The sequence below is a fragment of the Magnolia sinica genome, chromosome 14 (genome assembly GCF_029962835.1).
Source record: "Magnolia sinica isolate HGM2019 chromosome 14, MsV1, whole genome shotgun sequence".
Lineage (NCBI taxonomy): Eukaryota > Viridiplantae > Streptophyta > Magnoliopsida > Magnoliales > Magnoliaceae > Magnolia > Magnolia sinica.
The window spans coordinates 74,249,634-74,321,722 of NC_080586.1; the positions used below are offsets into that span (position 1 = coordinate 74,249,634).

At 41.6% G+C, this 72,089-nt stretch overlaps 2 protein-coding genes across 3 annotated transcripts; both read right to left on the reverse strand.

Moving 5' to 3' along the window:
- Nucleotides 1–7,555: 7,555 nt before the first annotated feature.
- On the reverse strand, nt 7,556–48,651 carry LOC131226203 (autophagy-related protein 9-like). Its single transcript, XM_058221968.1, has 11 exons — nt 48,472–48,651; nt 48,298–48,392; nt 44,642–45,291; nt 43,867–44,187; nt 31,977–32,199; nt 19,335–19,514; nt 18,414–18,620; nt 12,229–12,306; nt 12,065–12,135; nt 11,542–11,652; nt 7,556–9,064 (listed from the first exon to the last, which is right to left on the reverse strand). The coding sequence occupies exons 3-11, from the start codon at nt 45,217–45,219 to the stop codon at nt 8,224–8,226; spliced, it is 2,610 nt and encodes an 869-aa protein (XP_058077951.1). The 5' UTR covers nt 45,220–45,291; nt 48,298–48,392; nt 48,472–48,651; the 3' UTR covers nt 7,556–8,223.
- Nucleotides 48,652–52,347: 3,696 nt separating this feature from the next.
- Nucleotides 52,348–59,438, reverse strand: LOC131226205 (CDT1-like protein a, chloroplastic). Of its 2 annotated transcripts, none has more exons than XM_058221970.1 (7): nt 58,947–59,438; nt 58,303–58,422; nt 57,631–57,865; nt 55,767–56,507; nt 54,801–55,002; nt 54,608–54,698; nt 52,348–52,755 (listed from the first exon to the last, which is right to left on the reverse strand). In XM_058221970.1, exons 1-7 carry the CDS (start codon nt 59,273–59,275, stop codon nt 52,698–52,700), a joined length of 1,776 nt encoding a protein of 591 aa, XP_058077953.1. In that variant the 5' UTR covers nt 59,276–59,438; the 3' UTR covers nt 52,348–52,697. The 2 variants fall into 2 exon arrangements, with proteins under 2 accessions (XP_058077953.1, XP_058077954.1); XM_058221971.1 differs by lacking the exon at nt 58,947–59,438 and adding an exon at nt 58,588–58,633.
- Between the last annotated feature and the right edge of the window lie 12,651 nt (nt 59,439–72,089).

Consider the following 72,089-nt stretch of genomic DNA (forward strand, 5'->3'; position numbering starts at 1 on the left):
TAGCCTACCATGTAAATATTGCACTGGGCTGATGGTCTTAACCATCTAATCAATGGCCTCTTATATGGACAGCCAAGATCATTTCTACAAGATTTGGTCTACCAAAAATTTTGGGTCGTCCATTTGACAGCTACCATCATGGATTGCTTAGGATTCTAAAGAATCATTTCTGTTTTGCAATCCTAACCATACCATCCATGTTTTGGAAAAAGAAAAAGAAAAAAAAAAGTGGTAATAAAAAAAAAGGGCCGAATCTAGTATAGATTTGATCATCCATCAGACTTATTTTTTCATTTTTTCATGGTAGCTCATGAAATATGTCCTAGACTTAATGGACAGTTTAGATCGATCTTTTGGACCGTCCAAGTTACCCAATGCAACTGGAAGCATTGTAACTTACGGTGCTAAAAAAATAAAGAAATTGGAGAAATTTTCGGAAGTTAATAGTAAGCATGGAACGGGGATTTTCTACGTTGGACTTGAAAAACAAATGCTAAAATCACTAAAAATAAACTTTAGATGACTGTTTGCATTTGGGCAAACTTGCCGTGGGGGAGGGGTAACATCTTAGTGGGTGAGGCTCTGACTGTGGGGCCCACCTCAATGTATTTGTTGTATATCCACTCCGTCCATCAGTTTTTTCAGATCGTTTTAGGATCATGGTCATAAAATTGAGGTAGATCAAAATCTAAGGTGGACGACAAAGTAGGGATTGAATTCCCACCGTTAAAAAGTTCTTGGGAGTCCAAAATTTTAGATCAAGCTGTTATTTGTGTTTTCCCTTCAACCAGGTCTGTGTGGCCTTATCAACAGGTTGGATGCAAAATAGTGGGCCTATGAAGTTTTTAAATATGGTTGTTCAATCACAAAATTTTTTTCCTGTGGTGTGGTCCACCTGAGATTTGGATCTACCTCCTGTTTGGAACTATATCCTAAAATGAGCTGTAAAAACGGATGGACGGCGTGGATATACAAAAAATACATCGAGGTGGGTCCCAGGGTCAGGGCCTCACCCACTAAGATGTTACCCCTTCCTCGACTAATCCGCGCGCCCCAATTGGTTTGGTCAGTCAGCTTTTTCGTGGTTTGCGAAACCCCTTCCCACACGGGAAATTTGGATTGCGTACTGAGTTACTCATACATTTTTATCCTACTGCGTAAACTCAGTTAGGCTCACTTCGAATGTATTTAGTTTATCCATGCCGTTCATCCATTTTTCCGTCTCATTTTAGTATTTGAGACCGTAATATAAGCATATAAAAAGCTCAAATGGACCACACAATAGGAAAGAGTGGGAATAATGACTTACACCGTTGAAACCTTGCTAGGGCAGACAATGATGCTTATTTTTCATCCAACCTATTCATAAGATCACATACACATGGATGAATGGAAAACACTGGTAACAGCTTGATCCAAAACTTCTTTGGGCTCCAAAGTTTTTCAATAGTAGAATTTCAATTCACACTGTTTCTTGTGGTGAAGTCCACTTGAGATTTCGATATACTTCATTTTTAGGCTCAGGCCTAAAATTATCCGAGTGAATGAAATACATAAATTATGATGGACCCCACAGGGTTTACTCAGTACGCTTAGGGCTTGTTTGGCCAATGGCATGTTTGGAAGGAGTTTGAGATGGGATTAAAATTAATTTTATAGGCTTTGAAAAATGTGCCTTGTATTGGAAAGTGTGAGATGGGATTTCAAAATCCCATGATGATGAATTTTCAAGTGTAATTTAAAAGGAAATCCCCTAGATTTACTTTTAATTGCATACATTCCAAACATAGTATTGGAAAACATGAGATACACCCCAATTCAGAGACAATACCTTACACATGCATTTATTATTACTTTTACAATTCCATCCACCTTAATCCCATCTAATGCAGTTGGCCAAACAGGCCCTTAGCGTACTGAGTTACTCAGTACGCAATCCACTTCCACTACAAGGAGTCCAGGAAGTTAAAGGACGCGGATTGCCTGAGATTGGGCCTCCATGATATCCCTCAAGGCCAAGCACTGCAGGGCCCACCGTGATGCATGTGTTTTATCCACTCCATCCATCCTTGTTGCCAGCTCATTTTAGGGCATGAACCCAAAAATAAGGCACATCCAAAGCTCACGACCACACCACATGTAACAGTGGGGATTGAATGTGTACCATTGAAAACTTATTGGGGCCCGCGGAAGTTCTGGATCAAGCTGATATTTGTATTTTCCCTTTATCAGGGTCCATGTAACCTTATGAGCAGGTTGGATGGAAAAGTAACATCATAACAGGTCGTTCTAGGCCTCATTATCCCCACCGTTTTTTATGGTGTTGTCCACTTGAGCTCTGGATCTCGCACTAAAATGAGATGGCAAAACAGGTGGACGTCTGAAGAATACTTGTTCCAAATGCTTTCCTTCTTCCTGGCCTCATAATCATGGCATCTGTTTTCTCAGGCTTACGCTCTTCAATCACGGGCAGACCTCCCACACGTTTTTGTTGTATATTTCCATGATTATAAGAGGATAATGGACAATTGTACAATAACTTAGTTAAGACATGCTTTCTCGGAGACTTTCGTGGTAATGGTTGGTAATGGTTCAAGACTGCTTCATCAATGCGGTCCCTCTCTTAAGTTTCACCACTCATTTATGACATCTTGGCACAACTCAAAAGGATTTATGGACGACGATAACTTCAATAGGCAGCAAATGAATAAAAAGAAAATTCTATCATAGAATAAGGGCGTGGACAATGACCCCAAACAAATGAATATTTAGACTCTCTGCAAAAGGAGAAAACTGCCCCTCTCTTAAGTCTCACCATTCATTTATGACATCTTGGCACATCTCAAAAGGATTTCTGGACGGCGATACTCGAGAAGTCTACTTGGCCCAACTTCAATAGACAGCAAATGAATAAAAAGAATAGAGAGATCATTTAACATCAGGAACGTTGATTTCCACGTGTAGTTTTCATATGTGGCACGTGTTGAAAATTATGTGCTTAAAATAATAGATAATAATTAAAAAAACAGAAAATATGAATAATAAAAATAAAATAAGAAAACATGACTTATTTGTTTGAGTCTAGTCATGACTAAGTCACTCGGCTTGAAATTAAATTTACTTTCATTGAATCATTGAATCGCGTCTTAAGTGCAACAGGAATCTTGGACAATTGGCCTTCAGAATATAATGATAATTACCCAATTCCAATGGTGCACTTGCTGTACATATGTTCATTCCAACACACTAAGAGATGGAAACACAAAAAATTAACCTGATCAAGAACTCAAGTGGGCCACACCACCTTAACTTATCACTTTTAGACGCATTTGACATTTTCTGAATTCCTTGACCCATCAGAGTTTTTGATCGGGATGATTTTTTATTTTTTTATTTTTTGGTGTTTGTGAGGTGAAACTTATTGCTTGCAAGCTGATGGGCAAAGTGGATGTCACATATGCAGCAATTTGGATTGGATGCTAGTACACTGCAACATAAAGTTGGAGCCCACCGCAGTGTCCCGTAAACTCCACTCCATTCATCAATTTTGCGAGCTCATGTTAGAGTGAGAGGCAAAAAATGAGGCAAATTCAAGACCATGTGGGCCACAACACAAAAAACAGTGGAGATGGAAATGTCGACCATTGAAACATTATTATGCTCACCATGTGTTTATATGCCATCTAACCCGTTCATGGGGTGATCCCCACCAAGACAAAGCCGAACTCAAATATAAGCCCGATCCAAAACTTATGTGGGTTCTAATAAGGTTTCAATGATGGGCATTCATTTCCCACACTTTCTAATGGCATGGACCCCTTGAATCTTAGATCTGGTTAATTTTTGGGTTCTTTAGGTAAAATGAGCTAGGGAAACTAATAGTCAGAGTGGATTTAATAGGGACATCACAGTGAGGCCCACAGGGTTTCCTGTGGCAGGATCCCATTGGATTGAAGGGTAGCCTTCTCCATGGTGGAAGTTGGTTTTGACATTGATTCAAATATTGTAACAGGCTGTTTCCTCTCACTCTCTCACAATCAAGACCTTTTCATGTGACCCAATACCTAATGCATTCCTAACTCTGGTTCTGATGGAGACCTTTTATGTGACCCAATACCTAATGATGTACTCATGTAAGAAATCTCAACAGTGTGCAACAAATATCTGAAGAAAAAGAATCTTTTATAACCATAGAAAAGTAGTAGGTTGCAACCAAAACATAAACGACTCCTTTAAAGTCTTGGTAGACTCCTGAAAATGAGTTCATCTCATTTTACACCTTCACGTAGAAAGGATCTTCCACAGCTTATTTCCACTTTTTCCACAGCTGTGACCCACTTAATTTACACCTTCACGTAGAAAGGATCTTCCACAGCTTATTTCCACTTTTTCCACAGCTGTGACCCACTTAATTCAAAGTAAAGAGTAGATGTTATTCTATTCATTAGAATAGGCCACATATAGTCTTAGTCACACAAACTCTCTAATGGTCTATTTTTCATGCGGGTTACACACAAAGAAGAGTAGTATGAAATATTCCAAAGAAAGAGTATAAGAACAAATGCACTGGAGTTGAAGCGCTATCTGAGTTGAAAAATAAGTTTTCCCCAACACAACTAACTAATTAGAAGGTTAAAATACCAAAATTTGCTGACACATTTATGATATAATATAGAGGTCTCAGGTCCCACTGGTTGGACCACAGCTTATGGTCCACCTAGTGGATTACTTAAAACCTGCTAAGTGCCCGTGTGACATCCAATCCTCCTAATAGGTTGGCCCGGCCACCATTATCATCACTAATTGGTGCAAACATTTGATCTATCCATTCATCAAGTGAGCTAAATGATAGAAAATAGTACATAGCCATTGATAAATAGCAAAACACAACTGTGGCCACTTGATCAATGGCTGGGGATGATTTTTGCATGTAGCTGTGCCTCATATTGAGAGCAATCTCTTGAACAGGTTATATGCTAAGTGGAAGTTAGAAGTTATATGCTAAGTGGACCATATCTTGTGGTCCAACAGTTGTACTTGAGAGAGAGAGAGAGAGAGTAATGGTCACATACAACTAGTTGGACTCTGCATTTTTGTCCAACTAGTGGGGCATTTAATGGAACAATTTTCTCTTCAATTCAATATAAACACCTAATTAATGTTGACGAGAGAAGTTATTTCACCTGACGGATCCTTACTCTTGCTAGGGTGGTAGACTCTTAGGAGTTTCAACACCCGGTCAAGGGTTCGAGTATCCATAGGTGGTGAAATCCCACTGGTGTGAGTGTGTGGGGGTGTGTGCGCGTGTGTAAAAAAAAAAAAAAAAAAAAAAGTTATTTCACCTGCTTGGAAAGTAGAAAGGAAAAAAAGCTCACCCTCCACACTGTTCCCCTTGTTGTGGCCCACTTGAATTATGCATATGTTTGATTTTTGGGCTTCAAGCCTAGCATTTGATTTTTTCCTCTAATGTTTGGAATGGATTTTACATACTGATCAGGGTGAGCCTTGTAAAAATAAAAGGTGGACATCTCTCTTCCAACTGTTCCATTGATATGCCTTACTTGAATCACAAATCCACATGATTTTTTTTTTATTATTATTATTATTATTATTATTATTATTATTATTATTATAGGCCCAGTATGAGATTACACATATAATGGTTGGAGTGGATCTAACAAACACATTACCTTGGACCTTGCCAAAAATTACGGGTGTGCGTCTGTCTCCACCGATTCCGAGAAAAAAGGAGGCATTGGAAAAGGGAGTGGGACTACGTAGTGCAGAAGACAAGAAGGATGTGCATACAGTCTACGTTTAAAAGCTCCATGGGCCTCGCCATATGTGTTTTATCCAGGATGTTCATCCATTTTTCCAGATCATTTGATGGCATGATCTCAAAACTGATGTCGATCCAAAGCTCAAGTGGACCACACCACAGAAAATAGTGTGGACAGTGACGACCACCACCGTTGAAACCTTCCTAGGGCCAACCACCATGTTTGTTTGCCATCCAACCTGTTCATAAGATCATACATACCTGGACAGAGAAAACACAAATCACCTTGATCCAAAACTTCTATAGCCCTAAATAAGTTTTCAAGGGGAGGCATTCAATCCCAATATTGGTAAGTGGGCCACACCATATAAAACATGATACAAACATTGGTAAATAGTGAAACACAAGTATAGTCCACTCAATAATTAGCTTTTATACGTCTATTTTCCCAAAAGATGATGATCATGATACAGCCAACCTATTGAAAGGTAAGGATGTCACGCTTATTTAATAATATAGAAGTTATCAAATGATGGATTTAGCTTGTGGTCCACACTTAAGAACTCCTTTGGAATGTATAGCTTTTATGGAACGGATACGTACCTAAAAAGACACCCAACTTAAAATTTTAAAGGCTCAACCTTTAGATCTGTAATCTCACTTTAGGCCCACTAGAGTAAAAACATTTAGGCCCACATGTGATTCAAGTGAGCCACACCAATGTAAAAAGTTGGGAGACACATCCACCCTTAATTTTTTCAGGGCCCACCATGACGAGCATGTAAAATCCACTCCCAACCATTAGATGCCACACCAAGGGCTAGGCCTGATTCCCTAACATCATATACCCATACATTGGTTCAAGTATGATACACCAGAAAACAGTTTGAAGGGTGATATTTTCTTGCATGTTTCTTCCAATCGTGTGGTCCACCTGAACTAAGGATAGGCTGATTTTCGGCAACTAGATCTAATACAGGGTGACCCACTTGATGGTAGAAGTGGATTTCATATTAACTCTACATTGTAGCCCACCTGAGCTACCCACATTTTTTTTTTTCGAAGTTACTCTGAAACAATTCCTCTTCTAACATTCCCTTCCTTTCCCCACAGTGATGTATGCATGATATCCAATATATAATCCTATGGTAGGCCTAGAGCCAAAAAATCAACCTGACTTTTGATTTGAGTGCGCTTTACTAATAGAAACAGTTGGAAGAGATGTCCACCCTTGATTATTTATTCATTTATTTATAAAATAAAAATAAAAATAGGGCTCAACCATTTTGAGCATATGAAATCCACTCCAACCATCATACACCACATCAAAAGCTAGGCCTGACGACCAAAATGTAGGCCATACATGATTCAAATGGGCCATATCAAGGGAAACACTTTAAAGGGTGATCTTTCCTTCTACATTGTTTTCAATTTTCTGGTCCACCTAAACCACGGATGAGTCTGATATTTGGGCACCGTGTCTAATATAAGGTGACTCACCAGATGGTCGGGGTGATTCCCCATTAACACCACAGTGGGGCAAGCCAGCCACTCCCTGTCCTCTTTAAAATAGCTTCTCTTAGCAGCATTTATTATCATTATCTCATTAAATAGTCCTTAAACAAAAAAAGACCATTATAATCCACACAGCATTTGATGTACATCAAAAGGGTCTCATCTTAAACAAAGCTTTAGAAGCTTACTGGGAACCTAAGCCTTTGATCTGGTGGGTCAAATTATATGATGACTAACAATATCTACTTCTTGATGAAAATGGACAGTTACAAGCAATGATTTGCAATTAATGGGGGGCCATGAGGGACATGTTTGGCAGTCATAACATTAAAACTGGAATCCATGGCATCAGCCACTATCTTCATCTAAAATTTCGCATCGATAGCGTCCCTTATAAATGGCAATTTTGTACAAAAGAATACCCCATATTTGTGTCGCCCATAAAGAGGAATCAGAGGGCAAAAGATGCATCGGGATGGTGGTCACCTCATGCATTCAGTCTGTACAAGTGGGGTCCACGGTTGGATGTCCAGATCATTCACACAATGGGTCCCACTGATGATAGAAGATCCCCCCAAAAAACCTTCATGACAGGAAGCTGTCGGCCACCGGATACTCAGCTTTTTTTTAAAATTATTTTCTTAGGTCTTTTCATTGGCCATTAATCCAGGATTACTTATCTTCAATCCAGGGAGACCTTTTGAAGCATGCCATCAATAGTAGGGCCCATCAGGTTAGTGATCCATGGACCCATCAGGACACTGTACACTGTGATGCATCAACACCCTACAATTCCTTACCTGTAAAATGAAAAACAAGAACACCCACCTTGGAAAGTCATGCATTTCTGCCCATCTGTGGTGAGCCATGCAAGCATAATCCCAATGGAGATAGCCTCATAGAAAGATCAGAAAGAACGTAGCCAGATGCTATTTATAACCTTCTGTTGCAGGCTCCGTTCTAGTGCTCTCTAATGGCCCACTGTAGATGTCATTGAACGGCAGATTAAAGCCTTCGTAATCTTTCTCACCGTCATCCATGAAAGAAAACCGGTGAGGATTCCTCCACTCCATGCCTCCCTCTTGCTCCTCTCTGCTTCCATCGGAGTAGTTGTCATGATCATGATTCGAATCATGGCGGTCAAAAATGGGTGGCTCAAGAAAACTGGCCTGTGGCCCACCAGTCAACTTCGGGCCACTTCGGGCCCACCAACGGCTCTCAGTGGAGAATCCTACATGGCCTGAATCATGATGTTGAAGCATGCTGTCCTGGACGAAAGGGCTTGACGTAGACGCCTGAAAATGACTATTCATCCGATCCTCCAATGGAAAACTCCAGTTTTCCTCACATCTCGGTTTGACTTCCGTATTCTCATACGGCATCCGGACATCGGTGGTTTGCAGGTCGGCTGCCTCAGTGGGTATTGTTGGGATGCCCCTTGGATCATATGCTGGAAAAGATGGGTGGGACATGTAATACCAATCGAGCAGATATGGGTGGGTCTTCTGATCAGCGTTGATCGACCATAGAGAACCCAATTGATAGCCCATTCTAGGAATGGGCCCCACATTGTAGTGTACGTCCCTTGACAAAAAGCCGTGTGTTTCGGTGTAGCCCCTTGAATTGGGGTTCAGCGTCCATGTCCTGGTTGGCGAATATGCATGTTGGGTTTCATGGTGTTGCATCTGCCGCTCTCGGAAATTTCGGAGAGTTGATATGAATTGCTTGCCCTGTGCATTTGGTTCCCATGTAGGATAGCTGCTCTGGAAGCTGCATATGAGAGAAAAAATTAAAACAAATAAGGAATGCAGTGTGAAGCTAATGTGTGCCAATGTGGCGTGTGCGCACATAAGAGAAGAATAATTAATAGTCCACATTCAATGTACATTTGTGGCCCACCTGATCAGTGGAACAGACTGAGTTAGGTCGGGGCACATTCAAAATCCGGGCCATGGTGCAAAAAGCAGAAGGATTGAAGATGTTGGAGTGATAAAGTCCCTTGATATACATTGATACACCACACTCTCACAGCTTAAGCTTTTGGAGTAAATGGTTGTTTGACACTTTTCTTCACATTATTATCATCAAATCATTCTCTACTGAAGAATCCAATTATCCAATTAAAACAGAATTTCTCCTTTGAAATGTGAACAGTATGTCTTATTCTATTTTAACCTTTCTTCTTGCCGGCGACAAAGATCTAGGGTTGTGCATTCAGTTTAGTTTTACTGTGGACCCATGGTTGGCCCTCCAGATAGACAATCCAGAGTCCCCAACCATACCACCAATAAAAAAGTGGAGTTGCAAAGAATCAGGACTAGTTCATTGAGAGATGGGCAGGAGTAAGCCTCCCTTCTTTTTTCTTTCTTTTCTTTCTTTTTTTTTTTTTTTTAATGACGATAGGGTGTGCCCGTCCCTTTTTAAGGCGAGACTATTCCCTGCGGACGCACATAATCACCCACAAAACACGTGCATCGGGTAAAGCATGAAGAAGGAATTGAACTCGTGCCTGTGGGGAGCAAACCCACAACACTAGCCATTCACCCAAACCCCAGTGTAGGCTTAAAGTACAAAGTACAAACTAGAAGACAGGATTCAAGAATCTAAAAGTGTAGGCTTAAAGTACAAACTACAAGACAAGATTCAAGAATCTACAAGTGTAGGCTTAAAGTACAAACTACTCTCTCTCTTTCTCCCCTACAATTGTACAAGTCAAGAATCATGTCTTCTTCCAAATCTTCTTCTTTGAGACCCAAGTCTTAATGACTTCGGTTGGAAGTACGGGCACTATCGTAATGCTACCGAAAAGGCTCACATAGTGTGTGAGTTATGTGGGTTTGTAAGTGCCAGTGACATCACACTACATAAGCAACATAATGCAGGGGCATTTTCACACTGGGCTCGAGTGAGGTCGCCTGTTGGATGCAGGAGCACACTCGGGGTGGGTGACCCATATAATTTGGAGCCCACGGGGGAGGTCTCGTGTTCGAAATTCCTTACCAGGGGTGAGTAATGCGCATTTCACACCTGGCTCAAGTGGGGTAGCCCGTGGGATGCGGGGACACACTCGGGGTGGGCGGCCCATGTGACTTGGGGCCCACGAAGGGGGTTCGGCCGAGGTCCTAACCCATGAGATGTGGGGCCTGGGCTATGAGATAAAGGGATTAATTCGCCATACTCTAACAGTTCAAACTTTTAGAGCAAGTGGTTAATTGTCCTGCATCAAATTGGTATCAGAGTGGGAGGTCTCGTGTTCGAGACTCCTCACCGGGGGTAATTAATGCAGGGGCATTTTCACACTGGGCTCGAGTGAGGTCGCCTGTTGGATGCAGGGGCACACTCGGGGTGGGTGACCCATGCGATTTGGAGCCTACGGGGGAGGCCTCGTGTTTGAGATTCCTTACCAAGGGTGAGTAATACGCATTTCACACCTGGCTCAAGTGGGGTAGCCCGTGGGATGCGGGGACACACTCGGGGTGGGCGGCCCATGTGACTTGGGGCCCACGAAAGGGGTTCGGCCGAGGTCCTAACCCATGAGATGTGGAGCCTGGGATATGAGATAAAGGGATTAATTCGCCATAGTCTAACAATTCGAGCTTTTAGAGCAAGTGCTTAATTGTCCTGCATCACAACACCTTGCACATATGTCAGGATCAAATGCAAGAGCATGTCCCAATATTACTCTAAAAATCCAAGGAAAAATCATGGAGTACATGGATAAACAATCAAGAAAAAACATGATAGTGTCGTACTTTGAGAGGAATTTATGAAACAAGAAGCATATACGAATAGAGATGTGGATGAACCTAGCCTTACCCCCACTACGTCGACCGGCTGGTCTAAACCAACGTTCTCAAAAAGAGCTCATGGGCATGGACTCATGGATACATGATGTAAATCACATCCCGAGGATGTGGTCGACCAAATGGGTCAGGATAAAGGACCCGCTCAAAACATATTACAAAATCGATATAAGTAAAGAGATAGGAAAACCATGATTCAATATATCACCAAGTGGTTATACTCAACCGATGTTGCTTTCAACACTATTAAGTTGAAAAGCTTCAATGTTATGGTTGAGATAATAAATTTTATTGAAATTTGAATACCAGTTTTCTAGGCTACCCGTCAAGAAAGATATGTTATAACAGGAAAACCAGGATGAAAAAGAGTACTTTTCATCATATTCTTCATATAGAAAATCTAAACATGCCAAAAACAACAACAACAATGACTATCATTCGTACCTTAAGAATGATTTCTCCATTTTCCCTTGAGAACTCCTTTGGACACGTGCACTATTGTATGGTGAGCCATAGTTGCTATTTCCATGGCTTTCAAAGTCAAAGGTACTTAAGCTGTATGAAGGGGAAAAAAAAAAGATGTAATGAGTTGACAAGCAAACATAAATTTCACAGGTAAGTAGAAGATTAAATCTTTCCATCCCAAAAGCACATCCATTCACAAAATCCCACCTGCGCATCAGGTGGCCCAACCATATAAAGACCTAGCCATAAAATAAGGATGGTACACCTATCAACCAGACAGTACATATAAATGTGGAACAATGGCGGTTTTCTCAAAATGTTTATTGTTTAAATACATGTGGCCCTTCAAATGAATCGGCAAGCCTGAATTTGAGCCAGGTCATCTACACAGCAGGGCCTGCATGATGAACAGCTCACATCTACATGTACCAGGTTGGCTTGTGTGATCTGCTTTTGGAGCGGGATGTGGAGCGGTGCATGTGGGATTGGAAGAACTACTTACCTGCAAACATCACCAACACCATCAACACCCACTGTAAAATCTGAAACGAACTGCAAAATATTATCGACGTGCTGACAAGCAAACAAAGAGAATCAGGACTGCAGTTGAGGTGAATGGTCCCAAAAAATGAGATTAAGCTCATGAACAACAGCTAAATTTCGCACCTTTGGTACAATGAATAGAAGTAAATATGGTGTAAGGAAAATTGAGGCCATCTCCTCCAATAACATCATGCCAGTGTACTGCATTGTTGAGCAGAGAAGTGTCATAAAGCATAATACTGGTTAAAATCCATCAAGCAATTTGCAGTTCTTGTAAGAAACATTAATTTTAGGGTCCTGCTGCACCTCTTTGTGCAAGTTCAAGTGGGGCCAAGATCCATGTCATTAATCAAAAAGGCAGACCGTGAATTGGGGATGCCCAAAAGATCTCTCAAATTATAAGTTCCTAGACATTCAATCTTTCGCCTTCACTCCAGATTTTTAATCATTTCCCTCTTCTTTTCTTAACCACCTAAAATGTAGGCCATTGATCAAAGGGCTGCACCACATCCACCTTTACTAAGTTGGCCCATCAGGACACTACTCATTCTTATTCTCATTACCTAAATTTCCTCAACAAACAGATGCGACAAATTCACAAAAGAGGATTACAAGAAACTTAAAATCTGGCACAAAGGAACATTACCCCATCAAAGGGATCTTATTCTGCTTACAAAATGTTCTGGTAGGGTTTCTATCTTATGTCAAAATGGACAGGGAAATTTCCTTGAAGACATTAAGATGGATATTTTGGACTAGCTTCACCAGCAAGAGCTACGAACTTGATATTATCACAGTCACTACTAGCCACATTGAAACTACTGGTGAATATTAAGTGAAAATAAATGGCTGTTAGAAAGAACTGACATCAAGGTATCCCGTATCGGTATTGGTTGGCGTAACGGTGCCCTCCGATGCCGATACGGATACGGGGGTGTAACGGCAATACGGGGGCGTAACGGCCCGTAATGATGCAATTTATTTTTATTTTTTTTTTTGTCAAAAAAATTATGGATTAAATCCGGAATATTCTAAGCATTCCAAATATGCATTCATTTATAAAGTGGAACATGTTTATGGTGGTATAACAGTCCACTCTTTGGTGAGAAGTTGTATCGGACTGTCTGATGAATTTATGAACCAGATAACCTGGATTTGACTACAAAATTCATATATTTAATTTTCTAAATATCTAATTTATATACTTAATTTAATATCATTTCTCCCAATAGTTCTTTAAAAAAATTAAATTAAATTCAGGTAGATGGCGTTGCCAATTTGGGGCTAACTTGGAGGACCAATCCATGCCCCAAATCAGCCTCAAATTCATGCAATTTATTGGCATTATCCAACTTATGAATTGGTGGACATTTATTGGATAGTGAATCATGAAAAAAATCAAAAGGCCCTATTTTAAAAAATAAGCGTCCACAAATTAACAATTAAAACTATTCAAACAATTTGATTTTGGCATTGTGAGTTAGCAACTACAGTCCATAATTTAATTGGTAAATTTTAAGTTAATATATGTCTCGTGTACAATTTTTTTAGGGCCCAAATTAGGCGGGACTCAGACTGTGAAGTGTAGCACACGAGTGTCAAAGTTTTTTGGGCCCCACATTGATGAATGTGTTATATCCACACCGCCCATCCATTTTGCCAAATAATTTTAGGGCATGAGCCCAAAAAATGAGGCAAATCCAAAGCTCAAGTGGACCGCACCATAAGAAACAACAATAATTAAACGTCTACCATTAAAAATTTATTGGGGGCTGCAGAAGTTTTAGATCAAGCTGATATGTGCGTTTTCCCTTCATCCACGTCAGTGTGACCCAATTAACAGGTTAGATGGAAAATAAACATTACAGTGGACCCTAAGAAAATTTTAATGGTGAGCATTCTATAACCATTGTTTCCTATGGTGTGGTCCACCTGAGATATGGATCTTACTAATTTTTTGGATCATGACCTAAAATGATGTGGAAAAATGGATGGACGACATGGATAAAATACATACATTATGGTGGGGCCCACGCGGCACGTGGACCTTTTATTAAAAAGAAAACTCGGTGGCTCACGTAGCCTCTTTGGAATGGAAGCTAATTGCGCACCGAGTAAACTCTGTAGGGTCCACGTGATTTAGATATTTTATCCACTCCTACCATCCATTTTACCAGATAATTTTAGTGCTTGAGCCCAAAAATGAAGCGTATCCAAATCTCAAATGGGCCGCACCACGGGAAATAGTGTGAATTGAATTTCTACCGTTGAAAATTTATTGAGGGCCACTGAAGTTTTGGATAAAGCTTATATTTGTGTTTGCCCTTCATCCATGTTTTTGTGATATTATGAACAGGTTGGATGACAAATAAATATCACTGTGGGGCCTAGCAAGGTTTCAACGGTGGAAATCATTATTCCCACGGTTTCCTGTGGTATCGTCCACTTGAGCTCTGTATCTGTTTTAATTTTGGTATCAACCCCTTAAATGAGTTGGAAAAACGGATGGACGGTGTGGATAAACCACATACATTCACAATGGGCCCAACAGAGTTTACTCGGTACGATAAAAGAGTGCTGCGTAACTTGTACGTAGTCCGATTTCCTTTGGAATGAAAAGAGAGCGAGAGAGGGCTCTTCGACTTCGCTACGATTTCAAATGGAGGGAGATGCGAGGGCTCTTAGATTTCGCTGCGATTTCAAATGGAGAGAGATGCGAGGGCTCCGTGCACGAAACCCTAGCAAGGAGAGATGTGCATGGCTCTGTGCTCGAAACCCTAGTAGAGAGAGAGAGATAGTTCTCCGATTTTGAAACCCTAACAGAGACAGAGTCACAGAGATGCTAGTCGGCTAATGGAGATGAGAAGAAGAAGAAGAGGAAAATAAGAGAGAGAGAGAGAGAGAGAGAGAGAGAGAGAGAGAGAGAGAAACAGCCATGCAGTCCATTCCTTTTTCCGATACCGAAATGAAAAAGAAGAGAGAGAGAAGGAAACCGAAAAGAAAAAGAGCGAGAGAGAGAGAGAGAGAGAGAGAGAGAGAGAGAGAAGAAGAAGAAGAAGAAGAAGGGCCGTAGCCGCAGCAGTCCGAGAAGGAGGAGGAGAAGAAGAAGAAGAGAACAAAGAAAAAGAAAAAAAAAAAAAAAAAAAAAAGGTATACTTTTTTTAATTCTTTATTCTTTTTTTTTTTTCTTTTCTTTTTTTCCTATTTTCTTTAGGCCCATAACAGTTGTTACAGTACCGTAACGGCTGTTATGGAATGTAATGGCCGTTACGGGCACAAAAAAGAGGGAGTGGCCGTTACGACCTACGTATCGGCCGTTATGGCCGAAACATAACCGATTTAGAATACCTTGACTGACATTGTGTATTTTCGGAACATGACGTGAAATGTTTTGTGTCAAGTAGATTGACAAGCTGACCCATGTAAACAATGTGTCGTTTTATGAAAGAACGCACCCAATGCAAATATCACTATTATAACACTTGGCCTCAAAAAATCATTGCAAAAGCCAACATGAACATAATAATACTACAGTTGTGGTACGCCCTGCCACAAGTAGATCCCAGTTGAGCTGCATGCAGATACACATGCAAATGTATATGCATTCAAGACCCAAGCAGCCCATCAGGTCAGGCCATAGTACACCTCAAAATTCAGGCCAGAGTCACATTGAATGTGGCCTTTTGCAAGCTTTTTAACTCTCTATTTTTTTTTTTCATACAATGGCTCACCGGATAAGTTGGCCAGGCCCAATCTTAGGCCAGGGCACATAGGAAGGATAGGGCCTACCTGATGGAGGGCTCAAATCTGACATAAATGTGCCATATTGGAATGTGTGGCTGGATCCACATGCATGCATGCTCACTTAGCAAACCTCTATAAAAATAAAAGCCTCAAAGAGTTGGATTAAGTAACACAAATAATAGGGAATGCAATGGCTACCCCCACCAAATGAATGTTTGCTTAGCAAAACCATATAAAAACAACAAACTCGTGGAGTTATAGGTAACAATCAAACAAGGCATTTTACGTAACAAAATAGCAAGTCTTGATGCCCTTGTTTTTGCCAAGTACAATCTGTAATTCAGAGTAAGAAAGAAATTAAGAAGAAGCAAAATCTAGATCTGGAATGTTTCAGAAGCAGGTCAGATGATGAGTGAATTACTCAGAAAGACGATTCAGCTCTTCCAACTGACCAAACTTGGTCGATACTTGGTAATGATATGTTTGAAGAAGATGAAAACAAGTGCGTGCAGCAAGAGCCTAATGACAAACCGAAAAAACAGAGTAACTGTTTACATTTTAAATAAATCATATCAATTCAAGCTTATAGTTTTCAGGTATTGGATGTGATACAAATATCTTACTCACAGCCAAAAATCCTCCAAAATGGAGGAGGCTACAGAAGATTTTGAAATAGAAAATGTAATCGTGGCCAAAAAGCCTCCAACATGGAGAAGAGGAAGGACACTACTGAAGATTTTGAAATAGAAGATGTAGAAAATGCATACATGGATCAATTGGAAGAAAAGATGTTGAAGACGACCAAGATGATGAAGATGATGCAATATAATGAAACAGAAATATATATATATATATATATATATATATATATAATTTTGAAAATTTTGTTAGCTTTTTTACTATGATTTGATGAAAAATAGTAACCTTATAATATATGATTTACCCTTTATGATTCTACAATGTGATTCAATTTTCAGAAAATAGATCCCAAACATGCACAAGAGCCTCACAAGATGAGTTCGTCAACCAGCCTTTGGGTCAGGGCACATACATGTGATGTGGCCCACCTAGCTAATGGCCCAAGTCTGGCATATGCATACATGTGTAGGACATTTAAGATCCGCATGTATAACCGCACAGAAAAGATACTAAAACAATAAAAAATTGAAAGAGAAAAAATCAGTAACACTATAATGGGGTATATGATCGCTACTCTCACCACATGTGTGTCCTTTAGCTAAGTTCCATAACAATAACAATAACAACCTAAAAGAATTACATTATTCGATTACAAATATCTACAACAATAACAACCTAAAATAGATACAAAGTAACACTATAATAAGGAATGCTATTGCTACTGGGAAGAATAGCCACTGTAATACACATGATGAGCCGGTTGGCAGTTGATCAACCTGAATTTTGTGCCAAGTCATGCAATAGAGCCCATTCGATTTATGGGTCAATGTACAATGAGGGTCCAAAAAGGTGCGAATGTAGGCCTGACCATGTAAGGCCCAGTAGGATTAAGGCCTGGTTAATAGTAGTGTTAAGAGAATCACTGGGGTTAACCATGGTACCAATTAAACAAATGGAGCCATAGGGAGTGGTAACAACACTAGCATTGGAAAAAGGTGATAGAGGTGAGTTTCCTTGGGCTCTTCAAATGCTTGAGAACTAGAGATAAGGACGGTTTAACCGGATTGAAAGCAGTACTTTAAAACCAAACTGGAAAAGACAGTTGGACCAGTTGGGACAGAACCAGCAAAGTAAACAATTCAGGTCACCAAGATATAGTTCGAACTGTCTGTTCCTGGCCCACACATCGGGTTGCACATTTTGAATGGCTGGGCCGGCCAGCCAGTTCAACTATTTGTGGGTAAAATCCAAAATGCATTTTGCAGGGTTTGAACCCACAATCAATGTTGTAGAAACCTAACACACTATGAACTGCCAAAGACATTAAGCTATGTTGTTCCTATCATCTTATTTAAACATATCGTTGGTCAAAACAGTTGCACCTGTTTGGACCAATCCACCGACAGGAGCAAGTCAAATTCCAGTCAGGGTTTTAAAGAAGTCCAAAAGGGCTTGAAGACCAAAGTCATGGAATTTGACTAAGATAAAAGCATCATGTAATCATTGTGGATTAGACAAATTAAAACAGCACAAGGATAAGGAAATGAATGATAACTTGCAAAGCCATATCATTTAATTTTAACTGCCAAACACAGTACCCATATTATCAAAATACATTCAGTTTTTATTTTTATACATGAAATAACTACTACGTGTTGCCAGATGTTGAAAACAAAACAAGTGAATTGGTATCTTTATTGATAAGAACTGGAAGTGGTGTAATAACCCAGATAGTCAAGGTTGTAAATCCTGGGCTTCGCCAAGAAGAAAGAGAGAAAATGATTGGCATGTGAAAATGGTATATAATAGCTATACTGAAGGACTCTCATGCCACTTCTCTAACAGAAAAGGGCTTACAATGAATCAGATAACTCAGTAGAAACTTAGCATTAGAAACGGATGAAAGCAATGAACTTTTGTTATACCTGAAATAAGGTTTCAAACTCTGTACGGACTGAATCAGTATTTTCTTTACCACGCCATCGCTTTGGCACATAATGCGTATGCTGGACAACGAGAGACATTGCCCCTTCTGGATCAAGGACCTGAAACTCATTGGCCACAGCAGCCCTACTGATAGCTGTCACAGTCCCAAAAACCGCAGCATACCAAAAGAGGTTGCGACCAAATATCTGCATATTGCATTAAGATGCTACGGTATTGTAAAACCTAACCAGTGGATTTTCCAATCCTAAAAATGAAAGAGCTACAGTCTAGTGGAATTATAGGGTCTTGAGCCTTGGAGAACATAAGTTTGCCGATGCCTCCCAATTCCATGCAAGTTGGGCCCATGGTTCAGTGATCCGGACCATTGATTTGATGGCTGCAGTGCAGACGGGTGATGCCCCAACAATTTCCCAGGAACATCCTGACTCTTCAAGCATTGAACTGCAAATAGACAGTTAACAAAATATACAGCAACAGTCCACATTCAACAGAAGAGGCCAATGATTATGAGTATGATTTGATAATCTGGAAGATCTTCAAGACAACCTTTAAGAGTTTCCACTACACATTCACACACACAATGCCAATCAGATCAACGGTCTAGATCGCATATAGTAGCGTGAAGCATCAGGAGAGGTGGAAATGGATTCATGTGCAAGAGCAAGGAAGCATTTGTTTCGGAATGTTTCAATATAAACAATAGGAAGTGGGAGCAGAAGCACATGTCCGAAGTGGAGCTGCACTTGCATAGAAAATTTGTGCAGCTTAGGGATCACCCAATAAATAAATGAAAGAGCTATATATGTGGAGATTGGAGCATCGGCAAGCTGGAGAGGTGAGGCTACCCTATAATCCCTATTCAGCGTAAAGCATCACAGTGTCGTGAGTAGTGACTTTACATGACCCTCTAGCAGAGACTCTTCCAGGAATGCAATGATGATCAGAATAGCAGCGAAGCCACCAGAAACAAAAGAAATGAATTTGGCAATTAGGGTAACAATAGGAGAGGGGAATTGCTTTAGATATTCAGCAGCATGTACAACACTACTGTCAATCCGGTGTCTGAACAGATGATCGACCTGAAATGCAAACAAGAAACAACATCAGTTGAAATGTGTACAAATCAATGTATAAAATGGAATAGCTTGAGAGTTGAGACTGATGGTAGCAAAAGAAAACAATCTCTTTCCATCCAATTACAATAAATCAAATATTGATGCATTTGGTATTCAATGCATACTAAGTTTACATGCTTCATGCCAATTTAAGTAAAAAAGAAAAGAAAAATCGTACAAAAATAAACTTGAGAAAAGCTCAATTGAACTTCATTGACTCTGATAACCAAGATTGCCAGCAACATGAATACTTAAAACAATTAGTGCCCGGTGATGGATATGACACAACATGGTGCGGTTGGAGGAAGAATGCCGTGTGGCGAAGGGGTGGAGTAGGACAATGTTTATGGCTCTGAATTTCAGAATCTTTTGAAAAATAGAGAACATCAGATGTGTCATGCTAAATCACCTACCTGAAGAGCGAACAAGCTAGACTCGGATCAATCTTATAGTTATACCTCAGTGTACAAACAAAAAACTTAAATAAGTGACAAAATGAAGCATTCCTTCAAAGGGGTCCTTAAAAAGAAGGGGGGAAAACAATATAAGGGGTTCACGAGAAAAAGAGAATACGAAAATAACCAATGGTGTTGTATGTCATTAAGTGGGAGTATCCAGACAGTCTCATAGTGCTGCCACACATTTTGACTAGAGGAATTATATGATCCTATACTCAAGGATATGAATAGTTTACTTGGATTTTCAGTTTCTAACTTTGTACTGGTGTTGTATGTCATTAAGTGGGAGTATCCAGTAACTGTGTTGAGGAAAGACAGTCTAATAGTGCTGCCACACATTTTAACTAGAGGAATTATATGATCCTATACTCAAGGATATGAATAGTTTACTTGGATTTTCAGTTTCTAACTTTGTACAAACGATGCCCACCCAATACTGCACAAATCCAAAAAAAAAAAAAAATGTAGTTGATGCAAAATATGCCCAAATGAAACACAAATCAAGCATTGATTTGGCCGATTTGGAGTTATCATGTTGATTCGACACCATTACAGCAAGAAAAAAACAAAATAGAAAAATTAATGCCTCCCATTATTACCCTTTTTATTAATTTCAACTATACTGCCTACAACTTTTTTATTCTTCAATTTGAGTCCGAATCACGTGTTCTGATCTTCCAAACAACTAAAATATGGTCAGAAATTAGTTTAAAACAATCCCAAGCAAGAAAAAATCTTTTTTAGAAATGGGAAAAATGAAAAAATGGGCTGGCCGGCACACTTAAATACCTGTATTAGTCACAAATAATAAGGCAGCCGCGTATTGGTGTCAATAAGGCCCGTATTGGCCAATACAGACTGATGCAGGACAATTAACCACTTGCTCTAAAAGCTGAAACTGTTAGAGCATGGCGAATTAATCCCTTTATCTCATAGCCCAGGCCCCGCATCTCATGGGTTAGTGATGAGGACATCGTGCACACGCACGCCAGCACACCACCACCCCTATGCACGTACGTACGCAGAAGGAGGACCCCACCATCGATCTGGCTCGATGACGACGTCCAGGGAGGGCCTCCTACCTAGAAAACAAGTTTTGATTCAAAAAAGTGGGCCCGATATTCAAGAAAAGCCCATCATGGGATCTCATGATTGTGGCCCACTCGTCGGATTGATTTCATATTTTAGGTTTTGCTTATTGTTATTATTTAAAACATTGTGAACGCTTTAGATTTCTGTTTGATCTTTATTTTAGTTTACTTCATCGCCAAGTAATAGGTTGCGCACATGGAGCAAGTTTTGGGGTATAGGATTTTCCCTATAAATAGGCACCCCTTGTAGTTCTTTTGATTCATTGAAGTTAATAAAAAATTTCTGCTTTATTTTTCTGTTCTCTTCGTGAGTTGTGGAAGAATTCAAAAGTGGGTGCGAAGCCCTCCCTTTTCGAAGGGCTAACTACCGTGGTGCAAAGCCACATCGATCCCAATTCACCCCCATCTTCCATCATCTTTTTTTCCATCTTCCCCCACCATCCATACTTCGAATTTGTCCTTTTGTTGCATCAGATTTCTTCATTACAGTAGGTTTCCAGATTTCGGCCCGCAGGTGAGCTGAAACTTTGACGGAGCACCACACACAAACCGTACAACGGATCGAGCTGAGATTTGAGGGTTTTAGAGTCCATCCCTGACCGACCAGGGCCAAGGTGGCCTTTTTCTAAATAGTGGGCCCCACACACGTGCGGCCGGGATCACACGCACGTCCGTCTGGGCCATTGTTGCTGTCCACACGCGGGATCATCTTTTAGCTCAGGTTTTTATCCTCTTTTATCCTCTCATAGCCGTTTTTCATGAATCCTAACCCTAAATTACATGATCCCTAATTGATTTGCCCATTTTTATCACCTTAGGGTTCCTTGAATTGAAATCAGAGAATCCCTTGGATTAGGGACTGATTTTTATGCATGAGTAGTTGATTTTATTTTCTTTTGACATTGTTTGGTTTATAATTTTTATTGGTCCAATCCTAGCCTGTGTCGGCTTGGACCCGCATAGATTCCCCTTTTTAATTGAATGTTTGGATTTTCATGTGGGACGTGGAATTTGTATGATTGTTTCTAAATTGGTAGGATCTAAGCCTGAAATCTTGCATATCATATTTAATTTTCCATGTCCTGCATCAAATTTGGTATTAAAGCCTAGGGTTCTTGTAGGGGAACTCACCACATATTTAGGGTTTAGTTTGTTTGAGTCCTTCATGCATTCAGTCCATCATATATAGCTGAATTTTAGTAACAGTGTGTAGTCTCCTTCATATAGAGTCTCGTAGGGTCATTTAGTTTTTAGACACATATAGTTGTCATAGCAGGTCCTTAGGTTGAGCAAGTCAGTGTATGCCCACACGTACGGGTCGCAGTTTCAGTTTGCACCCCACACTAAACATGGAGCAACTACAAGAAACAGTGGCCAAGTTAGCCCAGCAAGTTGAGTCCTTGAATAAGCATTTGGAACAACACATAGATAAACGCCTCGAAGAAATAGAGGCCTCCTTCAGGGCAAACCCCACCACTGGGGAGGATGTCCAATCTCAAGCAGTTGGTCAGGAGGTTGGACCAAGGAATGGAGGCGGCCAAGGAGCTGGTCATGGGTGCGTACCTGTGCACCCACCCCGTGAGGGACATCATGATCAATATGACCCAGATGCACAACTCTTCAATGGAGTTAGGGTAGATGCCCCTACTTTTGATGGCCACTTAGACCCTAAAGCTTTTTTAGATTGGTTGGCGGATATGGATCACTATTTTCAGTGGTATGATATGTCAGATGCTCGACGAGTCCGATTCGCCAAGATGAAGCTTGTGGGTCAAGCAAAGAGGTTTTGGGCGACGGTCGAGTGAAAAAAAGAAAGAGCGAGGGAACTCCCAATAATCCATTGGAGAGAAATGAAAGAAACGCTGAAAGAGAAGTACCTCCCTTTCTCTTATCGCATGCGGTTGATTGAGGAGTGGCAGTCTCTTCGACAGGGTTCCATGAGTATTGCTGACTATATTGAGAAATTCGAAGAGTACTCGACCCGCTGTGAGTTTGATGAGGACCCCGTACTCACCCTTGCTCGTTTTAAAACGGGCCTCCGTCCTGACATTAGGAGAGAATTGCTCGCCAAAGACATAGACACTATCGAACAGTTTTACCAAGTAGTATTAGATGTCGAGCAATACCTTAAAGCATCTGTGGGAAGGCGGTTTGACTTTCGCGAATCCAGTACTAAGGCCAACCCCTCTGGGGCTAGACCTAACACGGGATTCCAAAACAAACCTTCCCCTAATGTTCAGCCCAGACCTAAGGATGATAAGGGTAAAGAGATTGTCGAGTCTAGTTCACTTGGAAGTGGGGCCACTAGGTGTTTTAGGTGTCAGGGGTTTGGTCACTTTGCTCACCAGTGCGGCACGAGAGATGGCACCAAAATACTCCTTATTGATGGGCAAGTAGAAGTAGTGTCCCCAGAGAGTGATAGTGAAGAGGAGGAATATGAGTCAGTCAGAACCCCTAGTGATGAGGAAGAGGGAGCACAAGAGTCTGTGACTCTCACAATTGTGCGTTGCACCCTGGCTCAAGCCAAGAACACTGATGACTGGCGCCGCAACACGATCTTCTACACTTATGCAAAATGTGGGGAAAAAAGCTATAAGATGATCGTGGATAGTGGTAGTTGTGCCAACGTGGCATCAACTAGCACTGTGAGTCGTTTGGGCTTGAAGCTGGAAGCCCATCCTCAGCCCTATAGAGTCTCCTGGGTTGATGAAACATCTATTCCAGTCTCGCACCGCTATCTTGTCCCTATTCAGTTCGGATCTTATAAAGACACAATTTGGTGTGATGTTGTTCCTATGGATGTGGGTCATGTCATTCTGGGTAGGCCGTGGCTCTATGAGAGGGATGTTACCATATTTGGTCGTTCAAATGTGTGTACATTCTGGTTTGAGAGCAAGAAGGTCAAGCTAAATCCTCTGACACCCAAGAATACAACTGGAAAAGAGTTCACCACACAGTGTGGTGTGAGCGGCCCAAAAGAAGTGAAGAAGTCCAAGTCCAAGTCCAAACCGCTCCATATTTTGAATGCCAAAGACTTTGAGCGAGAGACGGAGGTGGACTCGATGATATACGCCCTTGTGGCTAGGGAGAGTGTAGCAGAGACTAGCGTAGAGTTACCCACTGAGGCCATTCAGGTAGTATATGAGTTTCGTGATGTTTTTCCTGATGATTTACCAAATGAGCTTCCCCCTATGAGGGATATACAGCATGCCATTGATTTAATCCCTGGGGCAACTCTACCAAACCTCCCACATTACAGAATGAACCCGAAGGAGCACGCTGAGTTGAAGAGGCGGATTGACGAACTCCTAGAGAAGGGTTTCATTCGAGAGAGCATGAGTCTGTGTGCCGTGCCCGCCCTTCTTACACCTAAGAAGGATGACACATGGAGGATGTGTGTTGATAGTAGGGCCATCAACAAAAATCACAATCAAGTATCGATTTCCCATACCGCATCTTGATGACATACTAGATATGATGGCTAATGCTGCTATCTTCTCAAAAATCGACCTCAAAAGTGGGTATCACCAAATCCGTATACGCCCTGTTGATGAGTGGAAGACGGCCTTCAAAACGAAGGATGGGCTATATGAGTGGCTAGTTATGCCTTTTGGGTTAACTAATGCCCCAAGCACTTTCATGCGTGTGATGACCCAAGTGTTGAGACCCTTCATGGGGAAGTTCCTGGTCGTATACTTTGATGATATCTTGATTTATAGCACAACTAAGGAGCAACACGTCAACCATTTGAGGAAGGTTTGTGGGATCCTTAGGGCTGAGAAGTTGTACGCCAACCTAAAGAAGTGCGTGTTCTTGTCTAATAGTGTGATCTTCTTAGGTTTTAATGTGTCAGCTGAGGGCGTACCGGCGGATCCCGAGAAAGGCCATCGTTAATTGGCCTGAACCCCGCAATATTCATGAGGTACGTAGCTTTCATGGCTTAGCCACTTTTTATAGGCGGTTCATTCGAGGCTTCAGTTCCATTGTGGCTCCCATCACGGATTGCATAAAAAAGAGAGTTTCAATGGACAAAGGCCGCCTCGAAGGCCTTCAAGGAGATAAAGGTCAAGATGACCGAAGCTCCAGTCACGCGACTTCCAGATTTTTCAAAAGCTTTTGAAGTCGCATGTGACGCGTCAGGAGTCGGCATATGAGAAGTACTTAGCCAGGAAGGGCACCCTGTCGCCTTTTTTAGTGAGAAATTGAATAAAGCGAAGCAAAGATATTCCACCTATGACAAGGAATTCTACGCGGTAATGCAATCACTACGCCATTGGCGACATTACTTGTTACCGCAAGAATTCGTCTTGTTCTTAGATCACGAGGCCTTAAGATACTTGAACTCTCAAAAGAAATTAAGCCCCAGGCACGCTAAGTGGGTTCAATTCCTTCAAGAGTATACTTTTATGCTTAAGCACAAGGCCGGTGTAGAGAATAAGCCTGTCAACGCGTTGAGTCGTCGAGTTGCATTACTCAACTCCATGAACGTTGAAGTTACGAGCCTTGAGCGCATCAAAGAAGAGTATTCTGAGTGTCCAGATTTTGGGGTTGTGTATGTCTTTATTAGAGAGTCCGTCAGGAGCTAACAGTGAGTATTTGATTTTGGACGGATATTTGTTTAGGAGTGACCGCTTGTGCATACCACGCACCTCCCTTCGCAATTTTCTTGTCTGGGAGTTACATTCAGGGGGGGTTGCAGGTCATTTCGGTCATGACAAGACCATTGCCCTAGTGCAGGATAGATTTCATTGGCCAAGCCTCAAGCGGGACGTGGCCAAAATTATAGGGCAATATCGTACTAGTCAACTTGCAAAGCATAGGAAACAGAATACAGGATTATATACACATTTGCCAGTCCCATTCATCCCTTGGCAGGACATCAGTATGGACTTCATGCTTGGACTTCCCAAGAATATTCCAAAGCATGACTCCATATTCGTTGTCGTGGACCGTTTCTCTAAAATGGCCCACTTCATTCCTTGTTCTAAGACCTCCGACGCCTCTCATGTTGCCAAGCTGTTCTTTAGTGAGGTTGTCAAACTGCATGAGTTACCAAAATCCATAGTGTCTGACCGTGACGTGAGATTCATGAGTTACTTTTGGAAGACACTATGGCACATGATGAATACTAAGCTCCAATTTTCTTCTGCCTACCACCTTCAAACCGATGGCCAGACTGAGGTGATTAATAGGAGCCTAGGGAGTTTACTTCGATGTTTAGCGGGGGGAGCATACTAGGACATGAGACGTCGTACTACCCATAGCTGAGTTTGCATACAATAGTTCTGTCAATAGGTCCACAGGTCTAAGTCATTTTGAAGTCGTTACTGGTTATAAGCCTAGGAAACCTATTGATCTTATCCCCATGTCATCGTCCCATAAGCCATCAGAGTCTGCAGAGTCTTTTGCGCATCACATACATTCATTGCATCAAGAAATCAGGCGAAAGATCACTACTAGTAATGAGCATTACAAATTTTTTACAGACCTACATAGACGTTTCAAAGAGTTCAATATTGGGAACTGTGATGGTCCGTATCAGGCCCGAGCAATACCCTCCAGGGACCGTTCATAAGTTACACGCGCGTAGCGCTGGGCCCTTCAAAATTATAAAGCGAAACGGTCTCAATGTGTATGAGGTAGATCTTCCACCTTCTATGGGAATTAGTTCCACATTCAATGTGAAGGATCTAGTTGCTTTTTAGGGACCAACTGATACTTTGTCCGGCCCTTCGCCCACCCATCCTGATGTCCCAACCTTACCCTTTGATCCATGGCCTCTTCCCGACCTTTCATCCCAGCCTCTGCCTCCCATACCTAGCCTTCACACACTCAGAGAGGAAATAGAGGATATCCTGGACCATGAGATAATTTCCACGTCGGATGACAGGTTTCAGAAATACCTAGTTAAATGGAAGTCACGCCCAGCTTCAAACAGCGCGTGGCTCACTGAGGAGGAGCTTCAGAGACTTGATCCCGACATCCTAGAGCGGTTCAGGAGTTTTATTTCGCCAGTGGCGAAATCTTCGCAGCCGGGGAGAGTTGATCAGGACATTGTGCACACGCACGCCCGCACATCACCACCCCTACGCACGTACGTACGCAGAAGGAGGACCCCACCATCGATCTGGCTCGATGACGACGTCCAGGGAGGGCCTCCTAGCTAGAAGACAAGTTTTGATTCAGAAAAATGGGCCCAATAGTCAAGAAAAGCCCATCATGGGATCTCATGATTGTGGCCCACTCGTCGGATTGATTTCATATTTTAGGTTTTGCTTATTTTTATTATTTAGAACATTGTGAACGCTCTAGATTTCTGTTTGGTTTTTATTTTAGTTTACTTCATCGCCAAGTAATAGGTTGGATTTTCCCTATAAATAAGCACCCCTTGTAGTTCTTTTGATTCATTGAAGTTAATAAAAAATTCCTACTTTATTTTTCTGCTCTCTTCGTGAGTTGTGGAAGAATTCAAAAGTGGGTGCGAAGCCACATCGATCCCAATTCACCCCCATCTTCCATCATCTTTTTTTCCATCTTCCCCCACCATCCGTACTTTGAATTTGTCCTTTAGTTGCATCAGATTTCTTCATTACAGCAGGTTTCCAGATTTCGGCCCGCAGGTGAGCTGAAACTTTGGTGGAGCACCATGCATAAACCGTACATTAGATCGAGCTGAGATTTGGGGGTTTTAGAGTCCATCCCTGGCCAACCAGGGCCAAGGTGGCCTTTTTCTGAATAGTGGGCCCCACACACGTGCGGTCGGGATCACACGCACGTCCATCTGGGCCATTGTTGCTATCCACATGCAGGATCATCTTTTGGCTCAGGTTTTTATCCTCTTTTATCCTCTCATAGCCGTTTTTCATGAATCCTAACCCTAGATTACATGATCCCTAATTGATTCGCCCCTTTTTATCACCTTAGGGTTCCTTGAATTGAAATTAGGGAATCCCTTGGATTAGGGACTGATTTTTATGCATGAGTAGTTGATTTTATTTCCCTTTGACATCATTTGGTTTATAATTTTTATTGGTCCAGTCCTAGCCTATGTCGGCTTGGACCCGCATAGATTCCCCTTTTTAATTGAATGTTTGGATTTTCATGTGAGACTTGGAATTTGTGTGATTGTTTCTGAATTGGTAGGATCTAAGCCTGAAATCTTGCATATCATATTTAATTTTCCATGTCCTGCATCAGTTAGGACCTCAGCGGAACCCCCCTCGTGGGCCCCAAATCACATGAATACCGCCTCACATGGGCCACCCACCCCGAGTGTGTCCCCGCATCCCACAGGTTACCCCACTCAAGCCCGATGTGAAATGCACATTAATCACCCCCAATGAGGAGTCTCGAACACGAGACCTCCCCCGTGGGCCCCGCCCACCCCAAGTGTGCCCCCTGCATCCCACAGGCGACCCCACTCGAACCTGGTGTGAAAATGCCCATGTATTAATCACCCTCGGTGAGGAGTCTCAAACACGAGACCTCCCGCTCTGATACCAATTTGATGCAGGAAAATTAACCACTTACTCTGAAAGCTCGAACTGTTAGAGCATGACGAATTAATCTCTTTTCTCATAGCCTAAGCCCCACATCTCATGGGTTAGGACCTAAACCGAACCCCCCTCGTAGGCCTCAAATCATATGGGTACCGCCTTACATGGGCCGCCCACCCCAAGTATGTCCCCCAATCCCACAGGCTACTCCACTCGAGCCCGGTGTGAGATGCGCATTAATCACCCTTAGTGAGGAGTCTCGAACACGAGACCTCCTCCGTGGGCCCCGCCCACCCCGAGTGTGCCCCCGCATCCCACAGGCAACCCCACTTAAGCCCGGTGTGAAAATGCCCCTGCATTACAAACAAATTCAGAATTCATCTACAGGACGAATGCAATACTCCCTCTAAAACAAAGGATGAATTATATGAATGGTTAATCATGTCATTTGGCCTGACAAAGCGCACCAAGCACATTCATGCAGGTCATGACACAAATCTTATGGTCATTCATAGGCAAGTTCGTCATTATGAAATTGGACGAACTTTTCATCTACAATCATACACCTGAAGATCATTTAATATATCTGTGATAGGTGATGAGAATTTTCTGACAAGAGGAAGTCTATATCAACCTAGAAAAATCCGCCTACATGAGTCCCATAATAGTTTTCTTGCGATTCGTTGTGTCAACAAAACACAAAGGCCATCCTTGATTAGCCAACTCCAATGAACATTCACGAGGTTCTCAGTTTTCATGGGTTGGCAACCTTTTAATGAAGGTTTATCAGGAACATTAGTTTCGTCATTGCACCAACTACTACCTGTACGAAAGTTGATCCTTTTGAATGGACTACGCAGCGGCCATCGCCTTCAAAGAGACCAAACAAAGCACCAATTCTCCAACTGTCGGACTTTGATAAAATCTTTAAAGCGCTGGGTGATGCCTCTCACATGGGCATTGGTGGTGTCAAGCCATGAAGGGAATCCAATTGCATATTTCAGCAGAAAGCTCAACAATGAATGAAAAAGGCCCTCTACCTATGACGTCAAGTTGTACATTGTAGTTCAAGCCCTGAAGCAATAGAGATGCTATCTAGTGCATTGAGAGTTCATACTTTATTCAAACCATGGGGCCTTGAGTTGTCTAAACTCCCAAAAGAAATTAAGTGCATAAAATGCTAAGTAGAGTGTATCGATTCAGAAGTTCACCACTAACCTCAAATACCGAGCAAACGTGGAACAATGTAGTAGATGCTCTCAGCAAGAAAACACATCTCTTGACCACCCTCTCAGTCTCAACAGTGGGACTTGAGGAAATCAAGAGAGATTGTGTTGCTGATGGAGACTTTCAAAAAAAAATTGTCCACCTTATCTGTCAGATCAAAAGATGAGTAACCTCTATTTTTTGTACATGATGGGTACATGTTCCACGATACAAAGGCTATGTATTCCAAAGGGCTCATTGTAAGAGCTAGTGGTGCAGGAGTTGCATTCTAGTGGCCTTGCTGATCACTGCAGATTGACAAGACCATAAAAATGGTTGAATATCATTTTTATTGGCTAGGAAGTAAGAAAGATGTCATCACTATTGTCCGACAATGCGCATATGTCAGCTTGGTAAAGGAAACACTCCATTACATGTTCTGAATGAACCATGGGAAGATCTTAAAATGAATTTTGCTTGGGGTTGACAAAGAGACAACAAGGTCATGATTCCATCTGCATTTTAGTTGATTGCTTCTCCAAGATGGCCCATTTTATCCCATGTAAGAAGAAGACGGATGTCATGCATGTTGTAAACCTCTTCTTCAGGGATGCGGTCTAACTACACGGGGTTCCTAAACCATTGTGTCTGACCAAGATGTGCAATTCATGAGTAACTTGTGGTAGACACTCAGGGAAAAAATAAGAACCAAACTAAATCTCTCAAGTGCTGACATACACAGACGCCAGTCAGATAGAAGTGCTCAACCAGAGCATTGGGAACTTCTTGTGAGTCTGTGATGTCTTGTGGATGATCATCATGTGGGATCTTACTCTATCTCAAGCAGAGTTCACCTACAAGTCTTTAGCAAACCAACAACAGAATTTTCCACTTTTGAAACCATTGATGGGCTTAAACCTTGACAACCTATTGATCCAGTATCACTATTGATTAGTACCGGACCATGCCAGGGTGCTGAGGATTTTGAGCAACATATCATGAAGACACACGAGGATGTTAGAACTACAATAGCACAAACTAATGGAAACTACAAGGGATGTGCTGACATGATGCGACAATTGGCAATCCAATGATAATGACCATGTGATGGTCTATCTTAAGCATAAACAGTTACCACCAGGGAAAAATAGATTCGAGGAATGTGAGTCCTTACTTTGGGAGCAAGAGACTTGAAGAAAAATGTGCATCTCATCAAGCTTCCACTTGAGTTGAGGATCAGCCCTATCATCAATGTAGAATATTTAAATGTGTCCATCAGACACCATGATGATGGGGATGACGAAGAACAAATGATTCAAATACCTGATGTGCAACGAATGTGCAACAAAGTGAACAAAGATGAGCTTGACAATCAAATTGCATCCACACACTGTGGTGGGTATCAGAAGTTTTTAGTGAAGTGGAATGGTCGACTAAGGTCTAAGGTCTGAGTGTACATGGATTTCTAGTGAAGATTTTCAGCACTCAACCCGGAGATCAATGAGTAGTACATCGAAATGAACTCAACGGAACTGAGTTCTTCCAAGCTGAGGGGAGCTGATGCAAGCTGGTCCTATCCACGAGTGTGTTAACACGAGACCAAAGTGAGCCCCTCACATGATCATGTATAGGCCCCACGTGTACACCAACAAGTCAAAGGCACCTACGGGCTCTTACCCTGTTTTAAGTCCATTTTATGTAACAAAGTGACTAAAAATTAACCTTTGCTATAGCATTATATGAAATAGCCATAAGCAATGGCAGTTTCGTCATTTCTCTAGCTTTAGGGTTTGAGTTTTCTTGAGAGGCCACAAAGGCCCCTATTGTTGGACATGGGAATCAGTTGGCAATAAAAATGAGATTTTTATTGTGCTTGCGATTAGGGAGAAGAAAAGAGAGGGGTGTTCAAGGTGGTCTCTAGTAATCAACTAGAGGGATAGTAGGGTTCATCCCATACCCTTTGAAGCAATCCGGTCCATCAAATTGCACTGACCACCTTCTACAATGAAGCAATAGCAACACAAATCACATAAATGATATAATCTACATCACCAAAAATATACCTAATAACATGATGAGAAGGGAGGACATATCAGGAATTACAATTTGAGATTCAAAAACAACACCATACATAAATATGGATAAAGATTCGAAGTATATGAATATGAATAATACCTCATTGAATTCTCGAAAAATCCACTTTGATAAGTTAGACCACCTCCGAGATGAAGCTGTGCTCGGATGATTATAAAATTGTTCAGCATGCCTCAAGAAGAGATACACCAGCATAAAAATAACAAGAAATGGAGAAATGAGAAGCATCCCAAGCCCAACTGCCATTAGTCTCTTCTTTAAGGCAGTAGGATTGCTGATGAAGTCCCTCCTAACACAAAAATTTCTGTAGAAGCACACATTTTGGTATCAATATGGGAAAACTTACAAATTGCAATTTAGCTTCTCTTCTTAGACAGTTTAAGGAAGTCCAATTCTTTAAATACATAAATAGCTTATTGGCTATACGTTGTTGATGTCATGGTGTTGGTCAACAAGACTAGGGGCAAATGACAAATCGAAGATTTGGAGAGGAGGTTCTAGAAAAGCTTAAATTTAGTAGAGCCAAGACAAAGTATTCATAATGCAATGATAGTGGGAATAGCTATACAGAGAGGGTTTAGTTAACATCAATGGCTATGAGATTTGCAGAAAATGAATTTTGTATTACCTTGCATGATGTAGAAGGATGAAGAGACGGTTGAGGATATTTTCAATAGAACTAATGTTGGCGGATGAATTGAAGATGTGCCTCTGAAGTGTTGTGTGATTACTCCATGCCTAATGAAACTTAAGGGCATGTTTGGATACATGGAATGTAAAAGAAATGAAAAAAAAATAATTATCCAATGATGATTTTCCACGAGAACTATTGAAACATAGATTCCAATTTTAAGTTCTTGTTTATGTAGCAAGTGGAAAACTCATATTCCTTTCATAGTACTCACCCAGTTTCTTGTGCCAAGAATCCAAAAGATGGAAAAGTGAATGGAATCCACCCTTTTCTTTGCTATCCAAACAACACAAATCATCACTTCAAAGGAAAACCCTCCTCCTTTTATGTTGTTTGGCATGGAATCCATGGTTTCCAACCGCAGATGGTACTGAGGAGAAGAAATTTGATAGGGGATTAAAGGGCCTCAAAGAGAATGACGGCAAGACCTAAAAGGATTTGGATGGCAGTGGTGAGAAGGGATATTGAATTTTGTTCAGGTAACAGCGATAGGACCATAGATAGGAATAATTGGCAGAACAAGATTTGTAAAGCCAACTGGAAGTCCACAACTCCCCACGAGCGCACCATAGACATGGCGTGAGAGAGAGTGCTGAACAACAGTCATCTTTAAAAATGACTGGAAAAGATATCAAAGTTCATGGCCAACTTTGCTGTTCCTGTAGCAATGCAGCAGCAGTCTTGGAGAATCTTCACAAGTTGGTGAATTTTCATTAACCTAGCAATCACCTCTTTGAAGTTTCTCCTGAAAAGTGAGCACCAAACCACATTGCTGCCACTTCTCCACAAAAAACTCCAACGATGTTACCTTTAAAAGATTAAATAGAATATCTTCAAATAGCTCATAGAGAGGTACTTTAGAACACCATGTACCCTCCAAGAAGAGAGACTTGGATACATTACCCACCTGAAAATGCAAATGACTGTAGCAGAAGAGATGAATCCATGAATGTGCAAGCCCATCTTACTTGAAGCACATTTGAGGTCCCAGCCATTATTTGTAATGCCATACTTTTGCTGCTAACAGATTCCTCAACAATGATCCCGATTTCCCAACCGTTGTGATGCAGGACATGAAATTAAACATGATATGCAAGATTTCAGGCTTAGATCACACTAATTCAGAAACAATAACACAAAAATTCCATGTCCCACACAAAAGTTCAAACATTCAAGCTAGGGGAATCAGTGCGGGTCCAGGCCTACACAAGCTAAGACTGGACCAATAAAAATTATAAACCAAACTATGCTCAAAGGGAAATAGAAATCAACAACACATGCATAGCAAACAGTGCCTAATCCAAGGGATTCCCCGATCTCAATTCAAGGAACCCTAGGGTGAAAAAAAGGGCAAATAAATTAGGGCTAATGCAAACTAAGGCTAGGGTTTAGAAAATATGAATGAAAAGAGGAAAACCTGACCCGGAGAAAGCTCCTGCGTATAGATGGTGGCACGGGGCTGACGCACGTGCGCGGGTGGGTGACTGCACGTGTGATGGAAGCCCGCCTCCCCAAAGTGACACCTAGGCCTTAGTCGGCCAGAGGAGACCTCCAATCCCTCCAAGTTTGACGATGATCCGATATAAGGTCAAGGCGTAGTGCTCCGCCGAAGTTTCAACCCTCCTAAAGGTTCAGATTCTGAAAACTGACTATAGAGGGATGAATAGCTGCAAAAGCTTGGAAATTCAAAACAATAATGATGATGGAATATGAGAGATATGGATGGAAGAGGGTAGGGGCGGATGGGGATAGATGTGGCTTCGCACCACGATAGTTAGCCATTTGAAAAGGGAGAGCTTCGCACACACTTTTGAATTCTTCCACAACTCACTAAGAGAGCAAAAAAGTAAAGCAGGAATTTTTACTAAGCTTCAATGAATGAAAAGAACTACAAGGGATGCCTATTTATAGGAAAAACCCTATACCCCAAAAACTCGAACTATGCGCACAACCTATTACTTGGCGATGCAGTAAACTAAAATAAAAACCAAACAAAGAAATCTGAAGCGTTCACGATGTTCTAAATAATAACAATAAGCAAAACCTAAAATATGAAATCAATCCGACGAGTGGACCACGATAATGAGATCTCATGATGAGCTTTTCTTGACTATCGGGCCCACCCTTTTAAACCAAAACTTCGTCTTCTAGCTAGAAGGCCCTCCCTGGACGTCGTCATCAAGCCAAATCGATGGTGGGGCCCTCCTGCGTACGTACGTGCGTAAGGGGGTGGTGTGTGTGCGCGTGTGCGCATGATGTCTCCATCAATTCTCCCCGGCTGAGAAGAGTTCGCCACTAGCGAAATAAAACTCCTGAACCAATCCAAGATGTCAAGATCAAGTCTCTGAAGCTCCTCAGTGAGCCACGTGTTGTCTGAAGCTGGGCATGACTTCTATTTAACCAGGTACTTCTGAAACCCGCCGTCCGACGTGGATATTATCTGATAGTCCAAAATATCATCTATTTCCTCTCTAAGTGTGGGAAGGATAGGTATGTGAGGTAGAGGCTAAGAAAATGGGTCGGGAAGGGTAAGTATGGAACGTAGTCGCTGGGAAGATAGGTTAGGACAAGTAGGTATAAGAGGTAGAGGTTGGGAAAATGGGTCAGGACGGGTAGGTATGGGAGGTAGAGGTTGGAAAAATGGGTCGGGAGGGGTAGGTATGAGACATAGTAGCTGGGAAGATGGGTCGGGAGGGGGCCATGGATCAAGGGAAAAGTCGATGAATCAGGATGGTTAGGCGAAAGGCTGGACAATAGATCAATGGCCCCTTGAAATGCAACTAGATCCTCCACATTGAATGTGGAACTAAATCCCATGGAGGGTGGAAGATTTGCCACATACGCATTGAGACCGTTTCGTTTTATAATTTTGACGGGTCCAGCGCTACGTGCGTGTAACTTACGAACGGCCCCCGGAGGATACCGATTGGGCCTGATGCAGACCATCACAGAGTCCCTTACATTGAATTCCTTGAAACATTTATGTTGGTCTGCAGAAAATTTGTAATGTTCATTACTAGTAGTGATATTCTGCCTGATTTCTTGATGCCATGAATGAATGTGATGCACAAAATACTCCGCGGGCTCTGACGGCCTATGGAAAAGTGACATAAGGACAAGATCAATAAGTTTCTCAGGTTTATAACCAATAACGACTTCATAAGGACTAAAACCCGTGGACCTATCGACAGAACTATTAAACGCAAACTTGGTTGTAGATATTACGGTATCCCATGTTCTGGTGTACTCTATATCCCTCCTTGGGGGAGACTCATCCGGTAGATCATCAGGAAAGACATTATGAAACTCATCCACTACTGGAATGGCCTCAGTAGGTAACTCTACACTAGCCTCTGGTGCACTCTCTCTAGCCATGAAGCCGCACATGTTATACCCCTTAAAATAATGGTCTTGACGTCCCTCATGGGGTGGAGGTACGGGTGCACGCCCATGACTAATTCCTTGACCACCTCCATTCATTGGTCTATCCTCCTGGCCACCTGCCTGAAATTTGTCATCTTCCCTAATGGTGGGGTTTGTCCTGAGGAAGGCATCTATTTGGTCAAGGCGTTGATCTATGTCTTGTTCCAAGCGCTTACCCAAAGACTCGATTTGCTGGGACAGCTTGTTTACTGACTCTAGCAGTTGTTCCATGTTTAGTGTAGGGTGCTAGCCAAAACCATGACCCGTACGTGTGGGCGTACAACTTGCAACTCCACCTAAGGACTTTCTACGATGACTATATGGGACTAAATGATCCTACGAGACTCAATATGAGGGAAACTACGCAGTGCTACTAAAATCCAGCAATATAGTTGTCAAAATAAAGGAATAACAGAAAGTTACAGCAATGTAAATTGCTAACTTCCTGCTAACAGAAATTTCAGCAACTAATATCAAGGACTATGGACTCCTAAAAGCTATATATGATGAACTGAATGCATGATGGACTCAAACAAATTAACTCTAAACACGTAATGTATTCCCCTATAAGAACCCTAAGCTTTGATACCAAATTTGATGCAGGACATGAAATTAAACATGATATGCAAGATTTCAGGCTTAAATCACACTAATTCAGAAACAATAACACAAAAATTCCACATCCCACACAAAAGCTCAAACATTCAAGCTAGGGGAATCAGTGCGAGTCCAGGCCTACACAGGCTAAGACTGGACCAATAAAAATTATAAACCAAACGATGCTCAAAGGGAAATAGAAATCAACCACACATGCATAGCAAACAGTCCCTAATCCAAGGAATTCCCCAATCTCAATTCAAGGAACCCTAGGGTGAAAAAAATGGCAAATAAATTAGGGCTAATGCAAACTAAGGCTAGGGTTTAGGAAATAGGAATGAAAATAGGAAAATCAGAGGAAAACCTGACCCAGAGAAAGCTCCTGCGTGCAGATGGTAGCCCGGGGCTGATGCACGTGCGGGGTGGGCTGACCGCACGTGTGATGAAAGCCCGCCTCCCCAAAGTGATACCTAGGCCTTGGTCGGCCAGGAGAGACCTCAAATCCCTCCAAGTTTGACGACAATCCGACGTAAGGTCGAGGCGTAGTGATCCGCCGAAGTTTCAACCCTCCTACAGGTCCAGATTCTGGAAACTGGCTGTAGGGGGATGAATAGCTGCAAAAGCTGGGAAATTCAAAGCAATAATGATGATAGAAGATGAGAGATATGGATGGAAGAGGGTATGAGCGGATGGGGATAGATGTGGCTTCGTACCACGGTAGTTAGCCCTTCGAAAAGGGAGGGCTTCACACCCACTTTTGAATTCCTCCACAACTCACTAAGAGAGCAGAAAAATAAAGCAGGAATTTTTATTAAGCTTCAATGAATGAAAAGAACTACAAGGGGTGCCAATTTATAGGAAAAACCGTATACCCCAAAAACTCGCACCATGTGCGCAACCTATTACTTGGCGATGAAATAAACTAAAATAAAAACCAAACAAAGAAATCTAAAGCATTCAGGATGTTCTAAATAATAACAATAAGCAAAACCTAAAATATGAAATAAATCCGACGAGTGGGTCACGATCATGAGATCCCATGATGGGCTTTTCTTGACTATTGGGCCCACCCTTTTGAACCAAAACTTCTTCTACCTAGGAGGCCCTCCCTGGACGTCATCGTCAAGCCAGATCGATGGTGGGGCCCTCCTTCTGCGTACGTACGTGCGTAGGGGGTGTGGTGTGTGCGTGTGTGCACATGATGTCCCCATCACATTGCCCACTTGCAAAAAAGGCAATGCTGCACGTCCTGACATTTCTAATCCCTAGACCCCCGAACACTATCCAGTTTGCACCACTCAAACCAGCAACCAAGGGCCTGTTTGTTTCACCAATTACCCCGATAATGTAAAGGAAAAGTGTTATCATTATGATTTTACCACCGCCAAACCAAACATAGGAATTGTTGGTCAAATGCAAATGCATTCAGGAGACGAGCTAAAGTAATTTGTAACCATTGCACATTTCCATGGCATTACCATGAAGATCTCAAATCCAAACAGTGACATCAGTGAGTTTCGGTGATGATTTGACAATAAAGTAATATTAAGATGCCATCATTATGATTTTACTGCCAATAAGCCAAACACAGGAATTGGCAGTCAAATGCAGATTTTGACAGGAGAGGTAAAGTAGTTTGTGATCATTGCATATCCTTTACATTATGTTTGTGGTTGCTACCACCAAACATCTCAAGGCAGACAAAAGGTAAACAGGCAATCTCACTAAGACTAATTTAATTAGCATAATCCTACCACCAAGGGAGAAAAAGGAAGAAGAAAACTCCCCTTCCAAGAAGCAAGCTTGTTGTTAAACCTTTCAATGATAGGACCCTAGATATTCTTCCAGGGCCTACCATTGGAGATTGGAATACACAAAGATGTGAAATAGGACGAGAAGCCACACCATTGGCCACCTCCCTCATGATAGCCTCAACTTTCCCACTGCCAAGATTAATACTGAAGAAGTTACTTTTATCCACATTCACACTCAGCCTAGAAACGACATCAAAGCAAAGCAAGATATCTCTAAATGCAACAGCTTCCCCCAAAGACCCAACACCAAAGAACAACATGTCATGATCATCTGTATAATGAGAGTGGGAAACCATGACATCAACACTATAATCTCAGTGCTTGCCGCCCTATGACGGGTTCTCTAGATAAAGCCACAGCCACAATCAAGAAGAGCAGAGGAGATAGGGGTTCCCCTCAAATCACATGCTGCTCATTAAAGAAGCCTTTTAGGCCGCCATTACTGACGACCGAAAACCACCCAAATGTAATGCAGGCTCCAGCCTGTCCAGCTACACCACTTCAGCCCAATAGCCCATACGGCTCATCAAATACAAAAGGAACTTCCAAGTAAAACAATTACACGCCTTAGCCAAATCCACCTTTAAAAGGAAGCATCCCCATCTTGTAATATTTATCCACTAGCTCATTATCAACAAAAGGCCCATTAAGAATCAACCTACTTGGAGCAAAAGCAAAATGTGAGAGAGAAATAATTCCCCCAACCACCTTTTTCAATCTACCCAGGACAAAGCCATTTCAGGACCCCGAGGGTGAAGAGCTCTTCAATGTACAAGGCTTCCGAAATGTGGAACATGAGTAACGTACAAATTCAGCGAAACAATTCAATTTACTTATGGTGATGGACAGCAACATGTTTCTGGGTTGATCATTAGATCGGTGAGCACCCCCTCTAGGAGGACTTCCTGAGATTAGTGGATCTTACCCCCGACCAGTATGTTTGTTGCCTACTGTTTCTTGAAGGATCTTGGCATGTGATCCCCCACCTGCAGAAGAATCTTATGGAGGAGGAAGCAGAAGAGTTTGCGCAACTAATCACAAGACTCCATTGTGTTAGGTTGTCCCCTTGAGTGAGGGACGGAACAGCCAAATCTAGTAGCTTCTCAGTTCATTCTTTGTATAAGGAGTTGTCTCATTGCCCGTCAGAGGAGGGGAGTGGCTTGACTTCCTACAAATAGTCCTACAAACCAAGAAAGTGAAGCACTACTCAAGAAAGTAGAACCCAAAGCAACACCACCGACCTCACCAAATCGAACTCCAGAAACAGGCCATTGCTACCATTGCATCCACACCAACGAAGGTAATATCTAAGGAGCACCCACAGAGCGTTGAGAAGAGAGCTGAGGTGCAAGCATGGAATGTTGAGGTTTGACCACCAAAACCCAAGGAAAATGGACGAATTCTACTGAGATGCCAAGCATGATATATCCAAATGCCACGCATCCCCCCCATCTAAACCCCCGGTCAAATAAACGCCATTGGGCACAAAAAATGGTTGGTTTTAATCTTGTAGGGCAGATGATATATCATACTAAGCGCCAAAAGCAATCCCTAAGAAGGTGATTCAACCCAACGTGTGGAATTCTTAAACCACCTGCATGTTGCCCTAGAGGCCCTGATAAGGCAAGGATTCCACCCTCTCCTTCAAACCAAAAGACCTCGCCATGCCTTGACTCTAGAGGACTTTTTCAGCTTTGAAGAGTGGCTTCTACCCATGGTGTGCTGTAAAGGTCGTTACGGGACCGTAACGGCCATTACGAGACCGTAAAGGCCGTTACGTAAAGGTAACAGTGGCAACCGTTACACGTTATGGGATCGTAACGGCTGTAACAGCCGTTATGGAAAGAAATGACCCGTAATTGCTATTACGGCACGTTACATCCCCTATAAAGGCCATAATAGCCCCGTAATTGTCTATTCGGGACATATAGGTTTTTCATGCTTTTTAATTAACATTACAGGACAGATACAAGCTTTTCAGGGTTTTTTCAATAAATAAATAAAAATAAAAAAGAGAGACCATAATGGCCATTACGGAGCCGTAACAGCCATTATGCCCCCATATTGTAAAGGTAATGGTGGTGGCCGTTAAGGTCACCGTTACCATTACGGAACACCTTGCTTCCACCTCATCATTTCAACCCACGTGCACACCACTAGTTACCCTACAAACCTCCTCCACACCTGCACCACTAACGAACCATGTCTCTAGGAGGGACATCATCCCCATAACTATCAGGCACCAATCCCCATGGACCCAAGGCGTCCACCAAAGTATTCAAAAATTATTACATTACGGCCATAACGGTAATGGTGGAACCATTACGCATTACAAGGCCGTAAAGGTCATTATGGGAAACCCCATAACTATCCGTTAAAAGGCTGATACAGGGGTAACGGCATCATGGAGGCTATTACAACCACCATTATTATTATTGAATACCTTGACGTCCACTCCATCAAGAAGTTCCATGTCATAAGTTGTGCCCCGACACAGCATCCCTAAAAAAGCCACATCATCGTCGTTGCATACCTTGGCATCCACACCATCAACAAGTTTCATATCATGATTTGTGCCCCTGCATACCATCCCTGAAAAGCCACTATGATGCAGGGACATGTGATGACTTAATCCTAAATGCATATATAATTAGGTTAAAGAATGTGCAAATAAATACACCAATCAACCAACCGTTTCCAATCAAAAGGATTAGCTATATCTCAACACAAAGATGAGGTCATTCCGGCAAAATCATGCTCATTAGCATAAATCACATAAATAGTAAAAATGGAGGACCTAAGGATATGAGGATATCCCAGATCTAGTATAAGTCAACGATTAAGTTTGAATTTGATTCTACTGACTAACCATCCCTCTTTTTCGTTCAAACTAGGAGGAGGATATCCAGAGAGAAACGAAAGGGGTGGAGAATAAAGAGTTCGAGATGAAGAAAGTATGAGTCCTTTGTCATCAAAATAAAAGAATGAGGATGATTCTTACCTTTTTCCTGCACCTCGAAGATCTAGAAAGAAGGAAACCTGAAATCGGGGTGGAATTCTCAACACCCAATTGGCCTGAAACCCTAATCTCTAGATAAAAGAAGAAGAAAAAATACGAATTTCTATCCATTCAATAATAATTAAAATAGAGTTTCTCACAACGTACATATAAGCCATGGAAAAAGTAAAAGTACACTAAAGCCCTTGAAAACAAGAAAAATAACAAAAAGATGAAAAATAAAGAAAGCGCAATAAAGGCCCTAAAACAAGGAAAAAGAACAAAAACGTTTAAAACTAAAACACCCGTGTGGTAGGGTGTGAAATCCGACCCATGGATTTGTAGTCAGGGTGCGGTCACGCCGCTCTTGCACTCATATTACATCAGATAGTGGGTCCGATGGACTCAGCGTCCATCCACATCAACTCCTCCGCTCTGGTACTCTGTCGGCGACACCTCCTCCTCTAGTACACTCTAAAGGGTGTACCACTGATGTCCGCATCACACCATCACCAATCGTAGCTCCACCCTGGTCCCCAACATCTATCTAGGCTTGCAAAGACCTATGGGAGGTTGTCGAGTGCCACCCCAACTCGCTCACCACTCACAAAAGACTGAGTGGCTTGGATAACCCCCAACGGTTCCACAATGGCAAGAATGGGGAACGATAGCCCGCTAACTTCCATGTCTACAACCTTACCCACCACCACTTTCACTTCAGTCAACATCCTAACCATGGCAAACATCATGTAGGATTTCTTGGACAATAACTTATCAATTTCTCACATGTTTCCGAACCTTGACGCCAACAAAAAAAAATGACTAAGACGGTCACAATACAGCTTAATCCAACTAACTCTTAGGAAAATGGAGGTTTGTCATCTTAGAGAATGAGATCATCTCCACACTCAAAGAAAGAGGGTACGAAGCTGCTAGGGGAGATTCCCTCAAGTACCACCTTTGAAGCCCTTAATAGAGAGGACCTAATCACGTCAAGAGACAACATACTGATGTGCACTCAATAACAACCGACACCACCAAGCTGCATTCCAATCTTTTGAGCAAAAAGCCTCTAAAATCCCGAGAATATTGTCATCCAGCGTACAATACGGCCGTAAAGGTCAATACATATAGGTAACAGCTGTAACCGTTACGTGATACAAGGGTGAAACAGGGCAGTTGGTTTTTTGGGGCCGTATCGGCTGTTAGGAGGGCCGTAACAGCCATTACGGGGCATAATGACCGTTACCCCCATAACAATTGAAAAAACAGCCACCTTTTTCTATTTAAATTCATTTTTTTACTTTTCTTATTCCAAAAGTTTTCATAGATTATTGTACAACAAATTTCAACCACTCTTGCTATAGTTTTTAGGATAAAAAATGCAGATTGAAGCAATTTGGGCAAATAGAGGCTCCAAGAGCCTTTTTTTTTCAAAATATCATAAAAGTGGTATTTATGCCCTTTTCCCGATTTCTAGTTCTAACAATTGATTGTGATGTGTAAATATTAGAAGCACATAACCATGTTCATAAATTCACCAGACAACTAGATACAACACTCTCACCAAAGTGTGAACCGTTACGCTACCAATAACATGTTCAAAACAAAAAAAGGAATACAAATTTAGAATATTTACGTTATTTTGGATTTTCTAAATATTTTTTCAGAATTTTTTGGGCAAAATAAAATTTCTGACCGTTACAGGGGTCATTTACGGTCGTTGTGCCCTCTTATCAGTAACAATGATGATCGTTATGGCCATCGTTACCGATCCAGAATACCTTGCCTAGGACCATCACTAGGGACAAGGGTAGAACAAGTGGTGGAAAGCTTCTGGACATCACCTGTTGAATATTCTCTCAGCTTGTAGGCAGTAAGATGTCTTTCACCAATGAGCCTATTTTTCATGGCTTCAATTACCTTATCAACCTAGTCGAAGCATTGGTAGAGCACAAAGACAAGAGTATGGCTCATCCCAAACCCTCTCTACTTCAAGATGAAGACATCAACCACCGCTCCAAATATGCAAAGATCCTCTTATAAATCTGAAGTCTAGATGGAGAAGGGGATGTTACCAATGAAAATATTAAAAAATTTATATAAAAAATAAATAATAATAATAATAATAATAATTTCTTCTTCTAGCAGATGGGAGCCCAATGCGCGTCTCCGTCACCATTATCCATAGTCAATTCACTTCGTTTGGAGAGTCTAGCTAGTTTTGCAATGATAAGCTTCAACAGCACTTCTTTTTTTCTTTTTCTTTTTTCTTTTTGTTACAACAGAAAACTCATAATAAATTCCCTAAGGGACCAAATTTTAAAGGGGGAAAAAACTAAACTCATAATACATTCCCTAAGAGACCAAATTTTAAAGGGGGTAAAAACTATCTGAAGCAGGTAGGAAGTTCAACACATTAAAATATTAGAAAGCAATAGAAAGTACCTGTCAAACATGCTCTGCAATATGCACCAATTTAATGTCCATTCTAGAGTTTTTGTAAGTATCAGATGATGTTTTCGCCCGTGTGCTCTAGAGTTGACAGCAGGACCAGCTCCTGGAACCCACTGAGGAATCGGGAAGGCGAGCACCCCTTTGTTGAGCATCCCAATCAAGTAGTTATCCTTGCGCATTATCCGCATAACAACATCATGTGCTGAAAGATCCTTCACCACACATAGTTGCTGCGATCTTTGTATCTGAACCACCTTTTCTAGAATCACTGCCCATGGAGTAGTCTGAATTTCACGGTCTGTAACATTAAGACTGCAAGAAAAGAGAGCCAAAGGATTCAATAATGGTTCATCACAATTATTTAAGAGAGAACTATAGGGTCCTGACTCTCAACAAATGTGGAGTTCACCAATGCTCCAGTTGGAAACAGATATGGTCCATAGTTTGCAGATCAACAATCTGATGTGCCATGATCCCCCATCTCCCAAAGTGGAAGAACCCAGTTTCAATAAATAATTATGGCAGTGACCATCATTCAATGGAGAAAAGGATAATGGTAGAAGGGCCTAGAATCTTCCAACCTTGGAAAGTTTAAGGGTATCCCATTAACAGCAGGCCTGTCAGATTAATGGTTAGATCATTGAATCATGAGTTCCACATGTAAGGATGCTGTAGCATGAGCAATCTACCCTTTGCTGAGGTACAGACCCCTTGTGATTGCTATTATTTTCAACATCAACTCAATGCCAGATAAAATCTGCCTTACCAATTATAATAGAAGTGACGGGTCTCCAATGTATCTTTCAACTGCGCAAAAAACCTCAAGAAGCAAAAGACCCAATAAATAGAAAATATTCCCAGATACCCAACAATGATAGCTTTGGAAAATGTAAAAGGAGTTAAAGGGTGTCGGTCAAGAGCTTCCTTAGCCAGATCACAAGGCTTTATTCCTGACTCAACTGCATCTATCCCACACTTCGCATTGCGCAGACCATGCCAATCAACAAATAATAAGAAAAACCCGGAAAAACATATCGTGAAACCAAGACTCAAGAGCTCGACTATCCACTTGATGATAATGCACCAAAGCCCCTTTTCACAGTAATAACTATACAACCTTTCAAAGAATAGATCTAAATCTGCAATTGCCTCTACCTTCAAGCTTTCACCATTGAGAAGTCCAGAAGGGCTCTCACTACCAGAACTCGGTAGCCTTTGGTACGAGGACAGTTCTATCTCAGGAACGGAGTCATTAAGCAATCCAGTGGTTAGTGGTGATTCTGCTCGCCATGGCAATTTGAATCGGGTGAAAGCATTTGCACCCTTTTGGTCTGTGGACATCATTCAATTTCGACCATGCAAGCATTGATAGTCCATTCCAAACTGATTGTTTCGACTTGTGAATGATTAAGATAGCTGGAAATAGAAAAAACAGAACCAGTATTATACTGTGAGAGTTTGTAGAAATATGGAGGAGCATGAGTGCAGCACATCTCATGGAATAAACAGTGGCAGTATGAATGGGAAGAGAGAGAAGCATTTTGCTAAGCATGCCATACCAACCATTTAGCAATGCAAGCCAAGATCGAATGATATTAGCAACAGAAACTGAAATCAATATTTATCAGAACTTTTAGCAAAAATCATACAAACAAAACAATTCACACACAGGATTCAGAAATCATTTCAAATCTCCAAAAGAACTAGCTACGAAACAATAGAACCAAAGTCAAGTGGCATGGCAGTGAATTGGGTCATCCACCAACATGTCGACTATTATTTTGGTCAAACATGCAAATCAACAGTCTCTGCATTAACAACTTAGTTCTCCAACATCTGTGCATGGTGAAAAAGCCAATGTTTCACATATTTCTTCTATCTTAATATTTCCCAGGCATCCAAAGTGCCTGGAGGTTGATCATGACTTACCATTTGGAAGAAGCATAAGTCTCGCATTGTATCCATTGACAAGTTGTCTCAAGCGATCAAGTTGTAAGTAGGAGTACAAATGGGTTGGGTCAATCCAATGGATCATTGTACCCAACCCAACGATCAACAGCTATCGATCTGAATTAGTACCCTCAGAGCAGGACTGGGTCCATAAGTTCACCCTGGTTATTAAATGGGACGGGTCCGGGACCTCTCAAAATCAATCCAGCATGAATTGCTGATCTAAACCTGTCCAATTTGGACCAACCTAAAATGGACCTGACCCAAACCCAATTGAGACCTAGACCCATCCCAGACCAAGTTGAGAGTAACATTTGAACTACAAAGTGCATATTCCTTTTTATTTTTCTTTATTTTTCTTTATTTTATTTTTTTTTTGAAGGGTGACAATTTATTGATAGAAGAGGCAAAAGCTGAAAGAATAAAGTGAATAAAAAGAAAACAGAAAACAGAAGGCCACGAACAACTCCTAGGCAACAAGCCATTAACAAAACCCAACCCACGCCTAGCCACCACTTAAGGGGAGGCCACCATCCACTCTAGAACGAGGTATCTAGCTGTAAAAAAGCACTATCGCTTAAGGGGACACCTCCATCTACACCCGCATGTATTTAGACTTCAACTACTATGTATTGCTTATGGGTGATTTTTTAATCTGTATTGTGCAGTTTACCAAAAGCAATTTATATTTGGATTTTAATCTTAGCTTCCTCCCAAATTTTATCTAAGATGGCATAAGAGCTTTCAGGGCTCATTTGATTTAAGTCTAGACACAACCAACATTTTTTTTTAATGAATAACCAACTTTATTTCACCCAAAGCACAATAGGAAAATCAAGGACAAAACCCAACAAAACAACATAAAGAAGAATCCCAACCCAATTATACAAAAGTGCAACAAAACCTAGCACAACCAGACCCGTAAAACCCTAAGAAGACAAACAACATATTTGGGGCATCATTTGTGTAAAAACCCTAAGTAGACACAACCAGACCCAACTTGAACCTAACCAATTAAACAAATGGGTCAACTTATTTTGATTTCTGTATGAACCAACAAAAGCCAGGCATTAATGGGTTGGGACTGGGGCAAAAATACAGACCCAATTATCAAACAGGTCAGATCCAGAACACCCCAACCTGACGCATTTGCACTCCTAACTAGAAGTCAAACATTTCACCGAGGCCATTCATAGAGCTGTCACATGATTCTCGATAAAAAAGTTACCACTCCTTGACTTTCTGACAATAGTTGTAGTTGTGCTAATTACTATATTCATTGGCACAATTATATGCCTTTTTTGGGGCAATTGGTGATTTTATAGTTGTAGAGTGTTGGCAGGAATGAGACTAGATTCACACATCCCTCAAAATGATATGAAAGTGTGAATATCTCAAAAGCAGGAGCACAACTTTGAAGCAGGAGCGGGAGCAGGTGCGGAATCTATGTTGAAGGTTCTTGCCCTCTAGTAAATACACTGATACAACTATCCATGGGAAGTTTTCATTTATAGATACATAAACACACATGAGACCTACAACTACTGCCCCTACATTCTTCAATTTTCAAAATTCTAAGAAAGCACCAAATACATGGGATGAGAAACAGCACTAGCAATCACAATTCCACATGAAGTATTTAATAGTGTCAACCTTAAATTCTTAGTATTAGCATGTTTTCATATACTAATCCTGTAAAGATGAAAGGAATTATCAAGTTCGGTTGCAACAATAGTATAAGAAAATTTTCATTTGGCTAGGCTGCTAGTTTTCAGCTTTCCAAGACCCGGATTTGATTTCAATGCTTTCTCTCATCAACACTCCAAATATTGTGAATCAAACTACAAACTAGCGGCGGAAGACCATCCGATGCAATGAACATATCAATACCAAAATGAAGCATCTCCATCACTCCACATTGTCAATCAAAATTCACATAGAGAGAGAGAGAGAGAGAGAGAGAGAGAGAGGAAACATGTAACGCTCGGTGCTAACTAGCAGCATTTTAGTCCAGACCAGTGTTCTGTAGATGTGGGACACAGCCACTCAGTGATCCCGACCGCTCATCAAGAGGGATACGAGAGACAGCATTAAATCTCCATCCGACAATCTAAGCCGCCATAAAAATGTACACCCTTCTGACAGCCGGTAGTTTACTATCGAGGAAGTTCATAACCCAATACAAGGTCGGGTCCACAGATAATCATTCTGATGACTGAAACGTGGGTTCCACATGCCCACGGCTAGTTCGTTTGACGCAAAGACGCTGCAATCCGCAATTTTCTAATATAATTACAAAAAAAAAAAAATTTACTTCTGGTAGGTGAAATTTTCAACTAAATTCAATCTAGAAATACCCAACTCAACCAAAGAAGAGGATTCAAAAAAAAAAAAAAACAGCTAGAAATGCCTACATAACACCAAAGAGCCTACCAAGAAAAGGCTTCCAGATAGCCAAATTTACAAACTTACCAGAGACCCACCAAAGGGTTCGTAGAATTAAGCCTTCAGATCATCAAAATCCATCAAAGGTTGGATTTTTTGAGACACCCAACAAATATTTTGGTCTGAGAAGGCAAAAAATGGGGGTAAATAAAAATAAAGAAGCGAAAAAGGGGGATTTTTGAAATAAAAATCGATATTTACGTTGATTGAAGGGTTGAAGGATTGAAGAGAAGGAAAGAAAAGGGGTGATTTGTTTCTCTCTCTTTCTTTCCTTTTTCCTCGTCTTCGTGGGGCGTATGAAAGGGAAGAAAAGAAAGAGACGTGAAATTGAAGAGGTAGAATCTTGTCTCCGTTTCGTTTGTAGCCGACGGGAGAGAACCTCGATATTTTATACTCTGGCAGAGAGCTTGGTTGATACTCGGGACTCATATGTTAACTAAGATTAAGCTTCCAAACTGTGGGACCCATTTTAAAAGGTTAAAAACCAAAGTCGTATTGTGTTAATCATCTTAGCCTTTAAATCCAGGACGCTTGTTTGTTGTTGGTATCTTTAATCTCAGCCGTCCAATTAATGTCCACCAATCGATTATTTAATTCATGGAATCAGAATGAGTTTTGATTCATGATGCATATGATGTTGAGGATCAATATTTGGACGGTTTATTCTGCGTTATATTTATTCAACTTGTACACTGCCTTAGTGCCTGTGTATCAACTATCACAACTGCCGGAGTATGAAATATTTTCTAAATTCGAAAGGGCCAAGAGTACGGTGTTACTTATGGGGAGAGCCACCTCATGCAGGGCGCGGCACACGTGTATTCAGAGATCAAGGCAGACGGCACAAGTGGCATAAATCAGGGCCACTCATCATGTAGTGCCCACAGTGGAAATGACATATAATAAAAAAATACTGCCGTACACTCATCAAGTGAGTCACACAGGTAGATTGAATTTGGACGGTCGGATGTTTTTCCAAACAAGTTTTACACGCTTTATCAAGGGACCGATATTATATTTTGGTCTATGATATGATCACAGTATAGCCTACCTGATGAATGGCGCTGATCTCTGACACGTGTGCAAAAACCGAGATATTGATATTCTGCCCCTCACACGTGTTCCGACTCATACTTAAACAGCTATTTTTTAAGTTGTGGTGTCTGTCTTATCGTCCGGACGTGGCATCAATGTACGGTAATTCGAGGAGAGATTGGAAATGGACCACAGCCCAAGGATCAAACAGATTGAAAGGTATAAATAGCATGTTTTGCCCGCGAAATGGACGGTGGGAAATTAAAATGGCCACCGGTCAAAATCTAACGAATGAAATCAGATGGTTAAGATCTTTCGATCCATATGAACTTCCAGTTTTTCTCATTTTTACAATAGAGCTGACGATTTGGACGGTCTGGATAGGCGTACATGTATACCACTTGCACATCAGATGAGACTCCATAACTTACAAAATGATGGTGAACTATCATCGTAGTAGAAAGGTTTCACAATGTACACGCGGAATCTACACGCTACTTTAGCTGCTAACTTGGGAAGCGTGCATGAAATCTGATCCGTTGGTAAGGTGGGCCCAAAGTAAAGATGACTTTTAGGGAAAATCCGGCGGAACCACTAGTCAGGTGGGTACTGAGAGTATGAACAAACTTAAAGCTGTCCATTACTATCAAAAGTCCCTGGACGCACGATGACATGGTCGGACCCACATCATGCACTGACACAAGATGGTGCAAGACACGTGCCAGTTCAGGAACTGTCACGCGTGCAAAGGGGCTTGTTGAAAGAGCAAAACCTCGGTAATCTGCCCAAAATAAGAGGAAGTGACTTTGGAAGTTTCGATGTCGGCTTATCCTACCTACGGTGACAAATCTCTATCTGGGATGGTATTTTCTCGGGAGATTTTCACATTTTAAGATTTTTCTCAGAAATTGTAGGAAAAAATCTCACCGAAAATTTAAAAAATTTATTTATAATTAATACATGAATTTAAATTTTATATTTATTATAGAATTTCTATATGCAACCGGGAGAAGTTATTTCTGGTCACTTCGAGAAGGGATTAGCAGCTTGGGTGAGCCCCACCGTGGAGTTAACGTGTGAAGCCCTTTCTGAGCATAAGACCCGTTATCTCATGGGTCTCACACTATTGAAAATAGAAAGAATTAGCACAGTAGACTCTTCCGTACTATGCTTTTTTTTTTTTTAAACCCGAAAACTTATGCTATCAAAGCAAATTTATAAGACACGAAAATAAGGTTTTGAACCAAAATACCCTTAATCTTTAGAGTAAAACAGTTAGAAAAAGTGGGGATATGTTTTCTCCTTATGGGTTAGTCTGTACAGGCAGAGGTCTAGTTTGGTTGGATAAGTTTTATTCGAGTCAAATAAAAAAATGTGGCTGCTCCATCGGGTCTATACTAAAAACTTACCCTTGAAAATAATATACAGGGCAACCACACCGTTCAAACTGGCCTTAATGTGGCATCTAATTATTGGAGTGAATTTTATATAACTAAGTACGATGGGCCTTGTAAAAATCATAGGTGGGCCTGATTGTTGGCTCTAGGCCTGACACTGACACAATATAACACATACAACCGTCAAAGTGGATCTCACGAACACATCACAGCGAGGCTATAAAAAATCAATATCATGCCCCCACCTTTCATATTAATGCATGTGGTAACTTTCAAATTATGCATGACATATGACATCTTACCCTTCCAACAAATTCGTCCTACCATGAGTCCTGTCTACTCATCAAGTTGGCCACACTATGAAATTGCGTTCAAATATTAGTAAATGCTGAAACACAAGTGTGGTCCACTCAATGAATGGATGTTGCAGATTTTTCTGATAGGTATAATTTATTAGACTGGTTAGACATAACATATACATAAAAGGTCGCAAGATAACATTGTAGATGAAGTAATTAATGATCCAACTCTTGAATTAGATCTCTTTAAAAAGTTTGAATCAAAAGCTAATGTTGTTATGATATTTTTAATGTTGTAAACCTCATATCTTTTTAAAAATCTTGAGGTCAACAATGGCTATGGTAATTTAGCTTTTCATTATCACATGAAGTTGGGTTGAGGCTAGACAAAAGCCCAATAATACACTTCTTGTGGAGAAGTCAAGTTTCAAAATGCGCCAATAAAAACTCATAATAAACTGAAAGCCTAGCATACATTGCTCCAACCTAATGTTTGTATTGGTGGGGCGGTGTATCTTTGATCCAAACTGTAGATATGATGTGTCTCATCATGGAAGGGCCAACCAGTTAAAATCACATAGAATTGAAAAATCTTATGCTCTTTCTACAGGCGGCCAAGAGACTGTTAGGAAAGAAAACATATCAACTGTCACCTTCAATAAATATGGTCAAACCCTTTATGAGTAAGATCTATCATTCTGAGTAACTTTTGCCACGTGGATATACATGATGAGGTCAATTATATCAATGGTCTGGATAACAGAACGATGGGCCCCATCTGTACAAACTGAATGACTGTTGAAGGTATTACACAAGCATTTGGCCATACTTCTTGTATTTTGCAATGCAATTTGAGCTTCTGAAAATGGCAAGATATACTAAAAGTCAATGACAACCATGAGAACCTCTCGTCTTCAAAGGGTATGTGGGGTGCGGATCTCAGTGATCAAGGGAAGTGGGGCCCATAGCTCAGTATTATAGGACATTGATCTTTTTTTTTTTTTGTTAACTTGTTAGTACACCCCACTGTCAGTTCACACTTCACTGTAAGCCACCCCCACTAGGGATCAATACCGAGACCTTAGTGTTGAAAGGAGGTATCTTTCACTCAGTCTAACACTTGAGCAATGGATCAGGATGTGATTAATCCCCACACAAACATCCATCCAATGATTGGCCTTTTGCCTACGAAAGGCTCTGCAGATCAACTTCCACCATCCATGCTAGGGCCTACAAGAGGCTAGTGGTCTTGATCATCGATCCATGGGCCGCTCCAAATCATACAAAAGGTTTGGTGATACAGTGCATTTCTTCAGCTGGAGAAATCCTTACTTGCTCTTTACATGGAATCGGGCAAAGCGATTCATTCAACAAACAGCTTGTTTACATAACCAAAAAACAAGCTTTCTCAAAAGCTTGTTATCTCAATCGATTCAATAGGTGGGATGTTGAATTATAATATACAAAACCCCCCATTTGAAGGGGAAAAGACTGAAGGCAGCTTTCACTGCAGCCCATCAATGCTTGGGCTGGTTTTAACTGCAGCAATTCAAGGAAGCTCAACCTCACAACATCCGCAGGCCACATCTGAAAACTTCAGTTCTTCATCGCTTGAATTTCAAATAACCCAATTAAGCTTACTTGGAGTTGGGTACGAGGTGAAAAGCCGCTGAAACTTTTGATCAAGCATTCCTTCTTACTCAGCTTCTGCAAGTCTTGCGTGTATTGATTCTGGACTTGAAATCTTATTGACACTGTCAATACAAACAACACAACCAAAAATGATATTTACTACTATGAACAGTACATAACTAGATAGGACTGTAAATCAGTTGTACTTGCTCAAAATGATTCAAGTGTTCATACAAATATTCTGGCATTATTTCACAGTTATGTGGGTTAACGCAGTCACCAACTAGTAAAACCGGCAACTGCAATGCACATGGAGAGGAAGAAGTTGTGAAAGGTAGGTCGCTTTTGTTGGAAGGAAGACAATGATGCAGCTTTGTCATAAAATACCTAAATGCACTTTCAATTGCTTAAAGACCCATTTCATGTCCTTCCATATTACATGGTTTAATATTTAGTAATGTCTCAACCCTAACCACCCAGTAAGATAGCTTCCAAACTCCAGTGGATTGTTTCCAACCTGTAATCTGCATGTGACATCCAACCTGTACAATAGGTTGGCAACACCTCAGGATCCCCTTGTGAAAAAAATCAGCCCCATCCGCTCACAAGGAGGTCCAGATTTGTATTGTTGTTATTTATCAGCAGCTGTACTTTGCTTCCTATGGCATGGCCCGCCAAATGAGTAGATGGGACTAGTTTTTGCACAAGGAAATCCTAATGGTAGGGCCAACCTATTGGACAGGTTGGATGTTGCAAACAGTTGATGGGTTGGTGTCCGCTGGGCAGACAGTAGCTTTTTGACAAACTGGTTGGACTTCAGACCTCATATTTGAATGACCATTTTGCATGTAATTTTATGCTGCCGGCCATTCTCGTCATATTAGTGGAGATGGGAAATGTTCCCATGCATGGGTTGCATGTGAACAATAAGAAAGGAACTAGACAATGGATTGGCCCATCCTCATGACACTTTAATTCAGTCATGCATGGCCCACCTTTCAGTCAGTCAAAGTCAATCCATAAGGAGGCCCCACTGTAGATGGGAAAAGGCCAAGAGTCCTCCATTGAATAATCCCGACCAACACATAAGGTGGATGATTAACCGTTCACTTACCAGTCATCAATTTGAAGGACAATGGGTAAGACATTTCACAGCATTGCCTATCCAAAGTGGGCCCAATAGATAAAAGTCTGTATCACTGAATGGTGGGCCGCACTATATATAAATCTTTTCAAACAAATGGCTACTAATTTAGGGCACGCAACATATCTTTGTTATAAAAGGAAAAAAAAACACTGGGGCAACAAGTTGCTTTCTGGAGGTTCCAAAACCTAATGTCAGAACTAATCTTAACATCAAATAACCTCATGCAAGTAGAAGAAAAAGGAAAATATCAAGGACACTGAACATACTGTCTATTGTCTTGATAGTGTCTGAGAAAATCAGCAGTAAATTTCAACCAGCAAACACAAGAATCTTGAGTTTTTAGCAGTCGCTGGTCCTTACAGTTCATTTTACATGGGTTGTGGTTCTAATATCTTCCGTATTTTCAAGAAATTTATGGGGTTTTTACTCCATTCAAAATACACTACACCTCTCTCAGTCTTCGGATCATGGGCCATGTCAGCTTTAAGTTGTTCTTTATTAAAAGAATACATCAATACTGACCAGCAAAAATCAAGGGCCCCACTGGATGAAACACATCCAATGAATAGATTATTTTAACCATATGATTTTGGTTATCATCCTTTTTTTACTGTCCATATGATGACCACTAATTAGATTGCTAAAATCAGCAAATCACACTTTCAGGCATGCTCCATCTGCAGCAGGAGCCCCAATTTGGATGGTCTGGATTGACATAGATTGTGCCATGTGTACAGTCGACATGCCGTCATTATTTATGAAATGGTGGATAATAGTCTGGCACTAAAGAAAAAGAAGAGAACTAGTTAAGCATTCTTGAAGCTCACCAGAAAAGGAAATCTCCACTGGATGACATCTTTCCAGAAATCCAATCAGGGACAAGTTCTTGCAATAGCTTCAGCTGTTCTTCGACTTCTCCTGCAAATCCAGATAAAAAAAATATTTTAGGTTGTGAGCCCCTCTGCTATTATTTTTAAAAGGTTATCACTGATCATAACCAAAAAGAAATAAAGGACTTACTTCTATCAACTATGTCACAATTATTTGTGATTATCTTGTGCATGAGCTCCTGTTTTGTGAGAACAGACCGCCTCATTGACTGGAAAATGAGGTGGATCATGTCAAAGAGCTTAGGCAAGCATGCAATCATCTGTTGTCGCCTCTTGGCTTCAGGTACACCTGCATTTTTTTCCTCCATTGCCTTCCTCTCTTTCTCTCTTAACTGTAAAGAGCAAATCTAGTTAGGTCTTTGTTGATGTGCTCCAATATAAAACATGGACATGACAGTTGAAGTTAAACACTGCAAGCACAAGAAAACCTAACCGGCTAATCCATTTGTATGGTAGCATTACGATGTTAAATCCTGTTTGCTACATGCTCCCTTCTATCTATGAGGCCCTATCATGGATGAGCCTATCCCAAGAATACACTATTGGGACTATTCTGACTGCCAGCGTGATTTTTGAGACATGCCCATCCATGGTAGGGTCTAATAAATGAATGTTTCGGATCTTGTACATTGTGCCATTATATGTGTCGAAAACTGGATTATTTCTTATATGCACATAGGAAAATATATGTAATTGCATTTGTATGTTATCCTTATGTTCCTATGGAGCACTACATGTCTCTCTCATGTTTATATGTGGGTGTGAACGTGCGTGCGTGCATGTCTTTCGGGCTAGCACGTGTACACACAATTACATTTAGCCCACAAAAGACCGCATGCATAAAAATTAGCATGAGAAAAATATATAGTCCTCTAGTCCTCCACAGCGTACAGGGATAACATACACAAAATTACATATGTTTTCCTAAAATGCAAATGAGTAGAAATCTCTGAATCTACTAATACTACTTATGGCATATAGAATTATGAGAAATTCCAACCATGCAGCCATCTGTTTTGAGCACCAGGCGTGCCAACACAACTATCCCACATGCAATGATTTAAGAAATAAAATGACATCATGTTGAAGAAGTTACCGACTGCAAAAGCGTCTCTGGAAGAAATTTAAGAATATCATCAACTTCTGATGTGCCAACGTCATTCTTTTCATCTTCGAGTTCAGTGTTCTTTGTGGGAGTGTTGAATTCCAATGACCTGGATGGAATCGGACGCCTTGCTGATTTGTTCAGTGATGTGGAAGCATTATATGGACTGCATGGACTAAGGCGACATCTCTTTGGTGATTGTAATTCGGGCGTTGCAGTCGTCAGCTTTAATGGAGTAGAAATGAGCTTTGCAGGAGTTCCTGTGATGCCATCTGCTGCTGTTTGAGAATCATAATCTCCTTTCTTCATGGTGATCCGTTCTTTGTGGATTTCACAAGGGCTTGATGGAGGAATTTGAACATGGGAAGAGCCAAAAGTTAATGATTTTTTACTGGTAGGCAGTTTTGAAGAGCATCTAAAGGGGGATTGATTGACAGGAATAGGGGCTTCCTTGTCAGAGAGTTGTTTGTTAGTGCATGGACTCGAGAATGAGGTAATAGGTTTCAGAGGATCTGCTGAATGTTCTAGTTGGGTCTTTTCTGATTTGGGGATTGGAATTTTCTGCGAAAATCGCCTCTTAAAAGATTGGGACATATGAGAAGGTCGCTGTGGAAGAGTTTCAAATGACGGTGGAGGTAATTGGGGCCCACCAGGTGCAGTAGCATTTGGAAGCATGCTTGGTTTGGTTTTATTGAATGGCTCTGGCAGTGTTTCCTGTGGAACTTCATCACCCTGGTTTGCAAGAGAAAAGCAAGTGTTAAAAATAGACATCCTCTAATGGCAATAACAAGTTAATACCACAAAAGAAATGGAAACAAATCCAATTGAAATGGTTGTAAATCTCATTTTCATCATGAGTGGGAAGCCTATCAGCCAGGCCCAAAACATGTAGGACCATATGGGAGTACCCGTATTGGCCAAATTGTTTTGACCCCAGAAAAGCTTATAAAATATTGGAAAAATGGAAAAAATAGAAAACATCAGAATCTGTCATATTTATATGTTCTGAATATGCACTCAATGGTGCATCATACCATTGTTTGATAAGAATGCCTGTCTGTTGGCTTGACCTGTTAAAAGTCAACCAAATAGGTCCTAATTGTGCACAAATCAAGCATGATTTGATGGATTGGGACCGATTATATTGAAATAAAACAAAAAAGATCATAAATGAAAAAAAGCAATGGTTTACCCCTTCTTCCAATATTTCCAAGATGTTTCGATTCGTTTCACCAAATCCCTCTCAATCTTGGCTTTGATCCTCAAAAAAGGCCCAGATCTAGTAAAACTTTACCTTCCAAGCTTCTTCTATTGTTGATATGAAGAAGGGCAGAGAGACATATTGAAAATAAGTTCTTTATGGCCATATTTTTGTACGAAGATGGGCCGTGTCAGCTTGTATATATGGGCCATTTTCTCCCCTGTGACCAGTTCATCCATGTATCATGTGTTGGGGAGAACGATACAATCATGATGCATCCATATTGTAACCATTTTTAATAAGCTTGATCAGGGGTTAAAAGCATTTCTCGGTCAATGGCGTATCATACTATTCTTTAGATAACCAAATAGGAGTAAAATTATTATTATTTTTATGATATATCTAACCAGATTTGGACAGTTTAGTATGAATCACTTCTATGTCATGCATGCAATTTCTCAGTAATTTCTAACTGCCTGCCTATCATCCATCACTCTATGACATAGTATCAAAGTATTTCTCAAAGCAATAATGATATATTGAGCGGATGTCGAATTCATAACATGCAATCATAAGAATTAAAAATTTGAATAGATTGAAACACATTGCGCTTCAATCCACATAAAACGCTGAGAAATTATAATTAAAAAGTACCTCAGGGTGTGCATTGCAGAAATCCAAAAGGCGGGCACGGAACATCTTCCTCAAAAACGCATAGCCACTTCCTGATTTACGGTTACCGCCATTTTCGAATGCATCCAGTTGTAGGGTGATTTGAAGCTCGGGCTTCATACAAAGTGTCCTCTCATCATGCACAAGGATCTTCTTTATACTAATCACCTCGGGTAAGATGTACTTCAATTGTGCTAAATGACAATGTGAAAACCTCCTAAACAACATAAAATAATAATAATAATAATAAGGGAAGGTGATTTCTACATGATGCGTGGCCAATCAACTGGCCAGATGGAGACCACCTTCGGGCAATGCAGACCATTTATCTGGTGATCCCAAATAACAGAACAGCAATGCCAAAAAAAAAAAAAAGCTTCCTCCATTGAACAATCATAACTGTGCAATTGGTAGCCTGCAGGATGATGATTTTGACAGCATGCTGCATCTAAGAGGTAAGAAAGAGGCTTGAGACATGACCCACCCATGATGGGGCCCAACGGGTGAACCGTCTGGATCAGAGACGGTGGACCCCACCTCACATATGCTGGCTAAGCAATATTTTCTTGGCAACAAAAGGAAAGGGATGTTCAATCCCAATCCTACATCACCCAAACAACAAAATCGGATGGCGTAAAGAGATTGAAAAGATACCTGTCTGTTAGAGATTCAATCTTTGGGCAGATGTTTGCAAAGGTCGACATCGATCGCTTCAATCGTACCAACCGAATCGAACTCTCCAAGCAATCAAAAAACTCACCCAACATCTCATACCTGACCATCCAAACAACATATTCACATTTCAAATGAAAATCATACCATCAAAACAAGAAGAAAAATTCAAGAGAGGACACTTACACGATTTATACAATCAATCCATTGATCCGGACCAATTTATCCAGTATGCCCTGACTGCTACAGAGAGATGAGCCCAAAAACCTGCCAGATGGGAAGATCCTGGCCATCCGATCCCATGCCTGTTTCCCATTCAATATGAATAGATGGGGGATGTGTTAGGACTTTCCCTCTAGCGAAGATTTTTGAGACATCTACAATCTACGGTGGAACCAACCAGATCAACGGCATGGATAACCGAACCATGGACCATACCTGTACGGAATCCGTTCTAAGAACAGTATGAACCATCCAATCAAGAAAAAATCTACAAATTCCACTGAATAAAAGGATGCCCAAAGCATGCAAAGAACCCAAATCACATATATCTTTTCAGCCAATGAAATTGTTAAAATTGGAGAAACCCCCAAAAAAATATGTTATAGGATAGAAGAAAGGCTCACTTTTCAGGAAGCTTGATATCATCTTTTGCCTTTGGCAGCTTTCGGACAGGATCTGCCGTCGAATCGGCATTGACACTGTCCTCTATCGATCGGACGGTGCCTGTTTGATGTGAAGATTTCGTGGTTGTTGTCTGGAGGTCTTGAGCGAACTTCCTCACTTCCTTCACAGAAAAGGCAAGGCCGCGGTTTCTTGTTCGTCGAGGGAGCTGGATCGGCTTCTCGGGCGTGTTTGAGATGAAGAGATCTGGATCCGACGGTGGGGATTTGGCGGGAGTAGGGTTCTTGGATTTGAAGTCGGAGGGTTTTTTGGTGGGAGTGAAAGATGCCATTGCAGAGAGATGGCGCGAGACGGAGAGATGGCGGGAGACGGAGTGGGCTATGTATAGTCGTTGGTTGGCGGGAGATTGTTGGCGGGAAGGCTGAAGTGGCGCTGCCAACGTGGATGTTGCTGACACGCCTACCGTTACTTTCGGGAGATGGAGAGATCCACCGAGGTGGTGGGACCCATGACTGTGGGGCTCACAGTCATGTATTTTACTTAAGATCCACACCGTCCAACCATTGTCAAAGCTCATTCTAGGGAATGATCCTAAAAATAAAGCATGTCTAAATTTTAGTTGGGCAACACCACGAGAAACAGTTGTGATTGAATCCCCACCGTTAAAAACTTCATGGAGTCCACCGAAATTTGTATTTGCCATCCAACCCGTTGATAAGGTCAAAAAGACTTATACGAAGAGACACACAAATATCATCTTGATCCAAAGCTTCTGTGACCCAAGTTTTTAATGGTCCAATAAATAAAATCCCTTTGTTTCTACTAATTCCTGGACTATGGTCCATTTTAAATTTGGATCTACTTGCCTAAAATGAGTTTTCAATATAGATGGATGGCATAGATATAGTTACATACATCAAGCTGCGCCCAAAGTCAGGGGTCCACACACCTCGGCCAAAGCCACAGCCTTGGAATTCCAAGGAGCCATTTCTCAACGGAGAGGATTAGCTGTCACCAGGGCAATACCTTAGTGGGTGTTACCCTAACTGTGTGGGGCCCACCTTGATTTATTTGTTGTTAAGGTCAAAATCTCGACCACCCAACACTTAATGCGGTGAACCTCCGACGAATCCTGGTCCTGCAAAAGTGGTGAGCAAAGGAGACCCTGGCTGAGCCGGGGGACCCTCCGATGCCTAAGTCAAGTCAAGGGAATCTGGATCTAAGTTGAATGTAGAGAGAGGGGGCGAGATGTTGTGTACCTGTAACAATGAGATCTCCTGGTATTTATACTTGCCTATCGGACGGTGTAGGTCTGTTAATCTCTGCACGATTCACTCAATTAGTGGATACTATGATCGTGGAGATATTGTTCGTAATCCAGGGATTGTGTAGCATATCGTGCCTTAGAAGGGCATATCTGTGGGCAAGATATTCGTTAGTATCCGCTTAAGGCAGTTTCTTAGTTTAGCGTATGGAATGTTCACATCCGGCCTCGGCCTCAACTTAGGATCTCGAACTAAAGAGGCCCTGACTCCAAGCTTCGGACCTGGACTAGTATACACATAGACTTTTTCCGTTGAGTTATTAAGCGAGGATTGCATCCAGAGTCTGAGACGATCTCCGGTCTGGACTCATGGTGGAGTTGGCCTTACTTGTCTGTCGTATATCTTTGAGCTTTCCCCTCCGAGCTTCGAGGCGGGTAGCGGGCTTAACTCGCTTAGTTAAGTTTCCCCGTTATGAGCGACACGCGGATGTGGGTGGTTGAATGATTCGTCTCTGGTCGAGCAGTAGTGGGGCGGCCCGAGATCTTGCAAGTAGGCTTTAGTCTGAACTTTACACTGACTACCCCGGCCTTTGATTAATCCGAACCGATTGCCCTGGAGCAGGAGCGCGACTGTGGCCGAGCCGAGAATCTTCCTTCCCTTCAGTTGTTTTCACCATTCCAGATAACCTCTTACGTATCTGATCGGATTAAGATGGCGTCAGACCTTGAAATTGAAGGGACTCGGATCTTCCCATAACAGAAGCCCCCTACTCTCCAAGTTCGGACACGACTCAGAGAGTAAATATATGCGGAAGATTAATAGCTTCCCCTATCGTACTTTCCATGCGTGCAGTTGCAATTATGATTTCTATGTTTGAAGAGATACGTCCTCGGAATTTTTTGTCCACGGGCTAACCTCCAGCGGACGAGTGGCGACGGTTAAGATCTCAAATCGTCGCTGAGCTTATGGCTGACCGCCATGTATGCCATGGGAGACATTCGAGTGACGCTTCCCCTGCTCGAGCGTCGCTTTCGCTACCCTGAGCTCGTAACCCAATTTCAGAAGCACGCAGCCTGGCAGAGCTTGAGCCAGTGAGCTTCAGCCACGTGTGTTCCGAAGTCGGCTCGCGACGATTCGTCTGCGGCTATCTTGCCTCGCCATTAATGCAAGATCCTTCCCAAGCTATATAAACCCTAGCGTTTCAGAAATGATCCTCATTTCTGCATTCCGAATTCATGTGGCTGCTAGTTCCTTGAGGAGGCGATTTTCGGCGAAGGCGATTCTGACCGATTTGAATTTTTCGGCGAGGTGATTTCAACTGATTCGGAGATTCCGGCAGAGGCGATTCCCGGCGGCCGTTCAGTGAGTCCCCCCTTTCTCTTGCGTCGCTTCTATTTCCTTTACCTCTACGGGATGTCAACCGATTTAAACATGGTCCGAGAAGATTACGACCTGGATGACGACTCCAGGTAGGAGAGCTCGGATGATAGGAGAAGAGCATTCGAAGGCCCCTTAGAAGCAGTACCTCTCTTCCCCCGCCTCGAAGAAGCAAAGAAGCGGGGGCTCGGACATGCCGTACATGCAAGAAGAAGACTGCCCAAGCCCCCCGAGACTCGACGGCAGGCAATGCCGAGATACCTGCAAGTAGGCGGGTTTCGGAGATCATCCCGAAAGGTTCCGTGCTGGTGGAGTCTCAAATGGGATGGATCCGTTCAGAATTCGAGATCCAGAACTCCGTGCAAATAAGGGCGCTAGAGCCCCTCGACACCGCCAGTGCTTCTGCTGAAGGGGAAGTCGCGATTTTCTTTTGTGCTCTGTAATATGGGATCCGACTTCCAATGCATCCCTTTGTCTGAGCCCTGACGGTCTATTTGAAACTAGCTCCCAGCCAATTTACCCTCAATGCTTTGAGGATTTTGATTTCTTCTTACATTATCTAGCGTCAAGTCGGAAACTCAGAGTTGACACCAGAGGAGTTGATAAGCTTGTACTTAGTCAAACATGATAACCAAGAGCCGTGGTATCACTTCGCGACTCGCTGCAGCAAGGGGTCGGGGCTGGTCATGAATCTTTCATCATCTAACAATGACTGGAAGAACAAATGGTTCTGGGCTTCGGGCGAGTAGGAGGTGCCGACAGTGGAGCTCAGGAACTTGAGGGCTCGTGTCCCCACCTGATTTACCACACCAGGTCAAACCTTGCACATTTTTTATTTTTTACATCCTTTTCCCATCTGTTGTGATTTGACGGAAGCTTTCCTTTCATTTCTGTAAACTCCCCGAGAGGTTCGCCTCTCCTCACTTCGGGTCAAAAGAATCAGGTCGCCAAGGCCAGGGCGCGCTCGGGAGACCTCCGCTCTTGGTCAGATCTAATCACAGCCACTAACCTTCATTGATCCGGACTTTGCAAGTCCAAGCTACTCATCATTTCCTTCAATAAGTTTCTCTTTCGTTTCTTACTTTGAAAGATCTGAATCTCTTGGCTTGAATGTTAATTCATTACTCGGTATGCAGGCATGGCCGAGGCTTTTGGGTCTCGGAGGAGGAAGGTCGCCCCGACAGTCGAGGAGATGTTGACGGCTGAAACCTGAACAAAGACTACTGTTCGGAGGAGGCCGGTGGCGCCTTATGGCGAGGGCCCCTCAGCCCCAATTTATGTCGCTGCAGTTCCAGCTACAGTTTCAATTTCTGTTGCTGCAGCTTCGGCTCCAACACCTGTTGCGGCCGAGGTTACTGCTAACAATGCTTCACCTCCAACTCTTCCCCCCGCTGTCGCCCCTCATGTTGCTGAAGCACCTCTCGCAGCCCCCGAACCCTGCATAGCTGTCCCATCTTCATCTGAACGGGAGGAGGCCGTTCGGATGACTGACGCCATGATCTCCCCTTGTTGAGGGTCAAATATTGCATATTAAAACCCCAGTTATTGCCTGGATATACGAACATGGTACCATTTAACGCCCTAATTTAATCGTGTTTTTGCTGCAAGGTGAATTTAGGAGCTTGGATTGCAAAAGGATGCTAAAAGCATAAATTTTATGCTCAGAAATCACCAAGGCAAGGGACGGACTCCAGGGGACCAAGATCGAAGAAATTACATACCAGAGATCCGAGAAAATCAAGAAACTGAAGCTCAAATGGCCTGAAAGTTAGCCAGAATGCAAGATCATAGGGTTCCCACCATCCATTTAGCTCGAAACTCTATACAAGGCATGAGGACCATAAATGAACCGTACATGTCAAATTTCAACCGTTGGATCCTTGTGGAAGTGGCCCAACGGACATATCAGCCCACACATTAGCAATTTGAGGCCCACCTGATCTTTGGATCTGCTTTAAGTTTGGGATGCTTAAAATGAGATGGATAAGCAGATGGTCGGTGTGGATTTTATAAAAACATCAAGGGACTCACCTTATGTGATTGGCGTGCACACAGTCCACGTCCACTCGCGTTGCACCAGACCAATAATGCAGTCAAACTGCGTATTGACCGAGCTTATTTCAAAAACAGCAACTGCCGTGTTTTTCGCCTGCGAACAGAGGTTGCGCGTGATCCTTGTGGCCCACTACCGTACTGCAATGATCTGATCCGGACCGTCCATCAGAATTCTACGGCCCATATCACCAAGACCTAGGTAACGGAATTGCAAAAGACAAGCAAGGATTGGTTCTCAACTGTTCAAACGCAAGATGGACGACTGAGTGGAAGAACTTGTAGGCCACGTCGAAATCACTCCAATTTCACCATTCCCGACCGATTTTCCGTGAGAAATCCAATTAACAGACTGGATTTGTTGAGAAACACCAGGAAGTGGGCCCCACCAACGTCTAGCGTCAGTTCAAGGGCCCTGTTTTCGCACGTCCGTGAGTTCCGGATGTTCCGGAATTCTGTGGGCCACTGTCTTCAATCAGATGAATAATCCAAACTATCCATCGTGTATCTCGTCCAAAAACACCCCAAGGGAAGTTGATTTTTCAGAAAGAAGAGAGGAAAGTGGGTTGTGTTCTACTTATCTGCTGGGCTACATAACAAGATTTACGCCGAGGAATCTTTCGTTGCGTAAACGTACGCATGACTCCTTCACCGACTTCACCTCTCCACCGACTTCTACTTCAGTTTCTATAAAAGAGAGATGAGCCGTGGGATTCAAGCATCCAAGTTTTGGAACATCAGTTGACGAAAGAGAGAGTTGTTTAGTTTCTTTAGGTTTATTTTGTTTGTTTTTTCATAATTATGGAGAGATCTAGTCCATCCATGACGGGCTAAACCTCTTAGCTAGGGCTAAGAGGTGAAGCTTGTAGTGTGATGGGACTGATTCTACGACTTTGATTCATGCCATGAACTATGTTGATTCTAGTTTTGAATAATAGGAATATTTCTAGTTTTTAATGGTTTGTTATGACTGAAATTACAATAGATCTGCGATGACTTTAAGTTTCTTGTTTTATTATTATGATTATGCAGTTAGGAAGTCCTGTTGTTCACCATCGTCTCCTGGGCATGGTTAGATGACGGCACCCTTCCCACTGTTCATACATCACTCAGATTAACTGTAAATTGGTTTAATTCTGTTGTTTGCTTTGTCTCATGGGCATGGTTTTGTGATGGAATCCATTCCAATTTACTTCAATCTTATCTCTCTAAAACTAGATCAAAAAACGTTCAGATTTGATTTGCAGGTTATATCTTCCAATTGGATGAAGATGGGACTCGAAGTCCAGTTGAGTTCATGAATCAACCGTAGATCTCCCTGATTTCTACAAGTGGATCCTCTGAATCCCTAGTTTCCTTCCTTCGAATTCCTTAAATTTTACATTAATATTTCACCATTATTCCTCAAATTACTATCGGGTTAGATTTCATCTTAATCTAGTTTAGTTCTAGTGAGTTTCAGATTACGTACAAGTTTCAGTCCCTTGGGATTCGACCTCGGTCTCGCCGAGTTTATTACTACATCACAACCCTATACTTGGGGAGTGAACAAGTTTTTGGCGCCGTTGCCGGGGATTGACGGTTACGTATTCTGAAATTAACTAGTTTTAGGATTAGTTTAAGATTAGGATTTTTCTAACCTGTTTTCCTATTTTGTAGGATTTTGAGATAGGTTTCTAAATTGGTAATTTCTTCCTTAATCTTCTTCCTTTCTATTTTAGGATTTGCCTTTCTTTTTAGAAACCTTCCAATTCTTGTTCCTTTAGAATCTTAGTTTATTTTTAGAGATTTTTTTATTTTAGAAACTAACTTTCCTATTTTATAGGATTCTGAGTGATGAGGGTCGAATATTGCATATTAGACCCTGATTAGTACCTGATTTTACGTACATGCTAATGCTTAACGTTATATTTTAATCGTGTTTTTGTTGCAGGGTGTAATCAGGAGCTTGGACTGAAAAAGGATACATCAAGCATGGAATTAACGCTCCAAAGTCACCAAAGCAAAGGACGGACTACAGAGGATTAAGATTGAAGAATTTACATGCCAAGGATCCAAGGAAATCAAGCCGTTCAGGTTAAAGAGGCTCAAAAGTTGTCCAAGATTCAAGATCACATGGTTCCAACCATCCATGCGGCTCGAAACATCATACATGGCCTGGGGGCCATAAATTAACTGTACAAATAAAATTCCAGCCATTGGATACCTCTAGAAGTGGCCCAACGGACAGATCAGCCCATTAATTCCTTAAGTGGGGCCCACATCGTCTTTGGATATGCCTCAAATTTAGTATCAACCCATTACATGAGGAGATAAAACAGATGGTCGGATTAGATTTCTCAGAAACATTGCAGTGGACCCCACCTAGTGTGGAATGCGTATAGTGCACATGAGCACTCGTGGTGCGCCAAACGAACCAAGTCGGTTAGTAGATACTGATCTGACTTCCTTCCTAAAACGAAAATTTCCGTTTTCTACCAGCGCAACAGGGAGTTGTGGTTGAAGTCAGGTGGGCCACCATCATCACAAATATTTCTGATCTGGACCGTCCATTCATTCTAAGAGGCTAAACCGATCGTACAAAAGGTGGTTTTTCAGACCCACAGAATTTCGGAACATCCGAATTTTGTGGAAACAGCGCCAATGCATCTAATGGACGGCTGGGTTACAATTCAATGGGCCACACCTAAATCGATCCAAAACCATCTACATCTGAATTTTGTTTTGTTGTGATTCTAATGGACGGCGTGGATTTCTCATTAGAATCCGTTCATGGACCCCACCAATATCCCAGCCAAGATTTCGCAGGCACTGTTTGAGCGTCCGAGAAATCCGGGCGAGTCGGTGTGTTGTGCATCAAAACCGGACATCATGGACGTGATCCGGACCATCCAAACTTTCGTAATGAAGGTTTTCACCCCGTCTAAGAAGTCAGAATTTCTAGACCACGCGGTCCTCAGTCTCAGATTCACTTCAAATGCAACCCATCCTTGCTGTTTGGCTAAACAGAGGTGCGTAGTCTGGCATTTTTGCGAACAAATTGCATAAAGAAAGTCTCTTCCGCATTCTTCACCGCCAGAGCCAGTCGACCGACCTGCTTACAAATATAAAAGAGAGAGAGAGAACGTGGGGGGAGGCATCGAAGGCTGGGGGCTGCGAGTAGCTGGGAACGTCAGTAAGAGAGAAAGAGAGTCGTTTTGTTGAATTGTTTATTTGTTTTATTTACAGTCTTTTTATGACTTTTCTGAGATCTGGTCCAATCATGTTGGGCTGAACCTCTTAGCTAGGGCTAAGAGGTGAAGCTTGTGGTGTGATGGGAAGACTTCTACGGCTTTGATTCATGTTTGAACTGATGTTGATTTTGGTTTAATTAAAGGAATGTTTTTAGTTTTTAATGATCTGTTGTGACTGAAATTACAATGGGTCTACGATAACTTTGAGCATGTTCCTTTCCTTTGATGATTATGATGTCAAGAGGCCCTGTTGTTCACCATTGTCTCCTGGGCATGGTTGGATGACTGTACCGTTCTTAACCTTCATGCATTGTTGATTGGTTGGTAATTAGTTTAATTCTGTTGTTTGCTTTGTCTCCTGGGCATGGTTTGGTGATGGAATCCATTCTAATTCATATACCTTTCATCTTGTGAAAACTAGATCAAGTAAGTTCAGTTTAATTTCCATGATTCTTGATGCAGGCATAAGATCTCCCTGATCTCTACAAGTGGATCCTCTGAATCCCTAGTTTCTTATCTCTAATTTTTCTTAAGTTTTACATAATTATTTCACAATTATTCCCTAAATTCCATTCGATTTAGATTTCATCTTAGGCTAGTTTTATTTCTACCTAGTTTCAGGTAATGTACAAGTATCAGTCCCTTGGGATTCGACCTCGGTCTCACCGAGTTTATTACTACATCACAACCCTATACTTAGGGAGTGAACAAGTTTTTGGCGCCATTGCCGGGGATTGACAGTTGCGATTCTCTGAAATTAATTAAGTTTAGAATTAGTTTAAGATTAGGATTTTACTAACTTTAGTTTTAGATTTTTATTTGATTTCTAGAACTAACTTGTTTTCCTGTTTTGTAGGAGCCTGACATAAACTTCTAAATTGGTAATCCCTTTCTAATTCCTCTACTTTTTCTATTTTTAAGAAATAGTTTATTTTTAGAAACTTTCTAATTTTACCTCTTTTAGAATCTAACTTTGTTTCCTAATTTATTTTTAGAAATTTTCTACTTATAGAATTTTTGTTTAGAAACTTTCCTATTTTGTAGGCTTTTAAGATAGAAATTTCTAATTCGGTAAGTTTTTTCTCTACTTTCAATTTTTCAGATCTCTTCTAGTAACTGACTTTCTAGTTTAGGACCTTCCTAATTTATTTCCACTTTCTTTTTGGAATTTCTTCTTTTAGAAACTAGTCTGCTTCTATTTTTCTTTTTAAGAATTTTCTAATTATAGACCTTCTCTTTAGAAACTGACTTGTTTTGTTTTTTTTTTTTTGTAGGTTTTTAACTTAAAGACTCCAATTTGGTAACTTCTTTCCAACCCTCTCTTTCTTTTTAGATTTTCTTTTCCTTTCTTAGGATTAGGTTTCGAATTTGATTGAGGGCTGCGAGTGTTTCATGCCCAAGTGGGCCCGTGACAACACTCGACGTCTCTTGACTGAAGGAGGATTGGTTGAGGGGTTAACTATCCATCGCAGGACTAGACGCCACTCGAAATCCCCTGAGTTAATTGAAGTGATGGCTGAAAACCAACCTCTTCTACCCCAACCTAGGGTGGAAGACATTCAGGATGAGAATGAGGTGTATCAAGCACCCCCGCCACGTACTTTACGGATTATTTACAACCAGCGGGGGTGAGTACGCCCTCATGCATGATTTTTCCTAAAAATACAGGACTTATGGACATCAAGCCAGGGGTTATCCAACTCCTTCCTAAGTTCCATGGGCTTGAATCTAAAGAACCATATCTACATTTGAAAGAGTTTGATGAGATCAGAGCCACTTTATATTTTCAAAATGTGTCTGAGGACACAGTCAGGCTAAGACTCTTTCCTTTTTCCTTAAAAGAGAAGGCTAAGACGTGGTTACATTCACTGCGTCCTAGATCCATTGGCACATGGAATGATATGCAAAGGGAATTTATAAAGAAATTCTTTCCACATCATTAAACGATTACCTTTAGAAAAGCAATCATGAACTTCACCCAAAAGGAGGATGAAACGTTTTACCAATGTTGGGAAAGGTTCAAGGATTTGGTCAGTTCATACCCACAACACGGCTTTGAAACGTGACGCATTACAAATTTTTTCTATGATGGACTGACATCTTCCATGCGCCAAATGGTCGAGACAATGTATAATGGAGAATTCATTAATAAAAATGTTGACGAGGTATGGGATTACCTCGATAGTCTTGCTGAAAAAACACAATCATGGGACTATTACTCAAAGTCGAACACCACGTCTAGGCCGACTCAATTAAAGGAGAAAGGTGGATTGTATCTCTTGAAAGAAGAGGATGATCTCAAGTGTAAAGTGACTACGCTCATAAGGAAAGTTGAGGCCATGGAAGGAAAGAAGGATAAGGTTAATGAAAGTGTTTGCGGCATCTGTGATTACAACATTCATACAACTGAAAATTGCCCTACAATACCCGCCTTTCGAGAAGTGTTGAATGAACAATCCAATGCCGTAAATAATTATCAAAGACGTTTCAATGGACCAACCTCTAATACGTATAATCCTGGTTGGAAAAATCATCCAAACTTTAGTTGGAGAAATGGACAAACTGCTACCCCTCAAAGTTTCTTTAATCAAAATCAGGGGAAACCTCAAGAAGAACCGGTTCAAAATTCCATGCAAGAGCTAACCCATGCAATGCGAGACTTTATGCAAAAGATTGATTCACGTATGACGGTTATAGAAAAGGGGATGCTTCCTGCACAACCGCTCCCCAATCCTAAACCGCAATACGAGATAAGTGATCCCAGCTCTTCAAATCAAATGGGGCACGCTAAATCCATCACTACTCTTAGGAGTGGGAAGATCATTGATAAAACCCTTCCGGTTAGGCCCGAAAAGCCTCAAGAACCAGAAGAGGACAACAATAATGGATCTAATGAGGCCCCACAAAAATTAGAACCGGAACTTCTAGAAAAGCCAGTTGCTCCATTTCCCCAACGGTTGGTTGCACCAAAACCTCTCTCTAACTCTCAGGATATCCTAGAGGTGTTGAAACAAGTGAAAGTCAACATTCCTCTACTTGATGTCGTAAAACAGATACCTTCATATGCCAAATTCCTGAAAGACTTATGCACGACCAAACGACGGCAGAGTACTCAAAAGAAGATCTTTTTGACTGAGAAAGTGAGTGCCATCCTAAAATAAGACGTGCCACAGAAATTCAAAGATCCCGGTAGCCCAACCATATCATGTGTAATCGGGGACCATCGAATTGATCATGCACTTCTTGACTTAGGAGCGAGCGTAAATCTGATTCCCTACTCGGTATACAAACAGTTAGGTTTTGGTGAATTAAAACCCACCCTAACCACACTATAACTTGCTAATCGCTCTGTTCATGTACCAAGAGAGATAATTGAGGATGTGTTGGTCCAAGTTGATAGATTTTACTACCCTGTAGATTTTATCATCCTGGACACCGAACCCATCAATAACATGAGCACTCAGATCCCTGTTATTCTTGGTCGCCCATTCCTTGCCACCTCAAATGCAATTATCAATTGCAGAAATGGTGTCATGACTATGTCTTTTGGGAATATGACATTGGCGTCAAACATCTTTTTCAATAACGGCAGAAACTTAGAGGATGATGACGATTTCCATGACATTAACATGATTGACTCTTTAGTGGAAGATACGACACCTCTGACCTTATCCTCTGACCTCTAGAGACGTGCCTGGCCCACTCCCATGATTTTGATAATGACATGATTAGGGAGACGTGTGCCTTGCTTGATACTGCACCGATACTTGAAGTTAACCGGTGGAGGCCACAATTTGAAGAGTTGCCCCAAACTGATGTAGTGCCTCTACCGTCTAACCTCAAGCCACCAAAGCTTGACCTAAAACCTTTGCTCTCTGATTTAAAATATGTCTATTTAGGTCAAGATGAGACATACCCGGTGGTGATCTCTGCCCACCTGGAGAAAGAACAGGAGAGTATACTCATATCTACTCTCATTGAGCATAAAGGAGCCCTTGGATGGACGATAGTGGACCTCAAGGGAATCAACCCCTCGATTTGTACTCACCGCATTTATCTTGAGGATAATGCTAAGACCGCTCGGCAATCACAACGTAAACTAAATCCAAACATGAGGGAAGTGGTTAAGGCCGAGGTTCTTAAACTATTAGATGTGGGTATCATATACCCCATATCCGATAGTCAATGGGTGAGTCCAATTCAGGTGGTTCCTAAGAAGTCCGGGATCACCATCGCATCCAATGCTAATAATGAACTCGTGCCAACTAGAGTTACTACTGGTTGGAGAATGTGCATTAACTACAGGAAGCTGAATACCGTCACGAGGAATGACCACTTTCCTTTGCCCTTCATTGATCAAATCTTGGAAAGGCTAGCTGGTCATTCCTATTACTATTTCCTTGACGGGTATTCGGGCTACAATCAGATTGAAATCGCCCCTGAGGACCAGGAAAAGACTACATTTACATGTCCCTACGGCACCTTTGCATACAGAAGGATGCTATTCGGATTATGTAATGCCCCTGCCACCTTTCAGCGATGTATGATGAGTATCTTTTCTGATATGGTGGGGAAATATCTAGAGGTCTTCATGGACGATTTCTCTGTTTTCGGTTCATCTTTCAGTGAGTGCTTAGAAAGTCTTAAATGTGTGTTGAAAAGATGTGAAGAGAAGAACTTGGTACTTAATTAGGAGAAGTGTCATTTCATGGTTCATAAGGGAATTGTCCTTGGACATATTATCTCGTCCAAAGGAATCGAGGTGGATAAGGCAAAAATCGATCTTATCTCTAACCTACCTCCACCCAAGAACATCAGAGATGTGAGATCCTTCTTAGGACACGCAGGGTTTTATAGACGATTCATAAAGGACTTTAGTCTCCTCTCTCGTCCCTTATGTAATCTTCTGCAAAAGGATGCACCATACGAGTGGACTGAGCAATGCCAGGAAGCTTTTACCAAGCTTAAGGGCATGTTAACCACTGCACCTATCATGCAACCACCCGATTGGAGCCTTCCTTTTGAGCTTATGTGTGACGCTTCTGATTATGCTCTTAGAGCGGTTCTAGGCCAGAGAAAAGATAAGAGGCCCTATGTCATTCATTACGCAAGTAGAACTTTAAATTCTGCCCAAGTGAACTACTCGACTACGGAAAAGGAACTCCTAGCCGTAGTGTTCGCTTTGGATAAGTTTAGGTCCTACTTGATCGGATCCAAG

Coding starts and splice junctions, on each gene's coding strand:
- LOC131226203 (XM_058221968.1), bottom strand. CDS start 45,219: ATGATGTCCACAGACCAAAAGGGTGCAAATGCTTTCACCCGATTCAAA. Junction 19,515..31,976: donor TTTTTCGAGAATTCAATGAG/GTATTATTCATA, acceptor TTTGCATTTCAG/GTCGATCATCTGTTCAGACA. Junction 11,653..12,064: donor GGTGTTGGTGATGTTTGCAG/GTAAGTAGTTCT, acceptor CCCTTCATACAG/CTTAAGTACCTTTGACTTTG.
- LOC131226205 (XM_058221970.1), bottom strand. CDS start 59,275: ATGGCATCTTTCACTCCCACCAAAAAACCCTCCGACTTCAAATCCAAG. Junction 55,003..55,766: donor CAGAGACGCTTTTGCAGTCG/GTAACTTCTTCA, acceptor TGCTCTTTACAG/TTAAGAGAGAAAGAGAGGAA. Junction 52,756..54,607: donor AGTGGAGATTTCCTTTTCTG/GTGAGCTTCAAG, acceptor TTGTATTGACAG/TGTCAATAAGATTTCAAGTC.